Raw genomic sequence first — 67,581 nt, 5'->3', positions numbered from 1 at the left:
AGTCAGTCCAGTCGTAGAAGGGCCATCATAACAAAAGCAAAAAAACCCTCACTCCTGAGACTACAGGGGAGCACCTTACATACAAAACACAAACTGTACAAACAGCAGTTTCAGGTGTTCAGTGGCTGTAAGTGACATGGCTGCAGCTTTGCTGTTCTCAGCCCAGCGTGATCTCCGATGACTCTTTGGCGTCGATCACTCTGAAGACTCCCACTTTCGCCTTCTTCATGGCGTCCTTTTCTTTGTCTGAAAAATGCACAGAAACTGTCACATTTCTTGTCTCACGAGTTAAAGTGGTTTTAACAAAAGAGTCGAGTCAGAAGGGCTTCTGTGTCTTGAGCAACACTAAATCCGACTCCCGTGAACTTCACATGTTTTGTGGTTACTGAAAGGACATTGACGGTGCACTCGTTGTAAAACCAGGCTATGATTGAATCGGGTTTTTTGGTACTGATGAAATGATGCGTTTCCTCACCCAGCAAGTCGCTGCGATCGAGCAGAATCTCCAGGTCCTTGTCACTGATGACCTTCCCTTTCGAAGCTTTAACCTCCCTGAGTGGGACAAACATTACAGCCAAGATTAGCCTTCAGTTACGGTTCCGAGGCTCGTTCACGGTGCTTTGATTCGGAGGTCAGTGCTTACTTCTCAGTGCCTCGAGCTTTGAGCAGCTCCCGCAGCTCATCCAGATCAATGCAGCTTTTATTTGGCTTCAGCTCTGCCTTCCCACCTTTAAATTTGTCTGTGGAGGAAAGACACCATCAACCACATTTCAAAACATGAACTGAAAACTTGGTGCAAGGTGTGAACAGCTGCAATCCCATCACAGTGAAGACACTCACTCTTGTGGATGACCATCTGCTCCAGCTTCCTCTTGGCAGACGCCCTCTCCAGGATCTTCTGGTCGATGGTGTTGGCTGTGACCAGGCGGTACACCACTACTGGTTTTGTCTGTCCTATGCGGTGACAGCGGTCCTGAGCTTGCAGGTCTGCCTGTGGGTTCTTGAGAGATGACAGAAGCATCAAACATGGACTCAATGAGATATGTACAAGAAACAGCTGCTGTAGATTTGTCATCAGCACCAACCCAGTCGCTGTCAAAGATGATGACGGTGTCAGCAGCTGTCAGATTGATTCCCAGTCCTCCTGCTCGGGTGCTCAACAGGAAGATGAACACCTCTGGATCTTTGGAAAACCTGGCCATCTTTCAGAGACCGAGAACGACAAGAATGACTCAACAATCTACTCGGAGAGGCAGTTTGGGTGCTAAACATCTCTGGAGTTGAGAGAATATTGCACCATCAAGTTAAAAACATGTTTTTTATGCAGGAGGTTGTTACCTTTGCAACATGTTCACAATCTACAACTCACGTTTTCGTCTCTCTCAGCATATGACATGCTGCCGTCCAGGCGGCTGTAGTGGAAGCCCCGCAGATAGCAGTAATCCATGAGAATATCCAGGATAGACGTCATCTGACTGAAAATTAGAACCTAAAGAAAAGGGACCAGTGTGGAGAGCAGCACAACATCTGTAAGTGTTTCTCTGAACAAAGGTCACAAACTACTTTGCTGCTATATCTCACACCAGCTCCATAAACTTCCTCTGTTCCTGCTGCTCCATACTCCACATCCTTTTTCTAATATTATCCGATGTCTCCTTTCTGCACATGTCCAAACCATCTAAAACTCGCTTCTCTAATGTCTTCTCCTAATATATTATTTGGAGAGTTGAAGATGCTAAGCTTTCCACTGGGAGTGAGCAGGATGACAGGGTGAGGCGGAGCTGTTTGGAGACAGAAGCAAGGCTGAGATGTGCAGAGAGAGGATGTCAGAGGAGGAGACGAGGAGGCTCATGGATGTGGTGGAAGAAGATAATGCTGAGGTATGACAGAGGAGAGACAGTGGCAGATGAGCTTCACCTTTCACTGTAAAGGTGAAAATGTTACGCAGTCCAATTCATTTTGTGTGATGTTTTGAGAACGTTTTTTAAATGTAGATTTTGATGCAAAACATTTTCATGTAAAGGTTGTAATTCAGTACGTTCAGTAGTTCAGATTACCACAGACGTCAGCGATCACGGTTCTTGTGCATTTTCTGAACTTTGGAAACTAACTACGCCCGTCAGCCCACATTCACTGCAACAGCTCGTTCCAGAGCTCAGGCATCCTGTAACTGAACCACTTCTGCCACAGGTCGCTCTTTGTCACCGTGGCAGAAATTGTGCTCCTGGAGCCAAAACTGTTGCGTCCCTATTTTCACACAGAGCTGGTGCCCCAGTCCTCGTCCAGAGCGTGCCAGCAGCCTTGAAAGGACTGCTCCTGTAATCTTCACTAAATACGTCCGATTCCTGCCTGTGTCCTCAGAGTTACTTTGTGTCTAAACTGCTGACTTTAGCGTTTAATAGGTTCATGAATATGTTGCACTTTTTTAACAGACATTTCCTGTTTGTAGCACAACCTTCTTCCTTTCACACACTTCTGTCCCAGCTCTGCATCACATGCAGCTCTGCGTTCGTTTCACCTTATGACCTCTTCTCTTCAGCGCTGGCAGCAGCCTGTCCAGTATGAGAAACTTCCCAGAGCTCTGCACCAGCTGCTCATCGATCTGCAGGAAGATTGGGGTGAACATGTTATCCAAGCACGAGCCTTTTCTTCATCGAGCTTATTCTATTTAACTGTAAAACACTGAGTTGAACTGTTAGTGCTTCTAAATGAGCACAGGCAGCGTTACCTTGAACTCCCCTGTGGCGGGGTCGAGCGGGTACTCCACCAGGTACGGGTGGTTACAGCATCTCTTTAACAGCATGAGGATGTTCTGCAGCTTCAGGCTGACCTGAGCGTCCAGCGGGCTCTGGACATCCAGCACTGGATGGGAGCTGAAGCAGAGCGGAGGACAAAAGATGTGAGCAAACGTCTGTCAAAGGAGGATTTGTTACCTTGTGGTGGGGATAACAGGCAGATGACTCCAAATGAAACTAAATAACGCTGAACATGGTAACATTGTTTTTCCTCTCCTGTCACAGTAGCTGCTTGGAGGCGGTCTCACCTCGGCTCCAGCTCCTTGCGAACCCTCTCCAGATATTTCTCCAGGTCATATGGAGCGTCTGTATCCGTTTCCTTGTAGTCCACTACCTTCCGGCTGCGCCGCTTCGGCCTGCCGCTGGATGTCAGGGCTACAGGCGCCTCTGTCTAAGTACACCAGGAGAACCAACAACTTTCACCACTCGGTTTTCACCTTAGGATCACACTCAAACCAGAAATGATGAGTCCACCACAGTCTTGTTCTTGGGAAGGTCAAAGCTACAGCCAGTGGGCCAGTGTTTTATATTAGACATGGAGGGGTCTATGATGACACACAGGGGTCACAAGGTCACGGTTCTCACAGGGTTTCAGCTGTTAGCTATATTCTGACAAGCAGGCATGTTCGAGTGACTCATTTCCTGGTTTGTTAATGTTTTTTAAGAAAATGACACTAATCAGCAGATACTCAAGCATAATGATATGGAAACGCCACGAGCTGACCTGGACGTGTGCTGTCCAATAACGAGGGTATCACTGCATACCCCAAGCCTAAACCTCTAACACAGGGGTCACAACCTTTAACCCCCAAAGAGCCACTTGGACCCGGCTTCCACGCAAACAAAAACACTGTGAGCCGCCCCCTCATATCACCTTTGTGCTTTTGGAGCCTTGACCTGACTTTTAAAAAGCTCTATGCTGCTAAAAAAAAAATAGCATAAATATGTATTTTACCTGGTTAATGTGTGTGGCGGGGCGTGGTCTGCAGCGCCGCTGCAGGGGGGGCGGACGCACCTGAGCGGCACCCACAATCACAAGTCTGTGCTCTCCCTGCTGTTGTGTCGGGCTGTGAGCTGCAAAGCTACAGTCGGCTGTGTGCACAGCAGTCGTGTGTGAAAAGCGGTCGATAAAGAGATGCTGAAAAACGCGTTCATGCAAACATCGTCGGGTCTGCTGTGATATGTTTACAACGGGACTTCTGCTCCTGAACCTCTGCGCACAGCGTCTGCAGGTCGGGGCTGTACGAAGTCACTTTATCTCTACAGGACTGTGAGCTGTCGTCTGTGAGGCGTGAGCGTGTTTGTTTTTAACACAGTTCATGGTGGAGAACAGCTGCTGACATAATGTGGATCCCAAGATCCATAACTGGCCTACCTGGGGCTGAAAGTCTCGATAAATGCACGGCGTTTCGGCGGCTACGCCGGCTTCCACGAGTGTGACGCTTATTTTGAGTGATGAAAAAATAATAGAATATAAATTTTTATATTTCAATATCACAATAATCTTCCAATGTAGAACTACAAGTTAAAAAAGAACTAAACACAAATAAAATACACTTCAGCTAAACACTTCTCATTTATTTTACCCAAACCACGCAGGGCCGCAGTATAAGGACCAAAGAGTTGCCGACTCCTGCTCTAATGTGCTCCCAGCTCTGGCTCTTTGTTACCTTTTCCTGGCCCAGCATCTTGGCAATGGTCTTGTTGACTACAGCAGTGTAGAAAGCCTCCTGCTTGGCTGTCAGAGGAGCGTACACAATGATCTCCTTTTTAGGAGGAACCTCCAGCGTCACATCTGACTTCAGCCTCCTCAGCAGGAATGGAGTCAGAATCTGAAACAACAGATAACCTTCAATAACACTTACTTCTGCTTACCTGCAGTGTCTATACACAGACAACTGATAGCTAATGTTTTAAAGATCATTTATAATATCTATATATAATGTAGGGCAGCAATTATTGATCTATATAAATAAAAAGAGAAGAATTTGTATTGGTGGGAAGAACTAAATATTCAAGAGAAAAAACAAAACAGGTCTTTCAAAATAAAATGTTGTCACAGCTCGTCCACAGCTAAATCCTGAGGTGATCTACAAATACGATGTCAACAGACTGCATCCCACCTATTGGTTAGTCACTTGAGTCATGAGAAGATCTCCTTCTGCTGTGGCTAAAGCAGAAGCAGACTGGGTCAATGACCACATGAAACCATGACAGGCCCAGCCGGTGGTGGGCCGGCCTCGGATGAGGGTATATGGTGATAAATGTCCTGGGGTCCACAACTGACGATGTGCTGTACTGCTGGTAAAAGGCAGATCATGGCCGTGCTCGACGGACTGAAGAGTCACGTCAGGTTGAAAACCCTGAATTAGCTCGAGTGCTACCCACTGAAGAGCTGTGCTAACTGTTTCAGGGATTGCAAACTCTATGGCCCAGCTAAGTAATGGATGGATGTAAGATTAAGATTATTGCTTATGCCTTTGAACAACTGGATATGCTTCAGCTTCATGCTACATTTCCTTATTAAAAACTTAAACATCCAGGCAAACCTGCTGCTCGTTAGCAGACAAAACCTTACATTTAACACTGGACTTAAAGGCACCAAATTTACCTCCAACTTATCACAGGAACCAAATGTTTCTTGGTAGCCAAGTTTAAGCTTTCTTAACTGTGGTTATGTTCTCAGTATCTCTGCAGATGACGTTTAGCAGCGTCACAGACGGCCGCGATGATGACTGACCTGGTGCAGCATACTCAGGATGTTCTGCTCACGTTCAGCGACCACCATACTGTCGACCTCACCGAGGGTGTTAATGTCGAACCACGACTCAAAGCTGTGAGGCAAACATGTCAGAGATCAAAGCCGAGCAATCAGAAGCATCGAGCACAGATATCAGCTGTGTCTGGTGTTCAGATACACTGTAACAAATCAGCTTCTATTTTGGTAACACAATAAGTCGCGAACTTCTTTTCTTGAATTTGCTTCCGGACGTTGCTTCATAAGCAGTCTTGAGGAATATTGTGGAATTTTCCTTTAGGCATCAAGTGCTTTTTAAACCATCTCCACTCCGGTCCCTGCACCGGACTCTTTTCAAACGTTACTTTCACTTTGTTACCAGTCTGCTGTTCAGCTTTCTTTAGTGGACACAACACTTTCACACTGACAGGATGATTCCCAAACAAACTTGGCATATATACAATGATGCTCACAACCTTGCCCAGTTTTTGTTAACTGGCATGTTAAACACAGTTATGCCTGTGAAGTCCTGCTTCTCCCCCACAGACACATTTCTGTGCACATCACAGTAGATGATTGGCTGTCATTGAAAGCAGCAAAACAAAGCAGAAAAAACGTCACCTTTTGAGGTCATCAAAGACCTCCGGCAGGAGGAAGTTAAGCAGGGACCAGAGCTCAGCCAAGTTGTTCTGCAGCGGTGTGCCTGTCAGCAGCAGCTTGTTGTCAGTGGGCAGCATCTTCAGCTCCCGCACCAGCCGACAGTTAAGGTTCTTGATCCTGTGGCCTTCGTCCACTATTAGGTACTTCCACTGGAAGCGCTGTTGCAGAACACAGACACAAGCCAAGTTATTATCCAAAACTCCCTCTGCCATTTAAGAAGCAGCAGGGATCGTACCTGTAACAACTTCCTGTCAATCATGGAGATCTCAAAGGAGGTGATGACTACAGGGCACATGCTGAGAGGCCCCTGAGGCCGGCAGATCTGTTTCAGCAGCTCGGTCCTCTCTGGCTGAGAGCCATGGTAAAGCAGCACAGACACCTAGCACAAACAAGACTCAGTGTCAGCTAGTGCCATTCACCGCTGACACCTTTCTAGGTTTTCATTTCTATTCGTAAGTCAGACTTTGTGTTTCAGGGTCAGACGCTGAGCAGCTTGCTGTCTGACCTCTGGTGTGAAGCGTTTGAATTCATTGATCCAGTTGGGCAGAGTGGAGAGAGGAGCCACCACCAAGAAGGGGCCTAGCACTTTCTTCTCTATCATCATGGCAATGTGACCGATGCACTGGATGGTCTTTCCCAGGCCCATCTCATCAGCCAGGATCCCGTTGATGCCGTTCTCCCACAACATCTGACAGCAGAGGAACAACACAGACTGATGAGACAGTAAACACTGAGATTTTCAGTCCGTTTTCAAAAGCACTCGCCTGGATGAGAATAGTGTAAGTAAGTAAGTAAAACTTTATTTATATAGCACCTTTCAAGATAAAAATCACAAAGTGCTTCACAGAAGCTAAAACCTAAAAATAAAAATCAACTAAAAGCAAGTTTAAAAAGATGGGTTTTTAGCTGTTTTTTAAAAGAGACCACTGAGTCCACAGATCTCAGGCTCAAAGGGAGAGAGTTCCACAGTCTGGGGGCCACAGTTCCAAAAGCTTTGTCGCCTTTTGTTTTCAGCCTCGTGTGCTGGACAGCAAGCAAGCCCTGGTCACATGACCTCAGGGACCTGCTGGGAATGTATGGATGCAAAAGTTCACTTATATGTGTTGGTGCTTGTCCATGCAGGGCCCTGAAAGTCAAGGTCAAAACCTTAAACTGGATCCTGAATTTAACGGGGAGCCAGTGCAGCTGAATCAGCAGGGGTGTGACATGGGAAAACTTGGAGGACTTGGTCAGAAGCTTTGCAGCAGCGTTCTGAACAACTTGCAGACGATCCAAAGAGGCTTTACGTAAACAAGTAAACAAAGAATTACAATAATGCAGACGAGATGAAACAAATGCATGAATGACAATTTCTAATTCGGAGCGCGATACAATGGGACTCAGCTTAGCAATGTTTCTCAAATGATAAAAACAGGAGCGAACCAAAGATTTTACATGGGCATCCAAAGTCAGAGCTGAGTCAATACTAACACCAAGGCTCCTGATAGATGGACCCAAGTTTTCCATAACACTAGGTACAAAACTTTTAGGAGCACAAACAAGAACTTCAGTCTTCTCCTCATTTAGTTGAAGAAAGTTTCCAGCCATCCAACATCTAATGGAGTCTATGCGCTTGTGCAGCTAACTGGTGAACTTATGGTTTAGGGAAACTGTGTGACCCATCTGTTCAGACGCTTCATTTCAACCGAACACCGATGCCGTGTGACGCATGTTACTGCAGGTCAACTCTGCACAAGGTTCCTCGTGTCTCTCTTCTGACACGTGTGTAGCAGCCCTTCTTTTGTCAAAACAGATATTTTGTAAATCATTGTTTTTCTCAGAGGAGTGGCCATTAAAAATACTGGGGTCAAGGTCATTGAGATGTTTGAGTAGATACGTCTGTGACGAAACGCCGCTTCATTTTGAAGTTTTCATATTCACAAACTTGGGCCCACGTTGCTTGGCAGCCACCCGCCCAGCAGGGTGATGACGCCCAGCAGGGTGATGACGCCCATCAGCCTTTTACGACTGAGGGGTAGAACAATCCTTCCTGGTCCTGCGGCATATTGGTGGCACGGACGCGCGCAACTCGTCATCTAGCCGACTAACCGTCGTCATTGTCACGCGTCAGTACCACACTTCTAATCGTTAACACTTTGATTGATGGGCCTCAGCTGCTGTTTTGGGGCATCTGTGTGTCTGCCTCTGTCAGCTCCAGTCCCTAACTGCTACGTTATTGTGGTCTAGAGCAGCGGTCCCCAACCCCCGGGCCACAGACTGGTCCCAGTCCGTGAGTCGTTCGGTACGGAGCCGCGAGAGTTGAGGCTCAGGTTGGAAATTTATGGTTTGCAAGGTTTTTATCGTTTACTCGGTTTCCCTGGGTCTTTTCCCGTGTTGTAGTTATGCGTCTTATTTTGAAAGACACGTTTACACGTTACCATAGCAACCAGAGCTGGACGTTACTCTCAATGTTGGTGCATTTCAGGAGGACGCTGCTAATAAAGTTACACAGTGAATTCACGTTTAGTTTGTGTCTCGGTCGTATCGTTTTATTTTGTTGTTTTTATCCGCCACACCTTAAAGGCCGGTCAGTGACATTCAACCGTCCGTGGAGCGAGAAAGGTTGGGCACCGCTGATCTAGGCGTCATTTGTTGTGCCGAGGATCACATACAAAAGACAATCTGCTCGCACAATGCCATTTGGTGCATCTCCTCTTACCCTCAGCCACTCGATGCCTTCGATCTGGTACCACCTCATGACGCCTCCAGTGAAGAGCTGTGGTTGCTGAACAGGAACTGGCTGCCCGTTCACCTTCCTATGAGGATGCAGGAGGTGCTTAGCGTTGTCGCGCACCGTCTCTGACAGCCGGTTCTTTATATCTTGGTTGGAATCGCTCATCTTCTCAATATCCTCAGCTTCTAGTTTCTTCTGGGCAGGTGCCGCTTCCTGGAATCAGATATGACATGCATGTGTGTGGCACAGTTGTACGCTGGATTCATCATGTGCAAACACTTCTTTTGCTTTTCAACCACGGCGGGGAAAAACAGTCTCCCTACCACTTCTTCCACTTTCGCTTTCTTTGCCTGCGACATAATTTCCTGAAAGAGAAACATGAGAGAAGATGAAGATAAACAGATAAAAGTTAAAGCTGCACACAAACTAAAGTGAGACTTACTTCTTTTGACATCACATCTGCTATTTTATAGTCTTCATCTCTTCTCCTTTTCTTCTTCTCTGCTTTGACAGAAATACAGTCACGTCATTAGGACCGTAGATACTCACCAACCACTTCATTAGGTACACATGTTCAACTGCTTGTAAACCACACATCTCATCTGCCAGTCGCACAGCAGCACCTCAGTGCACTTAGACAATGTGGTGACGTATGTGACTTTGAATGTGGAACGGCTAAATAATGCAGATCTCCTGGGATTTTACCTCACAACCATCTCAAGGGTTAAAAAGACAGGTAAGAAAAAAAACACCTGCTACCTTAAAGCTAAAGACCAGACCAGCATGTCAAACCTTGAAGCAGCAGCAAAGAACACACTTCTTGCCCACCAAAAACAGGAAACTCAGACTACAATTTGCATGGGCTCACCAAACACCAACACAAGATGGAAAAGCATTGCTTGGTCTGCTAAGTCTCAATATCTGCTGCCACATTTGAATGGCAGGGTTGGCATAGAGATACATGAAGGCCCCATCCTCACTTCTATTAACGGTTTAGGTTGGTTGTGGTGACGTAGCAGAGGCGGGGCCATCTTCTTGACACATCCCTTTGTCCCCACTCATTTAAAATGCCCAGCCTGAGTATTGTGGATGACCACATCCACGCCTTTATGTACACAGTGTACCCACAGTGTGATTAAACTGAGATGCCACATGACAGAAGTTCACTGCACTCAGATCGTCACCAATCTTTGGGTTGAGGGGGACCGAGAGAGCTGCCTCGTGGATACGCAGCCATCAAAGCTGCAAACTGTGTGATGGCCAGTATGTATGTTTCCTGTGCCTCATATGACAGAAAGCAACACGGGTCCCAGTACTAGCAAGGTGTACCTAATAAAGTGTCCACAGAGTGTAAATGCTACTAAACAACTGACATTTGAGCTCCATACTGCAAGTTGAAATATTAGCATACTGGCCCACCTTTGACAGCTTCTGGACCACTGGCATTTTGCATCTAGAAGGAAACAAACTGCCGTGAGTACGGCTGAAAACATGACTGTAACTGTGAATGATGACAGTAAATCTATCACCTTCTTGGCCTTCTTCTCAAGTTTCTCCTTCCCGAGTCTCTCCTGAGATAATCATTAGCAGAGCAGAAGTGACGTGTTAGCCTTGAGTGGACAGGTGCAAACAGCCTGTACGTCCACATTTGACACCATACCTCATTCTGTTGTTGCTCCATCTTTGTCAGCAGGAACTTAGAATAGATGTTGCTCTTCTGAAGCAAATGCTGGAGCCTCTTGAACCGCATGTCATGCGAGTCCCTCTCCCAAGACTCCCTGGCCTTATGGGAAAAGTTGAAAGCAATTACATTAACATGAGTGGGCTCGAAAGCATCCAGAACATCAGTGATGTAGAAACATTTCAATTGTGGCTCATCATCACATGAACCGGTGAGCTACAGACACACATCTATACGCCTTTTACTCCCTAAAATCTGTACCAGCCACACAAAAAACCAACTAAAACTAATGATGAGTTTAATAATGAGAAGCTTTTAATGTCAAAATACAACTCCCACCTTGAGAAATTAAACAGCATACCTTCTTCATCATCTCCTCCTCTTTCCTCTCGCCTTGCTCCATTAGCTTCTTCTCTTCTTCCTCCATTTCCTTAGTAATCACCACTTCAGCTGTCATACTCTCATCTTAAAAACAACCACAACATTGACACCACCTGAACACGACTATGCGCACAGCATCTTTTCAGTAACACAAGTTACTATAAGGTAATTAGCATTTACTAGTTAATGAGCATGTGACACGGAGCCCTGTTCCTAATGAACTGGCCTCATCTCATCAGTGTCATCTGAGATTTAAGCAGCAGGACAGTAAAACACATCCTTCATTAAACCAGCGTCTATCTCAGCTTCCTTTGCAACATCAAAAGCGGACCTCACCTGCAGTAGCACCAGTTTCAATGGCTGTGCCCAGCGGCTCCTCAGACTCGTCAGGTTTGGGGCAGTGAGGGGAGACACTTCGAGTTTCTTCTTTTAGGCTATCAGCAGAACAATGAAATCTACTCAGTAAAACTTTTCCTGCCATCTTTACAGAGGTGAGTAAACGCCATTTAGACCTTTCCTAGGCCCTGTAACCCAGGTGAAATGATACATTTGATTTGAAGGGATGAAGTACAACATGAGCATTTCAATACTCTGCATATAACATACTAAGCTCACAAAAGTGAATGTAGATACTTACCATACAGGGTGCAGTTTCAGACAGTTTCAATCTGAAACTTCATAATCAGTGAACATCTGTGACTCAGAATACTGCAAATCATTGTTAGTCCTTCTGGTTAATTAATGGTGATAAAGAAAGGAACAGAAAAAGGATGCATTTATTGTCTGGGTGGGAGTTGGGCACACGGTGACCTTGGTAAACGGGCATTGAAGCTTTACAGGGAAAAAAGGATACCTTATCGGAAATTGTAATTATTATGTTAGGAATGGGGAGACTCAGGGCTGCAGTATTATAGCGGCTACCCTGCCGCCTTTGCGTTCACCTGTACAGGTGTTTGAGCCAAGTTATTACAGTGCACTTGTGCTCCACGCGTCACACGTGTCGCGCACCCCTCCAGTTTTGTTACCGGCGCGTTGCGCCGCAGCTGGATTTAAGTCACGAGTGTACAATCGTGTCGGTTTTAATGATACTCCAGCACAGGAGCTCGGAAACATACACTTATACAGAAGCACATGTTGGCGCAGGTGAAAACTTTAGTGTTTGTGAGAAAAAAACACTGGACAAAGTCTTGTCTTCCGGTCTTGTATTCTCCTGAAAAACGCTGAGTGGCGACACCTAGCGACGGATATCGTTCAGGGCAATACTGCAGCGGCTTCCTGCACCGTAAATACAAGTTTCTGTGAAACATGGTTGCTGCGGTGAGCGAAGCGATCATTACACTTACCAGCTCATTGTTGTTGGCAGCGAAGCAGACAGTCCAACTAATGCGGGTTGTTCCAGCTGTCTATGAAGCTTTCCAAAGCGTTTCGTTTCTGCTCAAAACAGCGGAGCCTCGTCAATTATACAAGCAAGTTATCCAAACAGTCATACAACTCACTCTACCCAAGAGACTGCTTGTATTTATGATAGCTGTGCAATGTCGGAGTAGTATGTCCGAAAATGTTCCTTTGTCTAAAACGTGAAAAAACATTCAACGAAAAGAGTTTGACGTTAGTACTCTGCAGCCCGAATGACGCGTTGTTGTTAAGCAGAGAGAAATGTGAAACGTGCTTCCGACAACAGCCCTTCAAACAAAAAGTGCGTCCGTGAAAAAGCTAAGTTGAGGTTACGATTGTATTTTATTTTGAAGGCAAATTCATGTAGTTTCCGCCATTTGTCTCTACAGTCCTGGAGCTAAGATTTTTATAATGGGCGGGGCTTTCCAATTTCGCGCCATTTCGGAGGAAACCACTTGTGAAACGGGGTGGTGTGTGATTTAGGGTAAAAGACAATAACATTTGGGTTGAAATTAATTGAAACGTAGCAACAAAAAGTAGAATTAATTAATTAATTAATAAATAATTAACAGGTTGTCTGTTTGATACATTATAGAATATCGTATGTATAGACAAAACTATTTTAAGAGGATGGTGACCCCTCTGAGTGGAAAGATGTGTTATAACGGATGTGATTTTTTCCCGCGAATGTAAGGCATTATAGTTCAGTGAGCAAATGACAAAAAAAAAAACCTAAACGTGGAACTAAACGGTCGCTTGTTTGCTGGCAACAGCTGTTTTTTATTAATACTTTTAATCCCTCAGACTCAGGATTAAATAGAAGCCTTCAGCAGTAATGTTGGGAAACATTTTCTGCAGAATAACTATTTACAGTGTTGGGGAGTAACGGAATGCATGTACCGCCGTTACGCATTTAAAATACAAAATATGAGTAACTGTATTCCGTTACAGTTACCGTTTAAAAAGGTGGTATTCAGAATACAGTTACTTTGTTGAAATAAATGGATTACACTGCGGTACTTTCCTGTTTCATATTGTGGCGGGTCAGGACTGTTTGGGTTTTGTTTGACAGCTATGTTCTGTTGTTCCAGGCGGCAGCGTTACGGTTGCCATGGTTACAGGGCGACGCTCTCTCTCTGTGACTGTGTGTTTCCTGGGTGAGAGAGCGCCTTTTCGTTGTTGTTGTTGTTGTTGTGCTAAGCTAACAGGCAGAATGCTACAAGCATAGCTCTAAAGAATGTAGCATCATGGGCAGTGTAGTCCGTGCTGCAGGGAGAATGGACTGCCATACACGTTATGGGTCTGTGAGCGCGAGGAGGGAGAAAAAGGGGAGTGGAAAGGTACGAGTTGTCATCGAGCAAAAACGGGAGCTGGAAGCATGCTTCTCTGGTGTCCTGGATTGTTGATTACCTGACAGGAAGACCACAATATGTACGTCTCCCACAGTGTGTGTCTGACAAGGTGATCAGCAACACAGGGGCACCACAGGGGACTGTCCTCTCCCCCTTCCTCTTCACCCTCTACACCACAGACTTCAGCCACTGCACAGAGACCTCCATCTTCAGAAGTTTTCTGATGACTCTGCGGTGGTTGGATGCATCAGCAGGGATGATGAGACAGAGTACCGGGCTGTGGTCGACTCCTTTGTCACGTGGTGTGAGCAGAATCATCTGCAGCTCAACGTGGCAAAGACCAAGGAACTGATCGTGGACTTCAGGAAGACCAGGAAACACTTGACCCCTGTTTCAATCCAGGGGGTCAGTGTGGACATTGTGGAGGACTATAAATACCTTGGAGTACACATTGACAATAAACTGGACTGGGCTAAAAACACCACAGCACTTTACAGGAAGGGCCAGAGTCGTCTCTATTTTTTGAGGCGACTGAGGTCCTTCAACATCTGCCAGAAAATGCTGAGGATTTTCTATGAGTCTGTTGTGGCCAGTGCGATCCTCTATGCTGTTGCATGCTGGGGGAGCAGGCTGAGGGCAGCAGATGCCAACAGACTCAATAAACTGATCCATAAGGCCAGCAATGTTGTGGGGATGGAGCTGGACACCCTCAAGGTGGTGTCGGAGAGGCGGATGCTGTCCAAGATAAAGACAATGTTGGATAACACCTCCCACCCACTCCATGACATGCTGGTCAGTCACAGGAGCTCGTTCAGTGAGAGACTGAGATTACCGAAAAGCACCACTGAACGACACAGGAAATCTTTCCTGCCTGTGGCCATCTCCCTGTACAACGCATCCACTTAACACACTGTTTGCTGCTACAACTACACATGTTTCTTTTCCAGCTATTTATTTATGAGTGACTTATGTATGCATGTATATATATGTATATATTGTACTATTCTTAGTTAGTGTATTGTCTGTCTTGTCTTAATGTTGGTTTAAAATGGAGCACTGTAACAAAAAATAATTTCCCCCAGGGATCAATAAAGTATTCTGATTCTGATAAATATAATAATAACCACTGCAGCCAAGAAGAGTGCCTGACGAGCCCAGCTGTAAGTAAGCTATTAAGACTCGACCGAGTTCGTGTTTTCCTCCGAAAACAATAAGCTCCGTTGGAGCAGCCTTTCAATGCCTCTCTATCTCTGCTAGCAAAGTTGACCCAGACAACAAAGTAAAGCTATTTTTCGGCTACGAGCCGACAGGGACCCCGCCGTATTAGTCAGAGGTCCCTTTACTACAGTTCGGAGTCGCGGACCTTCAGTAATAGTAATAAATCACACAGCAATAGTACATTCACGTTGTTGTAAAAAGCATGATAATATATTAAGTAATCCAAAGTATTCAGAATACGTTACTGTCATTGAGTAACGTAACGGTATACGTTACAGAATACATTTTGGGGCATGTATTCTGTACTCTGTAATGGAATACATTTTAAAAGTAACCTTCCCAACACTGACTATTTATTTTGGATACAACCTGTCCATCATACATTGTGTTATGTGTAGTGAAGTATCTTCATGGTGTTTTAGCTATTCTTTTGCAAATAGAATGGTTTGCAAAAATATCCTCCACAACCTGTTGAAGCCGCTATGATTGCCTGACATCCAGAACCAGGTCTCCCTACGCCTGGTTCTGCTGGAGGTTTCTTCCTTTTAAAAGGGATTTTTTCCACTTCCCTAGGAAAAGCACTTGCTCACGGGGTTGTCTGATTGTAGGGTTAGGAACCTTACAATATAAACCACATTGAGGCAACCGTAACTGTGACTTGTCACTATATAAATAAAATTGAATTTAAAAATGGAATAGTTGTATGAAACAAGTGACTTCAAGAATCAGGATTGGCCCGCCTTTAGTTGGTGTGTGTCATACATTAGCAGCCGGTTCATTTATATCCTGATATGATTTATACTCACTGCAATGCAAATAGTTACAATATTGAACAACTCTCAACTGTTTGTATGACCTTGTATGATCTTTATATTAATGGTTATTAGCATGAAAGTTATGTCTCTGACTAATTCATGCTGCAGACTTGAGACAAGTGACACAACCATGTACAGTAATATATACTCATTATTGATGAGTTCGATGTAAAACAGCAGTCACAAGAAAATATTCAGCTACCCCAGGCTGTGTTGTTGTGGAGCCATACTGAAGTGGACAGTATGTTTAACATTCACACAAAATCTCAGCAGACAACAGTTCCTGGATGAACACTGCAGCTAAATCCCAAACATTATTCACTTCACTAATCAGTGGTGGCTGCAAATATAAGCGTTTTAATTAAAACATGTTTAGCCATTACATACCTGGTTACACTGCTCCTGTGTAAGTAAGCAGTTGATAAATGAACTTCTGTCCTTGAAGGTCTGACAGTTTGTGACTAGAGGCTTTACTCTGCACTGCTGCAGGATTTAGACATCAACTAAACCTTTACAGAAATCAGCACATTCAATTCTGAGAATTTAGGGAACCATTTTTAGTTTTTTTTTTTATCTCCTACTACTATAATTATTCTTTTCTCATTTTCTTGTTTGTAACCTTGGTTACTTTTGTTCATTTGTCTTCCATTTATCTTATTCTTTCATCTGCATTTTATTTTGTTCATTCCCATTGTGCTTTTGATATCCAGCTATTTCCCTCTCCATGTAAACTACCAGTCAAAAGTTGCAGATACATACTGATGAGATCAGCTATATGAAGCAAGATGCATGGAATTATGTATCAAAGAAAAAAAAAAGATAACTAAATAAATGGATAGAAATATGTTTCATATTTTAGATTCCTCAAAGCAGCCACACTTTGCTTTGTTGACAGGGCTGCAAACCCTCGGCCTTCTCTCAGTGAGCGTCATGATGTTGTCACCTGACATGGTCACCTCACAGGTGAGCCTGTCAGCGTTCATTTGTGGAGTTTCTTGCCTTCTTATTGCTGTTGGGACCATCAGTTGTGTTGTGCAGGGCAGGTTGGTAAATAGTTGACAGCCCTATTTGACAGATCCAATCAGCTAATAAAGAGAAACAACAGCCCATCATGACTTTAAGAACTGAAGGTCAGTCAGTCCTAAAAATGGCTAAAACTGACTGTGTGCAGTGCAGTCACAATACCATCAAACACTACAACAAAACAGGCTCACATGAGGACCGTCCCAGAGTCCCCTCTGCTGCTGAGGATACATTCATCCGAGTCACCAGCCTCAGAAATCACAAGTTAACAGCTCCTCAGGTTAGAGCCCAGATAGATGCCACACAGAGCTCCAGTAGCAGACACATCTCACCATCAACTGTTCAGAGACGGTGTGAATCAGGCCTTTATGGTCAAATAGCTGCAGAGAAACCACGACTAAGGAGAAGCAACAAGCAGAAGAGATTTGTTTGGGCCAAGAAACACAAGCAACGGACATTAGACCAGTGGACATCTGTGCTTTGGTCCGATGAGTCTGGCCTCCAGTCACCTGACCCAAGTTTGGGGTGAGATGGACCGTAGAGTGAAGGCAAAAGGACCAACAAGTGCTCAGCATCTCAGGGAACTCCTTCCTGTTGGAAAACCATTTCAGGTGACGACCTCGTGAAGCTCATTGAGAGAATGCCAAGAGTGCACAAAGGAGTAATCAAAGCAAAGGGCAAATATTTTAACGAATCTAAAATATAAAACATGTTTTGAGTTATTTCTGTGTTCATTCATAGTCTTCACGCCGTCAGTGAGAACATACAATGTAAAGAGTCATGAAAATAAAGAAAAAACATTCATTGAGAAAGTGTGTCCAAAGCTTTGACTGAGAGTGTATATTATCTTGGATTTCCCCTCCCGTTTGCAGATCAGAAAGGCCTCAGTGTTCTTTTCTTTGCTGAGTATTTAAAATGACATGTTTTAGGGCACAAATGCTTTGGCTCACCCGACGTTAACCGATGCTCCATGGGTTCAGGCTACAGGTCATTTCCGTACAGCAAGTGGAATTTCTTAAGCTTTATGTGCATCCAGCGACACACACAATCGTGTTGTGACTTCTTCTTATCCAGAGTTTGCTTCAAACTGAATTCAGTATTGTGGTTACACCCAGAAATTTGCAGACCCTGTGTATCTGGCAGCAGATATGCCATAAACCTTAAATAAGTAGGCACGTTTTTGTTTGTTTGTTTTTACATCTTACTAAAACTCCCAGACACATCCTCCCATTTCATACAGTCCAGTAATACAATATTTATTTTCAATTTAAGTGTTACATTTTGAGCAACCAACTTACAGTTGTCTTCAGCCACAAATGTAATGCAGAGAAAGTGAAACTGTTTCAATAATGGTTGGAACAAAACAGAACCAAATCTGATTTTACAGATATATACATAATGTTTATGTACATATACTGTTACACTAGACTAAAGCTGCTTAACAGTTGAGACACTGTTGTGCAAAGGTTTGTGAGAAAACTTGGACAAAAAACAAACAAGAAACACGCTTGTATCGCAACAGACAGATTATGTAAAAGACTGCAAAATCATCACTGAAGGAAGAGAGAAAGAAAAGGTTGGTACAAACAGAAACCTTAATCATGTATCAACTTTGCTGTAGGAATGCAGAGAAAAAGACACGTCCACCCACACTGCTGTCATGAACTTGTATTCAGGTGACCAAATAAGAGAGAGGAGTCTCACAGCTCTGAAAGGGGGAATGATGGGGATCTTTAGAATTTGTTGTCAATAACTAGACAGTATGACAACAATGATGCACTTTTTGTTTTTTTGGTAGTGTGGCTACATTATATACAGTACAAATACAGGCAACTTCATCTTGTTCTCACATACCAATTTTTTTCTCTTGGGGAGGGGGTTAAACAAAGTGGTTCCTTTCTCAGCAGCATCCACCTGATGAAGTCTTGACAGTAGTGCCTGGAGTCAGCTTGACATTGGGCTTCTCCCCTCCTCCGGCTGTGGCCCCAGGGCCCATCCTCTTCTTGATTTCAGCAGCCATGGTCATGAAGGCCTGCTCCACATTTGTGGCATTCTTTGCGCTGGTTTCCAAAAAGGGGATTCCCAAAGAGTCTGCAAATTCCTGGATACAACAGAGGGACAGAGTCACTTACCTAAGAAAGTAGTGTGTGTGTCATATATACATATATGCATATCACATACATACACACATCTGCTCTGCCTGTCAGGTGTCAAGCCCACTTTATGCAATGACTGATCATGTGTCTGAAGGTAAGAAGGTTCGCCTGTTATCTATGTGCACCATTAATGTAAACTATGACCCCAGGGCTTTAACCCGGTTTCAGTGAAACCCTTATAAGTCACTTATTCATTTGGGATTTTGTTTATGCAGCTGAAAGCACCCAAACCACTTGGCTAAGGTTCATGGAGACAGTTACATTCAAGGGCTCTCTGAAGTGCATTTCTCATTAGAGCCTTACCTTAATGGTAATCCATCTTAAATAAGAAGTCATTCAATGAATGTCCTGCATGTTACACTAACCTCAAGATGGTTTTGGGAAGCTATGTGAGGAAACTTTACCTTTGCTGTTGTGTAGTCCACCACTTTCTTTGTCGTCAGGTCACACTTGTTCCCGACCAGTAGCTTGTTGACATTTTCACTGGCGTAGCGGTCAATCTCCTGGAGCCATTGTTTGACATTATTGAAGGACTCCTGGGACAAGAAACCGATAAACCTGAGCAGTGAGGTTTGAACTTTGGACATTAGACAGAAGATAGAGATCTATTCACAGGCGACGCTCTATGATAGACACGATTTCAACTTAGCCAGTCATCAAATGTGTATCAAAGAGGAATGCTTTCTCATTTCTCTGAGGACAGCATGGCTACACTGTATACTCTGATCAACGCCATCTTTAATGACTCTCAGCTCATGAAATGGAAACATGGTGGTTGGCTTATTTCTTTGGACCTCAGGAACCCAGAAACAGCCAGTCAGATTGTGTTTTGTCATTTAGACAGTAGATGATTAAATGTCATAGTTTATTCTACACAAATTATCAGTGCTGCTGAAAAACATGGATGTATTACAATTGTATTACGTGTGTGAATTATGTGTCGTTTGACTGACCTGATCTGTAACATCATACACTACGATGATACCATGAGCACCTCTGTAGTAGCTGGACGTGATTGTACGAAACCTTTCCTGCCCCGCTGTATCCCACTGTGAAAGGATAAAGATTATCCGGTTGATAGCTGACTTTGCATGAACACAGACAAAGAGAACACACAAAATAACAATACAATTATCTCTACACTGAAAAATTCACTGGACAACAATTTCTAATAGCAACAAAAATACAAGAATACAAGCATCCTGAGTTGTTAGGTCATTCACTCGTCATGTGGTTTGTAATTAAAGTTGCCATGTTCTTGTGAGTATCCATGCACAAAATGAAATTAAAAATAGTGTGTTTGTTCTAAAGCCTAATATAGATTTTCCACTGTTGTTGTCAGTAATCTAAAAAACAAAAGTACTGGGCAGCAGCTTGGAAACAAGACGTACCAGTAAGTTAGACTAATGAATGCACCGTCTTTCATACGATAAGAAAATAATAGGAAATCAACACAGTTATGGCAGACTAATCTCTTCATGTTTCTGGGTGCACAAATTTCCAAACACAGACATGAACATGAACTGAAAGATGGTGACCGACGGACATGAACATAAGACAGCTTCGTGTAGCAGGAGAGTACTTACAATCTGAAGTTTAATGGTCTTTCCATCTAATTCTATAGTTCGTATTTTGAAATCCACACCAATAGTGCTTATGTAACTTTCTGTGTATGTGTCATCCTGCAAAAAGAAACAAAGGTAATTAGATGATCCATACATCTTGCTCACTTTGTGCTTCAGGATACACACATATATACACACCCATCTAACTCTAGGACATAGTAGCCAAGGCAGGGCTGCTCAATTATGGCAAAAATCATCACTTGTTACTTGAGACAATATTAGGATCACAATTAACAAACAAGACTTTTGTAGTAGGACAGAGGAAGCTCTGGTGTCCCAGTTTTAGACTGGGACATAAACATAGCCTACATTTGAGGATCTGTGCAAAGTTGGCAGTGTGAAATTTATCTCAAAACCTTACACAGGCATGTGATGCGATCTGTGCGTATCAGGCGATTGCTGCACACAGACTGAAGGTTTTGTAGTGAGAGAAATGTTACATGTGGTCTTTGACATTTGCATGTGTGGAGGGATTTCTGATTTCTGAATCTGAAGTTACTTAATTGTGCATAAACAGGTTGGATGTACGCATTTGTAAAAACGTTTTATATGTGGTCACAACGCTCTGTGTTTGTGTACAAATTGGAACACTCATTTGTGAGTCCTCAAAGGTTACACACAAATCAGTGTACACATGTGTAATCTTAGTTTATGTTTGTGGCTCATTTACCTTCTAAGGTAAATGTCTCCCCATAAGAAAAGGTTGCTAAATTTATCAACTAAAACCAGAGTTATGATCAAAATGAATTCATCACATTCACTTTTTCATTTTTAGAAACGCTGGAAGCCAAAAATCTTAACCTTGAGTAATGATTGCTCTACCCAAAAAATGGAGCACGTTACAATGAATGTTACAAACAAGACAGTTGTTTTTATTTTTAAATAAATACTTTGAAGAAACTGCAATAAGTTAATAAAACTACTATTGTGCAGAATGATTTAAGATTATCCAAGTGAAAACATTTTCAAAGGACTGCATGAAACCAATACTGTGACACTGAGACAGTTTAAGTCAAATGGACTTAAAGAAACACCCTTTATTTGCTTTTGGGGCAAAACTCACTGCGAATCGAAGAAGAAGGCAGGACTTTCCAACACCAGAGTCACCAATCAGGAGTAGCTTGAATAAATAGTCACTGTAAGGGAAGGGCACAAATAAAACCTCTAGTTTGAAGATATTATTCATGCTGCCATAGTAAGGAAACACACAAGAACCATTCAGGATATCATGCTTCTTATTCATAAGGTTGCTCTGACCAATACTCAGTCTTAGTTCCATCTAAACATCTTCTTAGATGAAAGGTTACATTTTATGAGCAAAGGGAAACAAACAAACAAACAAACATGACAAGCATCCTTGCTGAACTCTCCCAGATTTACAGAAGTTAGCGTGCTAACGCCTCTCCTCCATTAGTACCAACTCAGCTCGACTTGATTTTAGGGTTTTCTGTTAGGTACTAGGTTTTAGTTTCTACTCGACTGGGGTTCAAAGGGAACCAAGTCAACTTGAAAATGTGATGCCGACAGACTGTGTGCCACCGACTGGCCGATCACTGGTGTCATTCAATGAAACCACGTGTGGCGGGGCGTGGTTTGCAATGCTGCTGCAGGTGCAATGGACGCACCTGCGTGGCATCTGCAATCATGCCTCAGCCGGCTTAAAAGTTTGGAGTTTTGAGTTAAGGTTGTTGTTATTTTGAGCTGGCAGCGGGAGAGCTACAGCTGCATGTGTTTAGCAACCATAACTGTGGGTTAATAAAGATGATCAAAATGCCACTGGGTCTATCGTGCATGTTTACAGTGATGCTGAAACCCAGGATGGGGGGCACAGCAGACCCACAGCTGGGCCGGCAAGGCGGGAAGCTGGAATAACTACTAGAGGTGGGAATCACCATACATCCCACGATACGATATTATCACAATACTTAACGCACGATACGATATTATTGCAATTTTTTAAAATATTTTGCGATATTTAAATTCTGCACATAAAGGTAAACTTTATCAATATTCATTTTATGTAATAACAAAGTCTCACACTCAGTCTTTCTCTCAGTTCAGTCAGTTTTATTGTTGACAAACTGAACGGTTTGTATTACAGTCTAGTCCAACTTAACTGGATGCAACCATCTGGTACAATTACAGCTATTCTGAACTATGCAATTTATGAAAACTATGCAGCCCCTTCAGCAACTGAAGAATTTGAAAGTAAATTAAAACAAAATATAATTTTACATTAAATAAAAAAGTTTTAAACTTAATTAAAATAAAACATGTCTTAAATTAAAATAAGTAAACGGTCATGTTTATTGCTGCCAAAAAAAAAGTTAAACACATTTGGACAGTGAAGGAATGTCAGGATTCTTGCTCAGAAAAAGGATCAACATGCTCTGAAGTCGGAGCACAAAAACCTTTGTTGTAACAAAATATCGATTTCTGCTGTCCCTGCATCGATACATTATTAGCAAACAAAATATCACGATACTACACAGTATCGATTTTTTCCCCCACCCCTAATAACTACGGGTCCAGACTGAGCTCCATTTGCGGAAGATAGGGGCCTCGCTGGCACCACCGCTAACCCCACCAGTGTGCTCCACAGCGCCGGAGTGGAGGAGATCCGGTTGGATCCGGCGCCTGTGCCAGCCCCAAGGGTGTGACCAGCCTGCTGCAGCGCCCGTTCCCACCCCTTGCGTGGGAGCCATTGGGGTTCAGCAGGGGCTGGTGCCCATTCCTGCGCCCGGAAGAAGGCCGAGGAGACCAAGTCAACCTGAGCCAGAGTGCAGAGCGCCAGAGGCACCATGTGGGGAGCCGCTCCAGGCGGGAGCGGCGTAGGCACCGTGCGGGGAGCTGATCCAACTCGGAGACGCAGCGGTGGAGGCGCCGCGTGAGGAGATGGAGGTGCCCGTGCCTGCGCAACCTAAGCCCGAGGTCGGCGGGCAGGGTAGACCGGTGTCAAGCATGCTGGTGTGGTGCGGCCTGCTTGAAGCCTGCCCAGCTGCACGTGAGCCCCGGCTCACTGCCACGCCTGCTGCACCACTGCTTGCCACATGGGTGGCCCCCGGTCCAGCTCCGGGGCTGCTGCTGGATACGTGGGCGACCCCCGGACCCACCTCAGCACCAGCGCGAGGCGTGTTTGTGATGCCTTGCCACACACCCCGATGTGCGATGGACGCACCTGCACGCCATCTGCAATCACGCCTTGCCGGCTTAAAAGTTTGGAGTCTTGAGGTAACGTTGTTGTTATGTTGAGCTGGCAGCGGGAGAGCTGTGTGTGTTTAGCAACCGTAACCGTGGGTTAATAAAGATGGTCAAAACGCCACTGGGTCCGTCATGCGTGTTTACACCACCATTTCTGAAACCCGGCAATGAGAGACATGGTGGCACAAAAAGCCATACACCAAGGATCAGGTATATCATTGCGTCAACATCCTCTACTGTGTTGTGTTATTGCCACATACTAATTATGTCATGGGGCTGCCTTGCTTTAACAACCCCACACACACTGAGACGGTGTTTATTTTTAATGGTAAATGAGTGAAGCCAAGTAGTGTAGCGTTGAGTAGGTAGTGGAAGAAGTACATGTAACAGTGTGACTTAACACATGAAACCAACTCTCAGGATCAACAAATGCACTGGTTGTTAGACAGCTCTTTCTACTTTACCTGGGCTCTCAGAGTGCTCTATACAACGTTCCTCATTCACAGAAGCACTTTTTTCTATGCAAGTGCTTTCACACACATTCACACTTGGACAGATACATTGAAAAGCAACTTGGGCTTAGTGTCTTGGTGCAGCCAGTCATCGGACCACCCTGTGTGAAGTTAACTGTGGAGAGTGGGTAACAGACTCTCCATTTTCATTCGCCAAAAACCCTGCTGAGGCACATGACAAACTACATACTATGGGTAGAGAATTCAACCCCTATCAACCAAATGAATCACCTTAAAAATGCAACAAAGGCAGGTTTGAAAGCAAACTTTAAACAGGAGGCTTAAGTCTTCATCCATTTTAACAGAGACTCTCCAGTACCCTTCCAGTTCAATTCAATTTATACAGCACCAAATCCCAACAAAGTGTTTTATATTAGCAAGGTAAAGAGTCTCAATAACACAGAAGAAACCATCACAACCAGACAACCCCCTATGAGTAAGCACTTGACGACAGCGGGAAGGAAAATCGTCCTTTTAACAGGAAGAAACCTCCGGCAGGATCAGGGAGGGGCGGGGCCATCTGTCAAGAGTGACTGGAGGAGAGGGCAGGAAGCCACTGGAAAAAGACATTCAAAAAGGATCTATGTCTTATGTATCTATATATATGATATTGATAATATCAAGTCAGGCATTCCTTTTGTCACACAATAAATGTACTTTATATTATTTTTAATCTGTGGATTATTGATAAAACACTTACATTCAGTGGAACATAAAATTTAGCAAAGTTATTAACAATTAATAATTTACCAGTGAATAAAATCAATAATAGCCACAGTCAGTCTTTTCATTTTTCATGAACAGCAAAGCATAAATGCAGAACTTTATTCTCTCAGTATCTCAGTCAGTGTTATCCTGCTTTTGAGGACTAGCTCAGTTCTTTACTTTCTCACTGTAATAAATTCCAATCATTCCCTCTTCGGTAAGCCTGTGACTATGAACAATGGTGGTTCCTGTGAAACGCTAACTGCACTGCTCAACACAACTCTGGCAGCAAACTGACCAGAAAAAAGAATATGAAAAACTTTGGGGTTCAAACTATTAACTCCCATTACAATCAGTCTCCTTGTTTAAAAGAGTCAAACTGTGTAATTTAGACCTTCCTAAAGTACTTGCTTGACATTTTAACCAGAAAGTCTGTATTCATGCATAGAATTCCAAGTTTCCTCGATTCTTTTCATTTTTAAACTGATGAGTTGACCCAAATATCTAGCCTATACCAAGAAAGTGAATCACAAGATTAAGGACTCAACTGAGGTGTACACAGTTATTACTTAACTGTCACTTTGAAAACTATACTTTTAAAATATTTAACAGGAGCTCTGTGTAACAGCTTATTAGAAAGAGGAAAATATCAACAATCAGCCCATGTGAACATTTACAAATGAAAAACATAAGACTGATCCAAAGCTTAAGGAACTAATACTCAAAACTGCAGCGTGGAAGTCTGTCCTGCATCATGTGACCAACACATGACTGGGACTGTGAAAGGAGCGTTAAAGCACAACCAGGCTATAAGACTGAAAACTGACTCATAGACAGCAAAGACCAAAACCAACAATTTGCACGTAAACAGTGGGTCCATTCTGCCACAGCACCTGCTGTATACAATAACCAGATCAGCAACAGGTCATGTATGCTAACGTAAATTATTTAGGGCCCCGTAATGACAAGTTGATGAATTTAGCAAAAATACGGGTGATGGCTCAATAATATAATTTTAACCAGATTAAAGAAGCTGTTAAGCATAACAAAAGCGGTTACTTTTTCCCTTCCTGCATCTGAAACACCGGGAACCAACACCAGAGTCTCCAGGGTGCTGGCCCAACAGCTGGCTAGCACTGTGACAACCTATAAGACACCACTGCTTCACGTGAACATAGAGTGTTAAGAGTACAGTATCGGCCTGGACGTTTCGGCTAGGGTCAGCTGATGTTCCTAGCTAACCTAGCTCAACTGCTAGGTTACAACTCAACATCAAGTTATTTGCCAACGCCAACTTACTTGTTAGCGCAGAGCTAGTCTTAGCTAGCTGACCAAAATGTAACACAACTTTATGTCTACGTGTAAGTATGATACTTACTATTCTGGATTCATTGTTGACTCGTTGAATGGTGTATCTCTTCAAGTGAATGTCCCCTTTATTTCTCTACAGATAAACAGCGTTCGTTACGGCTAGCTTACTCTGGTTTCCAAACCAAAACCGGTTAGCTGTTCCTCAGTAAAAATCCAAAATGGCTGCAACGTCCACCAGGAAGCAGCTAACATTAGCCAACTGTGTCAGCCGAGTCAGGGGTAACACAAATTACGAAACCCGCTTTCACGAATAAAACAGACCTATATTGCGTTTTACAGCGGTAACGCTAAGGTGAACAAACAGGTGATATGGGCAGACGTCTGGCGAACCGGCCTTTTCTCTCCCTCCAGCTGAGTATGTGTCGTTACCGCAACAGCGAACTGTCAAGCTCCGTAGGAGGGATTACATCATTTAGTGAAACGTGGCAAAGAGGAGTCAACCTGTGCACCGTGTCAAACTACAAATGATACACAACTTCCGGGAAAACACTTCAGTATAAACCATAAACCTGGATGTTGAACTATTTGTTTATTTACGAAGAACTTATAATATTTTATGGAGTCAGTGGACAGTGACCGGTCATGAATGCTGCACTCCAGCAGCTTCGCACTCTGCACCAACGCGCAGTGCTACATGCCTTGTTTTGGTTTGCCATTGTGTTGTCGATATTATCAGATTATTCTGTTATGTACAATGAAAGCAAAGAATAAAACAATCTATATAAGTTTATTTATAACGTTATGATTCTCTCTTCCGGTCACATACCGATTTATTGTATCAAACTTGACAATAAACTCGACTGTATGTTTCTTTCTGCTGTTACGTCCCAGACAGCACATTTATTTGATTGTTTCTAGCAGACAAACGCAGCAGTGCTATTATTGTAAATAAAATACAAGTTCTATATTAGAAGTTAATAAACAATGACAGAAAGAAGACTTCCTTTATTCCAGAAACTTCTGTCCTCCTGAGTTCATGAGTGTGTCACGAGTCATGGCTGTGTCATCACTCCGCGCTGAGGAAATACATGTGATTAAAAACACTGGTGATCATGTCACCACATGCAGTTCGGCTACAAGAGTCACTTGTTTAAGTTACAAACGTTTTTCCACGAGCAGTAAGTAAATACTGTGTTTTGCTTGATCTTTAAGACCAATCGCTGCCGAAAGTATCCACATCAGCTGTTTCAGTTCTCTAAGGAAATGAGCGTCAGCGCGTCCTTTATTTCTTCTGTTATCATAGGATACAGCGAGCTATCCGTGATGAAAGGGGAGGAGAAAACGCAGTCCCATAGTTCATTGCGGCGCACAACTCGTCATAATGAACAAAGTGGCGCAGATGATGTAAATATTCATTGTAACTGCGTTTTCTATTTAACGTCATAACCTGTTGATACGTTATAAGATCTGTTAAACGCACAGCTGAACCCTGACCATCACACTACTGGAGTAAAAACTGGTTGTTGAATTGAAAGATTATGGTCTATGAACTGGTAACACTGGTTTTGTATAATCAGTTTTCATTACAGCTGAGCTTTGCTGTATTGCAGTCTTCAGGATTCATTTGTACTTCGGTACAGGTCAGTTAGGATAAGTAATAAATGGAAGGAAATTTGACCTCAGTCATAGAAATCCAAAACAGTATAGCAGTAAGTTATCACATAAAATGGAAAAAGCAGTCACAGTTAACATTTACATTTACTTGACCCACGACAGCTGTGCTCAGACTGATGACCTGTCCACGGGGTGCCTCATCTCTCAGCCTATGCTTGCTGGGTAGGCTCCAGCCCCCCGCGACTCTCATAAGGATAAGTGGAAGAGGATGGATGATCGGCACCATTTTGTTTATTATGTTGATTGTTTTCATTTCTCCTTTCATAAATGCTAGTCTGACGCTAAAGGAGGCAATAAAGGAAGCACTGGTGCTCCTTTCATTAGTAATTGGAGTACTGGAATAGCTCTATTTATGGTCCCCAGGCAGATGGTCACTGGTCATGGCAGATGAACGTCCCTCCCTGAGCCTGGTTCTTCCAGGGAGGTTTTCAAGTGTGTGTGTGTGTGGGGGGAGGGGGTCCCATGTTGGGGTTTTCACCATTTTCTTTGTATTATGTCTATGTATTACCTGTATAAAGTGCATTGAGTCACCTTTTGTTGTGATTTGGAGCTATATAAACAAAGTCTCTGTCAGTACTCTTGCTGCAGCAACTGAAGGCTTTTCAGGGAGTTTTAGTCCAGCTGAAAAGTAATATATACATTAATTAATTTCTCATCATCACTCTGAGACAGGACATTTCTCATTTTAGAGATGTTGCACAAATGGAAGAAAGCAGTCTTACATATTTGTTTAATATGTGCGTTGAAGGACATGTCCTGGTCAAAAATGACTCCAAGGTTCCTCACAGCGTTACTGGAGGCCAAGGTAATGCCATCCAGAGTAAGAATCTGCTTAGAGACCATATTTCTAAGCTTTTCAGGGCCGAGTACAATAACCTCAGTTTGATCTGAATTAAGAAGCAGAAAATTAGAGGTCCTCCCAAAAGGCCATTCCTTTACAACTTTAAGACATTCCTGCAGTTCGATTAATTGGTGTGTGTTATCTGGCTTCAAGATGGATAATGTTGGGTATCATTTGCATAGCAGTGAAAATGAGTCAGAGAGATAAGATGACTCCACCATCAGCATCAGTAAGAAGATCACTTTTCACCTTCACCAAAGCTGAACGGACGGCAGTCGGGGAGCTGGTCCTGACTGTTGTCTGTGCTTATGCGTTTGTGACAGTTCAGAGTACACGACCTCATTGGAATCCTTCGTGGTACTTTAGAGCGCTCCACATGGGGACTCTGTTGTCTTAGTGGGAGACTTCAATGCTCATAATGGCAACGACAGTAAGACCTGGAGGGCCAATGAGGTGAATGACCTGGCAGATCTAAACCAGAGCGGTGTTCTGTTCCTGGACTTCAGTGCAAACAGCATTGTCTCATCAGATCTGTGGCCACCTTGATGCTTTGGAGGAAGTAATTGCCAAAGTTAACTATCAATTGGAGAAAAACAGTCTAAATAAATATCAGTGGTATTGAAAGTCGCTCTACATAATGTTACATCTATGAAATTGTTATTTTTTCTCTAATGGTTAAAATTTTATTTGTGAAGGAGTTATTAAAGTCATTACTAGTTAACGTTAAAGGGATGGTTGGCTCAACAGAGCTCTGACTGTTTGTCAGCCTGGCTACAGAGCTGCAGAGAAACCTGGGGTTGTTCTTATTTTCTTCAATCAGTGAGGAATAGTACGATGTTCTGGCTTTGCTGAGGGCTTTCTTATAAAGCAACAAACTATTTCTACAGGCTAAATGATGATGAAATTAGCAAGACACCATTTCCTCTCCAGCCTACGAGTCATCTGCTTTAAGGTGTGTGTTTGAGAGCTGCATCATGGAGTACAGTACTTTTGATGTGAGGCTTTTTCAGAAGAGCTACAGTATCCAGAGTCGCAGTGAAGAAGTTCAATTATTAATAAGATAAGCAACTTCTGTGGGAGTGGAGTTCAGGTATCTGCTCTGCACTGTGTTGGGATCTAAAGAAGATAACAGTGGAGGAATTGTTTTTCACAAAGGCCGTTCATAAGACTGATATTAATTTATGCATTTTTATTTCTGTCAAATCATGTTTTGTGAATTGCTTTTGCTATTGTACCCAACCTTTACACATAAGAGCAACTTTTGACACATTAAAAGCCATGACAGTTAAACATGTAAGCTGGTCACTACTACACTGGTAACTGTCAGTCTGAGTGACAGCAGCAACTCTCTCAAGGAACTGATAGTGTCTAAATATATGCAAATGAGAAAAGTGATGAATAAATGAAATATAGTTTCTGCTTTGTTATGTAGAGGCCAGGACACGTGATCGTGTGTATAAGGGGTGCAATACATGCTCGCATATTTAGCAGTACTGGTTTGTGAATAATGTGTACAGAGTGAGAGGATAAGGCTGCAATGCTGCCAGTTTTGTATTTCTTTCTTTTTTATTACCAGGAAATGCTGTGCAGAGCCAAATCACCAATCCTTTCAACAATATTCACACGTGCTCTGTGTGTATTGAAACTTGGATTTATCTGATTTTTCTGTGCTCTGGTGTTTTCTTGTTGTCTGAAAAATAAAAACATTTCCAGAAGCCACTGAGCTTTATCTTTTGTATATGACAGCTTTGTACTAAGCTCTAAATATGTGATCACAAGCAACAAACAGATAATAACAGACTTTTAAAACCAGGGTGTGTGAATGCTGATTGATCTTTTTATTTATGTATTTATTTTTAATCCTACGGGAACACAGGTTGTGCTGTACCAGCAAAAGATATTTTACAGGATCATCATTAATAGATCGAACGCGTGACATATGATCACAATTTGTCAGCTTTTCTGATGATTTGGGAGTACCCGAAGAGCCTGTGGATTTAGGTAGATGATCATTTCTCAGACTTCTGATCGAAGCTTTGTGCCTGTCTCCAATGTTTGAGGGTAAACTTGATAGTACTGGTATATATTGATTTCAAGTTGATATCAGGTGCTGCACTTTAAACAATCATTTGTCAATATCACTTTTGTATGATCAGTTCTTGTCAAGCATCTCGTATGGACGCAGTGTCACACTTTCACTACTTCGAGCCATGAGGGAGAACAGGCAGAGTAAGCCCTGCACACTCTTCTCTTGCTTTGTTGATGGCCCAGATTCAGATTTAAAAAATTTGGAAAAATTAAAAAGGTACAACTGATTTCCCAGTTGGTGAATATGTTATGTTATTACGACCATCTCATTCCACTCACGTGAATTAGGGCCTTCATTTTTTGTGTGTTTTCTATTTGCAGGTTAAAGAGTGTAAATTCTTTGAAGATCTGATCGCAGCAGCTGGCTGCCTGGAAGACAAGAATCTGCTTGTACATGACATTGTTGTGTTCCAATGCACAAAGAGGCATGTATGTGTTTACTTATTTATTATTGTTCAATAAGTGACTCAAACGCAGGCAGATTGCCTTGTTTTCTGGGTTTTTGGTGGGACATTTCTTTGTGCATAGCTAGAGCATAACAGGTGACCACATGACATGAAAAATACAGGTTTGGGATATGCACTTGAATAATGTGAATAATCTAAGCTAAATGTTTGTGATTACTTTATCTCCTTTGATCCATTCATTTTTATTTAAAAGACAAACTTTTAAAAAAGTATATGCACCAATAAAAACACTTGTTTCCATACTTCATATTGGACCTGCCTGTGCTGTGATTGGACGCTGTGTTTTTGCATTGACCTTTCAGCAAATGTTCAGATGCTCCAGGTGTTTTTACCTGTCAGATCAATTATTTTTCTACAAGTGTACAAATGCTCTCAAGGTGAATGGTAGGAGGTAAAACTAATGACAATGAATTTAATAATAATAATAATAATGGATACTTTATTGATCCCCATGGGGAAATTACTTGTTTTTTCTCTGCATTTGACCCATTCACTCAGTGAAGCAGTGGGCAGCCCACTAAGCAGGCGCCCGGGGAGCAGTGTGTAGGGACGGTACCTTGCTCAGGGGTACCTCAGGGTAGCCGTTAAGTGGATTCGAACCGCCGACCTTCCGATCATGGTGCGACCACTTTACCTACTGAGCTATCCCTGCCCCTAATTTAAATGTAAAGATTCACTAACAGTGATATTATTCTGACAGTAACACGACCTGGAAGTTCGAGCTTTTAGTAATAACATAAAATGGTCACATGTTCAATAAAGTTTCTCATTAACTATAACTGTATAAAACTCATGAACTGGATGTAAATCTATCTGCGGACCTTTTTTAAAAATAAATAAAATTGTTTGGTAGAGATGTGGCATATGTGCATGGCTCATATAAAACTCTCACACATTGGCACACATGAAAAGACAAAAGAAAAGACAAGAAATTCTAGTATTCTAACCATGACTCAGAACTCCAATCTGGCTTTGTTTTACAGGAAAATTGATACAAATTTGCCATTTCACTCTATTTTTGTATTTCTAACACTGACCTTACTTTTACACCTATGCATACGTCTTCATTGTGCCACAGTCTTGTAGTGAGGTGATGACAGTAACGTCTCCTGAGCACCTCCTATTTTTCACTAGTTCTAAGATTAAACTAAGCACGTTCCCAATAATGCTGTAAATGAGTGGTTTTTATGCGTAATAAACAAGGAACAACCAAACCCAAGCCTTTTTTTTCAGTGAATATGCACATTGGTTAATTTTTTTCTTTGTTTTTGGCTTTTATTTCCTGGTGTTCTGCTTTAATATTGTTTATCTGAGTTACTGACTGCATTACAGCTTTCGTGCAATTCTCACAGCATTACAATTAATGCAGTTCTCAAATCACACTTTTATTATTTTACTCACACGTTTACTGTGCACTTCTCACTTGAATCTGACAACTCATCAGAGCAGTTTGCACTTTTGTGAATCATAACTCTGGGTCACTGAGGTTCCTGAATACTTAACAGCATTGTATTCACGTTTTCAATCATGACTTCAAACCTTTTTCAAATATGTTTGAAAGAACAAACACAGTAACACACTTTCAGCAGTTTATTGCAACAAATAGAAACACAAACTTTCATTTTTGTGTCAAAGCTGTTCATCCAAATTTCCAATTTGTCAGGTGAACTGAACTTCAGGTAAGAAGTTCTGACCTGCAGTCCATCTGGGTCAGATATGAACCAAGTTTAGGTGGAGTTTATTTTCGTTGTGCTGACTTTTTCGTACTGCGTGCTAGCTAGCATGACGGAGTTTCTATACAGCTGGGTGGGTGCTATGATACTGATGTTGAACTTTATTTTGTTCATAAGGTTAATTATTATGATGCAAACCATCCCCTAAAAAAAGAATCGTCTCGTATTCAGAGAAAATATTTCACGTTTCGTATTGAGCTGAGAAGGAACACAGTTTGTCCCGACTTCAGCTACAATGGACAAAGACACAAAGCTGGAGTTATTCTGTGTTTATGCTGCACAGCTGCCTCTTCTCTCCTGTTTCTACCGGTACTTCAATCATGAAACTGATCAGTGATCAGCTGATCGTCTCTCTTGTTTGTTTATCGCTCACTTTGTGCCAGAAAGAGGAAACCAGCGGATGTCGCGGTAAACAACAGCAGCACGTTTAAGCTTGATCAGCTGTTGTTAGAATTTATTTAATATTAATTTCTAGTATCAGCTGATGTTTGCTGGAGCCACAGCTGTAAAGCTGCTGGTCATGATGTCGGTTTGGATATGTGGTGAGAGGGAAACATGAAGATGAAACCAGGAGATGTCCTTACTGAATCATCAGAGCTGTGATGGAGAAACAGGTTTACCTTTTAAGTGACATGAATGAGTTGAAGGGACGTTATGAACTGTTTCTGAGAGACAAATAACACCAGGATCCTTTTTTAGGTAGCTGACAGCTGGTAACTGTGCAGGGGCGGGTCTAGCAAAGTGTTGCCAGGGGGCCAGGTAGGGCATTAAAAGGGAGAGGTGGGGCACAAGGAAATACTTTTCTTTCTTAGTCTCATTTAAAATGTCTCGCTTTTAATAAATAATTATCTGAATCTTACAACCAACGATTGATAGATTGATGCATATATACCATCAGAACAGTGTACATCACTGTCACAACAGTGTTTATTTTCATTCAAAGGCTTTATGATTTTTCCTATAATGGTGGGCCGGTCTCTAGTCAAAATGCCCGGGTCAATTTTCTGTCCCAGTCCAGCCCTGTAAGCAGCTCATCTGCAGTCTGGTGTTACCTACATCTTCCTATTCAGAAGGCAGAATTTCCGAGTTCTGAGTACAATCAAAAGCACCACGACTGCAGTTTTTGTGTTGGATGTAAAAGGCGCACATGACGCTGTGACGTAGCCTAGAATCATGGCAGCAGTCAATGATGGTCCAGGCGTGGGATTTCTCTCGTGGAAATATGCACATTATCTTTTCCTTTCTATTGGTAGGTGGCACAGTGCACTGTGGCAGGATAGTGCTAACATGTAAGCAAGCTAGAAGACTTACAGTCTTGCTGGGTATCCAGTTACGGAAGCAACAGATTAACAAGAGAATTCTGAGTAAAACCAAAGTTACTTTCCCTAGTAACTAGTTACTTTGAAAGTAACGAGTAACTTGAAGTAACTGAGTTACTTTTGATAGAAGTAACTAGTAATGTAACTAAGTTACTAATTTAAACTAACTTACTCAACACTGCTTGTTTGTAATGAGTGTTTAAGATACTGTTACTTTCATTTCAGATCAAAGCAGTCTGAGCATTCTGTTATAACTCAGAACTGCTGCTCACTGGATAGTTTCCCATTTCAGACCATTCCCTGTAAACCCTGTGATGGTTGTGTGGGAAAGTCCCAGAACATCAACAATGTCTGAAATGCTCAAACCAGCCCGTCCGACATCGACAACCACGCTCAGTCATCTTTCTTCCTTATTCTGATGCTTGGTTTGGCGGTCACGACTATGTCCACATGCCTAAATGCAATGATGTGAAAGGCTGATTAGATATTTTGATTACTGCGATGAGCAGTGGATCAGTCGTATTTAGTAAAGTGATTACATTAGTTTGCTTTTTTTCCCCCATTCCACCAGTTTTGTAAAGTTTCAGAAACATCCTTCACGTTTCATTTGTTTCTGAAAAACTACATTAATCCCACATTTATGCAGAACTCTTTCTGGGTTTGAGAAAAGAAAGAAACATTTTGATGACTTAGTCTTTAAAGGGTGCTGAAAGCTTTTTATTCATTCATCACAGAGTTGAAGTGATTGACTATTCATGCTCTGACATATGTGAAAAACCTTTGGATTGTTGGAGCGCCTTTTATAAAATACGTCCCATTTCTTTTCTGCCGTGAGAATTGAGCATTGAGCAAAACTGTAATTCAGCCTACAAACTTTACAGATGACAATACAACCGATAGGATCCAAAGGATTCCCTGTCAACATCTCTGTTTCAGGCACCAGAGGACGTGTGTCCATGATTGATCATGTGACTGCAGCAAATGGCAGCTGTCACAGAACAATTGGTAGGAGTGGCTCAGGAAGCGGAGACGGTGTTCATTTACACACACGGTCCAATTAAAAAGTGCTTAGACTCACATGTTAAAATGAGTGTTTACAGCCTACTACACAAATAATTAGGGCCTTTGCAATTTTTAAAAATAATTCATCTATTTGAAAAAAGTGGTCCATAAAGTTAAGAACACTTAGTCACTGATAGGACTTCTCCACCTTTTGTATTTTCATGGAACGGTGTGACCAAAAACCTCACTTGCTGTGTGGTACAGACCATCCAGGCACTTTGTGCTTCTGGTGAGTGAAACTCGTATTTTATCAGTGCTAAAAACAGACGTTTGTCTGTGCATTGCAGCTGCACAGTTCATGATTAACCATCATGATAGGAGTCAAGGGCTCATGTTTTAATTTGTCCTGTTTTATGTTCCTGCCCTGGAGTAATTGAAACATTATCTTTTGGAGTAAAAAGCTTCTGTGTTCATTGTGGGCCATGATATATGTGCTGCACACTATGTGTCTCCGTTTGCCTCACAATAGTTTATCTAGTCGCTGCACTAATGTAGTGTTTGATTTACTTTGGTGTCTGGAAATCAGATTACAGAGATCCTTTTTGAAAAGAAATGGTTAACAGACTTTTAATTTGACTTCTGTGAATGTCTTGGAAAAGACAAATGTGATATTAAGTATAGGCAGAAAAACAGTGCGATATTAAGACTAAGAAAAGAACAATTTTGTGTTTTGGTGGCTCGGTGCTGGTCCTGAAGGCTTATGTGAAAAATGAACTGGTGTTTTTTGTGAATAGTAAATGAGAGCCTTGTATCAAAAGCAGAGTTCTTAGACAGAAATAACACCAAATATTTATATTTGTGATGCAGACATGAGGTCTGGTCAGCTGTCGTTGGGTCTGTTAAGTTGACTCTTGGACCACTACAGGACACTTTGTGCTCTGCTGGACAGGACTGGCTTGATTGGGCTGACCCAAGCTGTCTATAGCAGACAGGATGGAGGAGAAGAAGTGTTCATTGTGGGCCTGCAGCATTTCTGACTGACTCTCAATCAGGAGCAGGGTGTCTCTTAAAACTGTAAAAGAGAAGAGAGGAAGAACAGTCAGACTCAGTGAGAAAACAAGTATTTAGTTTCCGTATTTCTTAGTGAGCATGCTGTAACAGACTGACATGGAGAGGTGCTGTTGATGCAGCTGAGCAGTAGCTGTCCCGTATTCAGAACGCAGGAGGCCAGCGGCTGATGGCTGCTAAGTTCTCTCTGAAAGCTCTGACAACAAAAGAGCCGAGTGAGTGGACCAGAAAACGCATGAAGTGATGAACGATGCAGTTTTTATGTCTGTGAAGGTTCTCAGTTTTTACTGTTCAAAGTTCACATTAGACTTAACCTTAGATATAAACTATGACCTACAGATATCTGGGTGGTGCTGACAGGATTCATTTATTCAACTAAATCTAAGCATGAACTACCTCATTTCTTATCCAACAGATTTCTCCGTTTTAAAATGGATCAATGGAGCTGGCGTGACAGCCCACAGCTGGCGTGACAGCCCACAGCTGGCGTGACAGCCCACAGCTAGACCTAGAGCACCATTCTGTGGAAAATTAAAAATCTCTAACCTGCCTTCCATAAGCTCCATTATTAATCATAATAACTGCTTTACAAGCCTTAACATAAACACCTTTCTGACAGCCTGGTGGGAATTTAAAAAACAAAAACAAAATCTAAATCTAAAAATCTAAACTAACATGCATTTGGAGCAGTCCAGATGTCAGCGAGAAAAAGAGCAGCTGAATTTTGAGCTAACTGCAGTTTATGGAGAGATTTGTGTTAGACCATGGAGAAGAATTACAGTAATCTAAACGAGATGTGACGAGAGCATTGACAGGTATGGCAGTGCTGTTTGAGTAAGTGAAGGATGAAGGCGGTTAGTATTACTAAAATGAAAACGTCTAGCAGAGGCCCCAGTCCGCGAGATCTTCAACGCACACCTCCGGCAGAGCTTCAACAGCATTCCGAGGGAGACTGGGGACATTGAGTCCGAATGGACCATGTTCAGCGCCTCCATTGCCGAAGCTGCTGCATTGAGCTGCGGCCGCAAGGTGGTTGGTGCCTGCCGTGGTGGTAATCCCCGAACCAAATGGTGGACACCAGAGGTGAAGGGAGCCACCAGGCTGAAGAAGGAGTCCTATCGGGCTTGGTTAGCCTGTGGGACCCCGGAGGCAGTCGACAGGTATCGACAGGCCAAGCGTAATGCGGCTCGGGCAGTGGCTGAAGCAAAAACTCGGGTGTGGGAGGAGTTTGGAGAGGCCATGGAAAAAGACTTTCGGGCTGCCTCGAAGAGATTCTGGCAAACCGTCAGACGTCTCAGGAGGGGAAAGCGGTGCTCTACCTGCACTGTGTATAGTGCTGGCGGAGCGCTGCTGACGTCGACTGAGAAAATTGTCAGGCGGTGGAAGGAATACTTCGAGGACCTCCTTAATCCCACTGACACGTCTTCCGAGGAGGAAGCAGAGTCTGGGGATGAGGGGAATGACCCGCCAATTTCCGGGGGCGAGGTCACTGAGGCAGTTAAACAACTCCTTGGTGGCAGAGCCCCTGGTGTTGATGAGGTCCGCCCCGAGTTCCTGAAGGCTCTGGACGTTGTAGGGCTGTCCTGGTTGACACGCCTCTGCAATGTTGCGTGGAGATCAGGGGCAGTACCTGTGGACTGGCAGACCGGGGTGGTGGTCCCCATCTTCAAGAAAGGGGACCGGAGGGTGTGTTCCAACTACAGGGGGATCACACTCCTCAGCCTCCCTGGGAAAGTCTATGCCAGGGTGCTGGAAACGAGAGTTCGTCCGTTAGTCGAACCTCGGATACAGGAGGAACAATGCGGTTTTTGTCCTGGTTGCGGAACACTGGACCAGCTCTTTATCCTCTCCAGGATACTTGAGGGTGCATGGGAGTTTGCCCAACCAGTCTACATGTGTTTTGTGGACTTGGAGAAGGCATTCGACCGTGTCCCTCGGGGTGTCCTGTGGGAGGTGTTGCGGGAATATGGGGTGTCTGGCCCATTGCTACGGGCCATTCGATCCCTATACAACCGTTGCAAGAGCTTGGTTCGCATTGCCGGCAATAAGTCGGACTCGTTCCCGGTGGGTGATGGGCTCCACCAGGGCTGCCCTTTGTCTCCGGTTCTGTTCATAATTTTTATGGACAGGATTTCTAGGCGCAGCCAAGTGGTGGAGGGCTTTCGCTTTGTTGGCCTCAGAATCTCATCTCTGATTTTTGCAGATGATTTGGTTCTGTTGGCTTCATCGGGTGGGAGCCTCCAGCTCGCACTGGAGCGGTTCGCAGCCGAGTGTGAAGCAGCGGGAATGAGGATCAGCACCTCCAAATCTGAGGCCATGGTTCTCAGCCGGAAAAGGGTGGAGTGCCCACTCCGGGTCGGGGATGAGTTCCTGCCCCAAGTGGAGGAGTTCAAGTATCTCGGGGTCTTGTTTGCGAGTGATGGGAGAAGGGAGCCGGAGATCGACAGACGGATTGGGGCTGCAGCTGCAGTAATGCGGACGCTGCACCGGTCCGTCGTGGTGAAGAGGGAGCTGAGTGTAAAAGCGAAGCTCTCAATTTACCAGTCGATCTACGTCCCTACCCTCACCTATGGCCACGAGCTGTGGGTAGTGACCGAAAGAACGAGATCGCGGATACAAGCGGCAGAAATGAGCTTCCTCCGAAGGGTGGCTGGCCTCTCCCTTAGAGATAGGGTGAGAAGTTCGGCCATCCGGGAGGGGCTCAGAGTAGAGCAGCTGCTGCTCCACATCGAAAGGAGCCAGCTGAGGTGGTTCGGGCATCTGACAAGGATGCCCCCTGGGCGCCTCCTGGGTGAGGTGTTCCAGGCATGTCCCACCGGGAGGAGGCCCCGGGGCAGACCCAGGACACGCTGGAGAGATTATATCTCTCGGCTGGCCTGGGAACGCCTTGGTATTCCCCCGGATAAGCTGGAGGAGGTGGCTGGGGAGAGGGAGGTCTGGGCCTCTTTGCTTAGGCTGCTGCCCCCGCGACCCGGCCCCGGACAAAGCGGATGAAAATGGATGGATGGATGGATGGATGGATGAATGATGTGATTTATATGGGCTGTGAAGGATGACACCTAGACTCTTAACCTGAGTTATCAATGGATGGTGAAAAACTGTCAGAACTTTAGTTATGAGTAAATCAAACCTTGATTTCACTTAATCAGAAATAGATGTGGGTTTGGAAGAGAAGTAGAGCTGGGCATCATCTGTGCAGCAGTGAAACTGGATGTTATATTTCTTGAAAATATTACCTAGAGGTAGAGCTGGGCGATATGAGATTTTTTCATATCACGATATGTTTTTTTCATTTCAGGCGATAACGATATCTATCACGATATCAGCCAAATAACTATATTTGTAAGATTTAAATGTGCCGTTGCTCACAAGTAAAATGTGAAATAATCAGCAGCTTGTTTTTATTTAAATATTTATTTCCCATAATAAGTTCAACAGGGTAGATGTACTTAAGGAACATGAGACTTTTTCAGATAAATAAAGGCAAATATTACAAACTACACAAAAGGCAGCCGCTAAAGCGTTAAAGTTTCAAAATAGAACAAACGAAACAGACTAAACTGTCAATTCCACTTAGAAACAAAATATTAATTCTAAAAATAAATCTTAGTTTGTTTTACAGAAGAACAGACAAAACTGACTAACTTTTGTCAATATCAAATAAACTGAGAACTAAAAGGAAATTCTCAATCTCTCCTTGTTGTATAGCTGAGCTTTTCAAACAGTTTTAACAGTTACTTTAGTCTGACAAAAGCCGAATGACGAATTAGCGCTTCCAGTCAGAGACTGAGGCTACGTCCACACGTACACGGGTATTTTTGAAAACGGAGATTTTCCGTTTTCGTTTTAAAAAATAATCCCGTCCACACATAAAGGCAGAAATGAAGGAAAACGCTGCTATGAACATGCCAAAGCAGCAGGTGGCGCTAGATTCCTAACCGTGCAGAAATGTTGGCCAATCAGAAGTCTAGAAGCCTCGGTGGGAAAAAGTAAACAAAGCTGGGGCATAGAAGCAGAACCGAGTCGTATGTGTGGAGGGACAGTAACTGTGTGTATATGTAAGCATTTAAACACTGCAGAGAGTAGAATTAACAGTATTGTAGAAATTCATTTCACCGAAACAATAACGTGGCGCACAGTGTGACGCATGCACCAGTTTATTGTATTTCCAGACTTGCTTTCGGCACAATTTACAGTGCACGCTACTCTGTTTTTTGTCAGACTTGAAATAGCCGAAATACCTTCACACTACGGAACTTCTATGGCTCTTCCGTTCGACAATCTCTCCGGCATTGGAACCATCATCTGTTTTCTCTTCGGTCACGCTCGGTTGATTTTTCTAGTCGGCACACTCATTTCCTCCATTACCCGCTGGCTGCTTCCCAAACAAACACACGTGCGGCTTGGCACTTGTGCTGTACGTAACAAGTCACGCGACGTGACGCTGCGGCTGTGATTGGTTCGGCTCTGCGCTACTTAATTTGGATTGGCTGACCTTTTTTTTTTTTTTTTTTTTTTTTTAAGAGGACAAGAGCGGCGAAGTCTATCGCGATAGTTTAATTTCTCTATCGAGTAAAAGTTATATCGCGATACATATCGTTATCGTTCTATCGCCCAGCTCTACCTAGAGGTAGGAGAAATAATAAAAACCAAAGGCCCCAGGAGAGAGCCTTGGGGAACACCAGAGTTAACTGGTGTAGACAGTGAAAAGATCATTTGAGGTGTTTCTGTACTATGAAATGAATGAAGCCAGATTCAAATTGTTCATACAAGTTATTTCCAGGGGGGCGTCTATGAACCTGTGTAGCCACTCCTTTTTTTTTACCTAAAACCTTCGATTAGTTCAGAAAGCTCTCAATGCTCCCCCCAGCAAGCTACCGGCTTCAGTGTCTATAACCCAGTGTGAACTCTCAGGTCATCAGGTGCAGATGTTTTAAGTCTTCCCATGATGATCTAAGTGTGCTGCAGGTGCTTTCAGTTACTGTAGTCCTGTTCTTTGGCACAAGCTTCCTGCTGAGCTGAGGTGTGCATTTCAAAAACAGACTCAAACCATTGTGTTCTCACAGTAGCTGTCTGTGTGTGTGCACATTTGTAAACTTACACCTTTTCTTGTCTTCATTGTAAACATATATAGGTTTTTATGTTTGCTGTTGGGAACGTGGATTTTGAATGTGATGAAATGTGTCATTTAAACAAACTTGCTATCGCCACTGAACTGCTTAATTCATCAAACAAAGGATTTCTCTGTATTACAAATCAATTAACAATTAACATGCACACTGATAAAACTTTCAGTAGTGCTGCTTTAGCCTGTGTGAAACAGACACAGTAACGTTTTTCAGGGCAGGACTGTGTGTTTGCTGCCAGTGTAACAACTCGAGAGGCTCAGCCTTCACCTGGTAGTCAGCCAGAGATGACTTCCCACGATCCACGTCCACAGTGGGTTCAGTCAGCAGCTCCATCTTCTCTGACATGGCATTCAGCTGCTGGATGAGCAGCTCCAGGTGAGAACAGAAGACCTGGAACATACAGTACAGGGAGTGCAGAATTATTAGGTAAATGAGTATTTTGTCCACATCATCCTCTTCATGCATGTTGTCCTACTCCAAGCTGTATAGGCTCAAAAGCCTACTACCAATTAAGCATATTAGGTGATGTGCATCTCTGTAATGAGAAGGGGTGTGGTCTAATGACATCAACACCCTATATCAGGTGTGCATAATTATTAGGCAACGTCCTTTCCTTTGGCAAAATGGGTCAAAAGGAGGACTTGACAGGCTCAGAAAAGTCAAAAATAGTGAGATATCTTGCAGAGGGATGCAGCAGTCTCAAAATTGCAAAGCTTCTGAAGCGTGATCATCGAACAATCAAGAGTTTCATTCAAAATAGTCAACAGGGTCGCAAGAAGCGTGTGGAAAAACCAAGGCGCAAAATAACTGCCCATGAACTGAGAAAAGTCAAGCGTGCAGCTGCCAAGATGCCACTTGCCACCAGTTTGGCCATATTTCAGAGCTGCAACATCACTGGAGTGCCCAAAAGCACAAGGTGTGCAATACTCAGAGACATGGCCAAGGTAAGAAAGGCTGAAAGACGACCACCACTGAACAAGACACACAAGCTGAAACGTCAAGACTGGGCCAAGAAATATCTCAAGACTGGTTTTTCTAAGGTTTTATGGACTGATGAAATGAGAGTGAGTCTTGATGGGCCAGATGGATGGGCCCGTGGCTGGATTGGTAAAGGGCAGAGAGCTCCAGTCCGACTCAGACGCCAGCAAGGTGGAGGTGGAGTACTGGTTTGGGCTGGTATCATCAAAGATGAGCTTGTGGGGCCTTTTCGGGTTGAGGATGGAGTCAAGCTCAACTCCCAGTCCTACTGCCAGTTTCTGGAAGACACCTTCTTCAAGCAGTGGTACAGGAAGAAGTCTGCATCCTTCAAGAAAAACATGATTTTCATGCAGGACAATGCTCCATCACACGCGTCCAAGTACTCCACAGCGTGGCTGCAAGAAAGGGTATAAAAGAAGGAAAACTAATGACATGGCCTCCTTGTTCACCTGATCTGAACCCCATTGAGAACCTGTGGTCCATCATCAAATGTGAGATTTACAAGGAGGGAAAACAGTACACCTCTCTGAACAGTGTCTGGGAGGCTGTGGTTGCTGCTGCACGCAATGTTGATGGTGAAGAGATCAAAACACTGACAGAATCCATGGATGGCAGGCTTTTGAGTGTCCTTGCAAAGAAAGGTGGCTATATTGGTCGCTGATTTGTTTTTGTTTTGTTTTTGAATGTCAGAAATGTATATTTGTGAATGTGGAGATGTTATATTGGTGTCACTGGTAAAAATAAATAATTGAAATGGGTATATATTTGTTTTTTGTTAAGTTGCCTAATAATTCTGCACAGTAATAGTCACCTGCACACACAGATATCCCCCTAAAATAGCTCAAACTAAAAACAAACTAAAAACTACTTCCACAAACATTCAGCTTTGATATTAATGAGTTTTTTGGGTTCATTGAGAACATGGTTGTTGTTCAATAATAACATTATTCCTCACAAATACAACTTGCCTAATAATTCTGCACTCCCTGTACAAGAGCAGATGCTGCTGGTGCAATAAGCTGTACGTTTTACGTCCAATGGATGATGATCTGATTAGTCGACTAATCGCAAAAATAATCTGTGACTAGTCGACTATCAAAAATAATCGTTTGTGGCAGCCCTACAGTACATATTATTCATGGTGCTTTTAATCATATAATGGTTGAAATATTGGAATACACAGATACATATCATTGAGAAATTCAAACAAAGTCACACAGTACAGAACAAGCCTGGCAGAGGAAGGAAGTGAAAGATTTAAAAGATTCTGGAAAGAAAACCAGTGAGAGATGTCCAAAGACCCCAGAACTAAGGATGGGTATTGATACGATTTTCATGATTCCGATTCCATTTTCGATTCAATTCTTTATCGATTCTTTATCGATTCTTTATCGATTCTTTTTTAAAAAGGAGAACACTAAGGTCGATTAGCTTAGAACTTTGTTTTATATCTTCTCTTTGAACAAGATAGAAATTTAGGAGTAACATGGCCTTACAAACCCAACAGTGAGATCTTAAGAGATCCAGCCTACGGCTCTTCAGTGGGTGTCACAGGGCCCCCAGGAAAAAATTGTAAATGTAAAATAATAAAATAAATATTCTTCTGTAGCAATTACACAAGAATATCCAGTAATGTCCCTGCCTACAATTAAACACATTTACTTACTGAAAATCACCTGCTGTGGCAAACGGCTGCAAGCCTTTGACCACAAACTGAGTCTCTGCTCGGTGACATTCGTCTATCCTGCCCTGAAAGGAGACGCTACCGGCAGACTGCAGCGAGAGCTGCCAGAATCTGAGCCAGACTCTGTCTCATCATGGCCACTAAATGCACAGTAATGGCAGGTTTGTAATAAGGCAGATCGCGCTAACATAATATGCACTGTTGTTGATTATTTACCTGCCGCATTAACGGGAGAGGACGTGCAAACGTTACCGCTGCTGCTGGGTTGAGATTCATGGAATTAAAAACACGACATTCATTTAAGGTCATCGTGTGTTTTGTGAGCAAATGCTTTTGCATATTCGTAGTGTTTCCTCCCTTAAATGAAATATAAATATATATAAATACCTTGGAGTTCACATTGACAATAAACTGGACTGGGCTAAAAACACCACAGCACTTTACAGGAAGGGCCAGAGTCGTCTCTATTTTTTGAGGCGACTGAGGTCCTTCAACATCTGCCAGAAAATGCTGAGGATTTTCTATGAGTCTGTGGTGGCCAGTGCGATCCTCTATGCTGTTGCATGCTGGGGGAGCAGGCTGAGGGCAGCAGATGCCAACAGACTTAATAAACTGATCCGTAAGGCCAGCAATGTTGTGGGGATGGAGCTGGACACCCTCAAGGTGGTGTCGGAGAGGCGGATGCTGTCCAAGATAAAGACAATGTTGGATAACACCTCCCACCCACTCCATGACATGCTGGTCAGTCACAGGAGCTCGTTCAGTGACAGACTGAGATTACCGAAAAGCACCACTGAACGACACAGGAAATCATTCCTGCCTGTGGCCATCTCCCTGTACAACGCATCCACTTAACACACTGTTTGCTGCTACAACTACACATGTTTCTTTTCCAGCTATTTATTTATGAGTGACTTATGTATGCATGTATGTGTATATATATATATATATATATATATATATATATATATATATATATATATATATATATATATATATATATATATATATATATATATATTATATTGTACTATTCTTAGTTAGCGTATTGTCTGTCTTGTCTTAATGTTGGTTTAAAATGGAGCACTGTAACAAAAAATAATTTCCCCCAGGGATCAATAAAGTATTCTGATTCTGATTCTTTGCAAGTATTGCAAGTTGCCCTGTTGTCATCCGTTCTTGTAAAGTATGACCAAACTTTTGAGCGTTTGAGCCGCCGTGTTTCCTGCCAGGTAAATGACGCTCTGCAACGTGGTGACGTCATTCGGGGCGACTGGAATCGATAAGGGAATTGTTTGCAAAAACGGCAAACACTTCCAAGGAACTGAAACAGTGGGAACCGGTTCTCAACAAGAACCGGGTTTTGAAACCCATCCCTACCCAGAACAGCTGCAAAGAGACTAGTGAGGGACTTAAAGAGTGGAGGAAAGCTAGGAGACATAACTGAAACATAAAAACAGACTGAATTACTAGAACTTTAAGTCAAGGTTATAAAAAACTTCAAACAAAAGAGCAAACATTATAACTTAATACTGTTGAGTTCTAAGGATATCAGCAGTTCAGCTGATATTTGTTCACCTATTATAAAGCTAAGTTATCATAACTAACTGCCTGACGATGGATACAACAGAAACAGGAGAACAAACCAGCTGCTCTCCGCTGAACGATTCATGATGTACTCTGAGTGGCAGGGGAGCAACATGAGGACACTGTCACGGTAAATGTGTCGCAAATGTAAGAAAAACATCTGAACTTTTTAAATTTTCTGTTTAGTTTTTGTGTGTGTGTTTTAAACACAGTAACGGCTTCAGCCTTGTTATTGTTTGGTGGCCCTGGTCCTTTTGCGCGAGCCACTATGATGTGTTGACGCATATGAATGACTTTGAGTTTGCTTGTGCTGCAGTTAAAGTGAAGCTTAGAGGATAAAATGACACAGCTTTTTAATAAGAAGGCTGAAGACCAGACTGTTGACCCTGGGGCTTTGGGTTTTGGCACTGATGCCCGTGATAGGTTCACCTTTCCAGTCAAGGCTTAGTGGACCTTTCACTATTAAAAGCACTTTATTAGACAGGGACTACTTGATGCAAACACCAGAGAAGAGGAATAATCAGTGGTCATGTAAACCTCTTAAAGCGCCATAATACTGCTACTTCTCTTCCTGAACTAAGCAGTGATAGCCACTCCATACAAAACCCTACACTGGCTTCATTAGTGACATCTGCCATAGCAGGAGTTTAATCTGTTGATGACTTTCAGTCTGAAAAATTAGTCACAGATCCAACTGCGTCCCTACCTTGATGTGTTGCATCAGAGAGTCACTGTGCTCCTGGCCCTCCAAGCTCTCCTTTGGATTATCAATCAGGCTGAGCCCACACAGCCGGTCCACCAGAGTCTCAGCCTTCTTGAGACTAGGGCGACCCAAGCCACCGTCAGCATGCCCTACGTAAACCGCTGCTGACGGAGAGAGAATAGTTTTTGTTTGTATTTTCCTTAAGATCAGAAATCTCAAAATCACACACTTGCAAACCCTGACAATTAATCCGAACTCTTTTGGATAAAGAGATGGAAATATATCCATTGCAGTGAAGGTAATTTGATTCTTTAACTGTGTACAGGGCTACAATCTAAACATCCTTACAAATATTTATTACAAATACCTGTTGGAGGAGCATTTTTGTGCTCTGTGCTCCACTTTTTAAAGTCATTTCTGTCTTGTTTGTCCTCCTGGAGCTCCTTGACTTTAGTCCTTTCCTCTTGTTTTCCTGACAAGCTGATAGAAGAGGGCCAGGAGGTGGTGCATGTTTCCAGAGAGTCCCAGTTAGCTGTGACAGGCCAGCTCAGCTGAGCTGTCATCTCCCTCACCTGCACACAGGGACCACAGTGATGATGTGATGCGTTTTGCTACTTTACCAAGAATTGCTAAAGGAATGCACAGTAAAAATACAACGTTGTGAACATGATTAGCAATGATGTAAAGCAGCGGTCCCCAACCCCCGGGCCATGGACCGGTACCGGTCGGTGAGTCGTTTGGTACCGGGCCGTGAGAGTTGAGGCTCAGGTGTGAAATGTCTGGTTTTCAGGGTTTTTATCGGTTTTCAGCGTTATTTTGTTATCGTTTTTATCGTTTACTCGTTTTTTCTGGGTCTTTTCACGTGTGTTATGAATAAATCTTCTTTTTTTTCGGTACCGGTACTAGTTTTATTTTGTTGTATTTATCCGCGACACCTTAAAGGCCGGTCCGTGGCGCGTGTTACACCCCGGCCTAGGCAACCGGCGTGCAACGTATGAAAATAAAAATAAGAAAAAAAACACACGAGAAAAAAACTAAAGCTCTCCACCAAAATCCCAAAACGAAGGTGTCTCAAACGAAAATATTAACAAACCCATTCACAGCTATTTACAACAGACTATTTATTTACAACAAAACACCAAACTATTTACAACACGGGGGAGATCGCGACCATGACCAACTGACACACAGGGCTTAAATACATAGAAGGAGCAATCAGGGAATAGACCACAGGAGGGAAACAGCTGGGGCAAATTAGACCTGACGAGACAAGGAAACGTAAACTGAACACTCTAAGATAACAACAGACCTTCAAAGTAAAACAGGAAACACATGACAGTCACGCAAAAACAAAACACTGACAACACCGAAACGTAACACGCGAAAAAGGTTGGAGACCGCTGATGTAAATGGTTCTGCTTGCACAATCACCAGAGTGGTAAAGTCAGCGTACATATAGTACTGACCTGTCTGGACAGGAGCTGCAGCTCCTCCACCTGGTCTGGAAGAGGCCGGAATTCCTCATCCAGGTCCCCGTGCACACACCTGGACTGTCGAAGTACACTTTCAGAGCGTATGAAAGCAGAAAAGGTAGATGTGGATCGCATATGGTGCTGATCATTGAGACTATCATTAACAAAAGGATTTCTTTCCCCTCCATCCTCACTGCAGTCCAGACAGTCCGAGGACAAAGAGAGCAGGGATAGTGGTTCACCTGAAGATCTAGTGATAAACTGCAGGTCAGGTGACATATAATTCGAGCTGAGAGCGATTCTTTCACTGCTCTGTCCTCTTGCACCGGTTGAAATGTCCAACCCTGGCAGGCTGGTGGAACTACATAGGTGGCCCATTGCAATTCCTGAGTCCTGCAGGTTGAGGTTTGTCTGAAGGCTGTCATCCTGAAGGCTCTTGGAGCTGTCCCATTCACTGTCTACCTGTCTTGGTCTTAGTGGGTAGGTGTAATCCAGCAGTTCCTGGTACTCCTTGTTTGGGTCCCATGCTGTGCAGTGCCTGTTTGGAGATGGGGGCAGAGTTTCTGGGATGGCACAGGCCCAGTAGTCTGCCTGATAGGGAGACTTGGGAATCTCTTTGGAGTTTACTCCAAAAGAACACCGTTTTCTTTCTCTCCAACTTCTCTCCCTCCGGCTCTCTATCACACGCTGAGCTTGGCTTCGTTTGTTTGAACAGGGGCTGTACGTAGGATAAAGGACCGTGGAGGTCAGTCTGGGCTTCGGGGGAAGGTCAAGTCCACAGACTTTAAAGTTAGACCTTGAGAGGCTCTGCTGAGCCAATCTGTTTCCAGGGAAAGATGTTCCAAATGTAGCGGAGTCCTCATGGTGCAGCTCTGAAACACCCAAGGGTGAGCCCAGGTCTTCTTCAGAGGTAGAGGGAAGTGATATTTCAATGGGAGACGGGCTAAGTCTCTGTGGGATGAGCTCCTCTCTTGGTTTGGGCAAGAATTTAATATTATGATGTTCACTTCTGTCCTGTTGTTTCTCCTGCAAGAAAAATACTGTAGCATTATAAACCTTATTATTGCATCAGAGTAAAAGCTTCTGGCATTTAGTCGTTTACATCAGCTTAGACGTTTAAGCTACAAAGTGATGAAGAGAATAATAGAAAGTGACAAGGATGGCATACATTCTTAAGTGAGCAGTCATTTATGGATAAATGAGGAGGTTAAAGCCCTGAAATACTGTACATTTACATTTCAAGTTCCATCCATCCATCCATTCGCTTCCGCTTATCCTTTTCAGGGTCACGGGGGGCGCTGGAGCCTATCCCAGCTGTCATAGGGCGAGAGGCGGGGTACACCCTGGACAGGTCGCCAGTCTGTCGCAGGGCCAACACACAGGGACAGACAACCATTCACACTCACATTCACTCGCACATTCACACCTAGTGGCAATTTGGATTATCCAATTAACCTATCCCCACAAGCTGCATGTCTTTGGACGGTGGGAGGAAGCCGGAGTACCCGGAGAGAACCCACGCAAACACGGGGAGAACATGCAAACTCCACACAGAAAGACTCCGGCCTGATGGTGGAAGTGAACTCAGGACCTTCTTGCTGTGCGGCAACAGTGCTAACCACCGTGCCACCGTGCTGCCCCTACATTTCAAGTTAAACAACAAAATACCACAAAGATCATTTTGTATCATACATTTATACAACTGCCTGGAGCTTAATTTCTAACCCAATGATTTACTGTCTATAGCTTTAAAGGAAACTGGAGTAGCTGCTGATGACACAGACACACAGGATCAGCTTCTCTACTGGTTATAAATCCACATCATGCTTGTCCCCAAAGCTCTGCCTGTGGGTATATAGAGCTAACGTTAACTCAAAGCTGACTAGCTAATTAGCCCTGCTAGGGAGCTACAGAGTTCAGAGAGTAATTCACTGGGCTTTCAGTTCTGTAAGGGTGGGAGACGATTATACTGTAAGTACACCTAAGTTATACTTTTGTTGTGCTGGACCCATGTAGAGCCTGTGGCCTAGCCTTCGTGCTTTGGAGTTCTGACACCCAAACACGAGCTGACGGTTAGTCTCTTTGAGGTTAGACATTCCAGCTGATTTAAGGGATAGCAGCTGAAAAATAAAGCAGAAATCCATAATAGGAAGCGACGATACTGAACAAGCCAATCGCAGTCATTGCACTGATGCAATGCGCAGATTCATTTGTTTCAGCAGAGCATGTTGGGATTAACCAGCACATGTGCTTCGGTTCCTTGCCACTGTGTGGCAGCAGCTTCATCTTAGCTGCATGCCAACGGATTAGTTATGTTTTTCACAGAACATTTTTTACTGACTTTGAAGTGTGGGAGGCAGAGATGTTACAAGGTCTAGAAGCAAGAGACACCACATATTTTACACCTCACAGTTTATAAAATTCTTATAACACTATATAAATGCGTTTTCATGATATGGGACCTTTGACAAAAGCCAAGTCGTTCTGTGTCTGCTGTATTGTTCCATCTAAAAGGACAAAGATTTTACTTGGAGGTCTTCTTTCTCCATGTTCCTTACCTTTTCCATGAGCCTCTGTGGACGTGTCTTCTTTAAGATGGACACATGCTCTTCTACAGAAAACAGAGGCTTCCTAGTGAGATATTGCCTGCCTGTCAGATACTTGGAGGTTGCTGCCATGGTAACACCTTTGTATGGCTCTTCTTTGTCCCCCTTTTCTATCTTGACTCTTTCAGTGACTTCTGGAGTTGAGCATCTCTTTCTCTGTAGCTCTCTGCAATTTAATTTCCAGCGCTGGCGGCATCCCTTCACTTCCATTGCACAAAAGGAGACTTGCCTCAGCCCTGAAATAACACAAGAAAGAAGCAAAGTACATGAGAAAATATAGAAAGAATTATCCAACGTCTGGTAAAACTAGAGTTATTGTCCTTTCTTATCCAACAGATGTGCTGGCTAGGAAGAGTTTTCCTCTTCTAGGATACAGGATGTCATTTATTCAGCAGATTATGAAGCAAATAATTTGTTGCTGAAAATTTGCAGAACATAGAGCCATAAAAAAAACTAAAGAAGGATGGTGGAATTGAACTCAGGACCTTCTTGCTGTGCGGCAACAGTGCTAACCACCGTGCTGCCCCTGTTATTCTTATATATTAATTTAATTTTGCTGCTGTAAACTGCTGAAGCAAATAATACAGTTTCGAGTTTACTTCACTGCACCGCACTCTGTAAATAGATCAGTACATTCAATGCAACACAGCAACAAAACGATTCCCTTTTTAACTCCAGCAGCAACAGGATATCCGCATGTTCGCGATGCATAGAACAAATCGGTTCTCTGACTACATACAGTCATCATCAGACACAGCGTGGACGTGGAGGAAACGACGACAACAACAAGCACAGAGGACTAATGTTCTGTCCCCTCATGACCTCTGTCATGGTTCATCTTCACTAGTCTGTAGTGCTGAGCGTCACAGTCCACGAACGACAGCCCGGATAAAAAAACACCAGCCCAAACAAAACCCACAAGTAACAAAGTACGCGCTGACTCTTACTGACGAACCTCGCTCTGTGATGGAAATCTTCCACTGTTACACGGCAAACTCAAACATTTTCAGCCTCATAAAGTTTCCTGTTCAAACTGTATGACACTTCCCATTATTCAGCAGTGTGTGTGTAAGTCAGACCAACAGCCAGTTATAGAAAATATATTAAAACAATCTATCTTGTTTAGGAAAAGAAAAGAAACGACAGATATTTACCAGCGTAGCTCAGCTCGAAGCATCCATCCGCTGTAGCTTGGTCCCCAGCCTGCCTCCTTGCAGGGTGTAGTCGTTAGAGCCGTAATGATTGCTGAGTACAAGCCTGTTCAAAACAGTGTTATTAGCATCCAGGTTGTGCCTTATAAAGGAAATGTCGATTTACTGCCACTCGGCTATATTTATTAGCCTACTGGTGTTTTATTATAGCTTGGTATTTGTTGTATATAAAACATATTTGGTATAAGATACATTTCAACGACACAAAAGTAAGTAGTAATTACAGAAACACATAAAATAAAGGTAAAAAAAAGCGAATGGGTCTTTCTTACGGTACGTGACTGTGACGGAGCTCTTCTTCTCGCGAGTTTTATGGTCGTTGCCAAACTAACTTACAGGAGCGTTGCTGCCACCTACTGGAATTTGGACGAGAGTGCAGCAGGAGAAAACAAAAAACAAACAAAAGAGAATAACGACATTCATCTTCATTGGCCAGTTATGTGTACACACGCAAGGAACTGAGCCCCGGATATGAGCTCAATGTACCTACAGAATAGACGAACAGGCAAACAGCAACATGACGCAGAAAATAACAGCATATTTTTATGGTGGAGTAGTGTTCAAAGATGCACAAAGTGCCCGTCTCTGTGTGGATATAATAGATTTGGTTGTTCTTACCACAGTGTTGGCATTGGTTGCTATAATTTCTAACTGTGGAATCCCATAGCTGATGATGTCTTCTGCTCATTACAAGAACTAGAGGACGTAACAACGCTGGATACTCCTGTGTGCACTCTTTTATACTCTGCCAAGTGCTGATTTGTATCTCTCCCTCAATCTTCCAGTCTGGACGTACAATCACCTAGTGTCAATTGGATTTAATTACATTTATCATTAGCTCATTTCTCTTCAAAATCCTGTGCCAATCACAATATACTAAATACAATTAATTTGATTAAATCATACATTTTAAAAGTCATTCATTCTTTTACATTAATGGTTTCTTAGTGTCGGAGTAAATCCCCTCCCATCATTTTCACACACACGCAGCAGCCTCCAAGGCATCTTCCCACACTGTCAGTGTGAGGCCTGTCATTAGAATCATTATTATATTTTCTTATTCATTCTATTGGTTAAAGGCTCCTGTAAGTGCAACACTGAGGGAACAGTTCACCCTGACCGATGTAGGGTTAAAGGGGACCCCGCTCTGGCGCCAGGCCTGCGGAGGGTGCCTGGTAGCCGGGCCTTAGCCCATGGCTCCCAGCTGGGTGCCGCCTGAAGAAGGGACATGGGACCACGATCCTGTAACCCCAGCACTTTTATATTTATCAACCTGAACATATATATATGTGGAGAAAGAACCGACAGTCATGTCTTTCTCAGAGCTGTAGCAGAACACCATCAATGTGCAAACTCAAACTCGTAAAATTCTTACCGGTAAGTGATTTTGACTTTTTTGAACATTAACCCATTAAGTATGAGATGAACTAGGTCTGTGACAGAAGACTATTGTGGCTCTTTGAAGTTGAAGGCTGTGTTTAAAGGTTTCGACTGATATTTAATTACTTTTTCATGTGTAATTGTTGCCTGGCCTGAGTGTTCAGTTAGCTCTGTATATGATGGTAACAGGATCCAGACACAACAAACACAACGTAAGTGTGCACGTTCCACATGCAGTGAACCCAAGCACCTGCTTATATTCCTGCACCTGCTTTGATATAAAATGAAAATGGTAGAAAAACAGCGTGGGGGAATTCTTCTGTCAATAGATTAGCAGAACAGAGGTGTCTCTGTAGTCATACTTCTATTGACATCAATGAAAACACAAAGTGTATCTTTGTTGTTTTATTACTTTAATTTGGCAACTTGCTCGTTGCTCCTCCATCACGATTAAACAAAAGACAGAAAACCACTAATGGCTACATACATATCCAAACTGCATCAGTATGTCATTTTACAGTACATCTCCATACTCATAAGGTACATATTAATTTACAGATAATGAGCTAGAAGTCTACACACCGGCCCTTCCTCTCCCAATCTCCATAGCGAGTTGGCTCTGGACCCCGTGGGCCCCCCTTCTCCTTCGTCACAGGGTTCACATCATCAGGGAACTCTGAAAAAATAAGAGTAATTGAGATCTTCAGTGACAGTTTTCCTTTTCTCAGTTTACAATAAGGTGAGTTTCAGACCTTTTGAAACCTCTAGACCAGGGGTGTCAAACTCCAGTCCTCGAGGGCCAGCATCCTGCTTGTTTTTGAGATATCCCTGCCCTACCTGCTGTTGATCACCTGGATCAGGTGTGCTTTGCCAATAAGAAGCTAAAAGGGCAGGTTAGTTGGAAAACAAGCAGGACAGCGGCCCTCGAGGCCTGGAATTCGACACCTGTGCTGTAGAGCAATTTGTAATGAAAATGCATATTAAATATAAAAATATACCTTGTCTAAATAAACGCACTGTCCATTCAAATGAAAATGTTTTGTTAGGAGGACTAAGCACATAGTCTAAAAATGTTTCTTAATATGAAAGTTTGAATCCATTTCAACGACTTTGGCCGTTTCTGATTTAACTTCATGGTCATTCTGGAGATTACAGTTTGCACTTGTGAGCCATTTCTAAACTTAATCCCTATAACCACTTCCCAAAAACCAACATCCCAGACAGGGCCGCTCGATTATGGCAAAAATGATAATCACGATTATTTTCACTGAAATTGAGATCTCGATTATTTGACGATATTTATTTAACGATAACAATGTGTTGAATAATGACTTTAAAGATTGTCAAAAAATAATATAAAATAGTGCAAATACTGATAACAGTGCAAATGTTTGCAATATAAGAAATAAATGTAAACATCTATGTTTAGTGAACTTTGCAGTGTTGCTCTGTGGTGCAGCTACACTGTAGCAAAGTTTACACACTGTGTCTACTTGATCCACGTCTGACTGAACCCATAATGTTTCCACACCACTGAAGGTTTTTACCTCTTTAACCAACGGCAGTCACTCTCCTCTCCAAATAACTTCTGCTTAGCTTTCCGAGCTTCCCTCGGGTCCTCTTAATTGTTGTGACGCGTGTTCGAAATGCAAAGAGGTGCGCTCGATTTGCCACACGGAGCAGCGCGAGAGTAAAGCATGAGGGAGGGGCTAATAATCGGCTCAGTCATTTTTAATGATCGTTGAAAGCCCAGATCGTAATCGAGATTAAAATTCGATTAATTGAGCAGCCCTAATCCCAGATGTCGGACAGAACGTGGATGTGACTCCTGAGTTTGTGTGTTCCAGTAACAACGTTTGAAAAGTGAGAAAAAACCATAGCATGCTCATAAAAACATTCATGTATAACTACCAATGTAGCATACTAGCTTTTAGAGCTTAAACACACTCCTGCAGCGCGTTCATGGACAGAGGCGGCTCAGTGTGCTGCTTATGGCTCACTTATTTAATCCCAAACAGTGGCAGTACAGATGAAAGTTTTACAGTCCCACTGCTGTTTAAACTCACTACCACCATCACCTTGAACTGGTCCCTCAGGGTTGGTGGGTTGGCTCCAACTTTCTGAATAGGAAGCACAAACTGAAGTTCCAGATTGAAACTCTGACTGGGAGCTCTGAAATTCTGATTTTATTTGGAGCAGGACACGATTCCAGCTGCCACAGGACGAAAGGTGAGGTACACCTTGGACAGGTCATCAGCCTGTTGCAGAGCTAACAGAGAGACTGACAACCATTCACACTCACATTTACAACTATAGGCAATTTAGAATGACCAGCCAACCCAACTCCACTAACTGCATGCTTTAAGACTGCTGGAGGAGAACCCAGTACAGTGCTAAACACTGTCCCACACACACGGCCAATTAGGCCACGCGGCCATCAACAGTTTTACTCTCCTGTTTTATCTTAATCTCTGTTCGTGTTTCGAAAAACAGAGACTGTAATAAAGAAACAGCACTTTCATTCTTCATCATCCCTGATTATTAACAGTATTATTTACAGTTTGTTCGCTGATCACTTTGGTTGTCAACTTGTTCAGTGCAGTTTGTAACTGTTTGTTAACTAGATGCAGAAAGGCTTTGTCTCTTTCTCACTTTCTAGTACATCTTTGCTCGTCTCTTCGAGGTTGTCAAACCGTCCTTTTGGGGTTTTGGCCTTCTTCAATGGCTCCTTGTCATTCACCGCTCTGCTGGCTGCCCGCAAACACCCTGAAGGAAGAGACACACTCAAGTATTAGGTTCCAGTTTATTCAATGGCGTCTTGTCTACTTTTGTTTTGTTGAAGAGCTGTACCCTGGCCACTTCTTCTATGGAAGGGGCCTGACCTTCCATGATGGCTCCTGTTCTTGCTCTTCTTCTTTCTCAGGTTTCTGCTGCCTAAAATATTCACTATGCATACTATCAGTTGTACCTATCTTCCTGTATACTGGCGTTAACACTCACTAGTCCTCGGCCACCTTCCTTCCACTTAGCATACAGACTTAGGGTGCTGGCTTTGGGGTGAAATCCTCCATGCATGGTAAGGAAGTTCCTTGTCTTGATGTCAGTGGCTTCTGTTTCCTCCTTTGGCCAGTTTATTATCCCAGCAGGGCGTAGATGTTGATTGCCTGGATCTTGTTCTTCCCATTCAGCTTACTCTGCAGATATTTGGTGGTTGTGGCTTTCCTGGCGGCCTCTTCATGGTTTCCCTTTGCCAGGGGGATTTCCAGGTACATATTGCTATCCTCAGTAATGTTCCCCTTTGCCTTCAATTACTACCTTTGCTCTCTTTGTTACCACTCAATTACATTTCTCCAGTCCAAATGACATTCTGATGTCACCGCTGCAGATGTTAGCGGCATGGATCAGTGAGTCGATGTTTCCTTCACTCCTGCCCTGTAGTGCTGTTCGCCGCATCAACACTGAGTTGCTGCTGCTCTCAGGGTACTGTTTATCTTGTACAGTTCTAGGCACTCTAGAAGCCATGTGTGAGACATACACCTTCTTGTGGTCAATCCAGGCGGTGCACAGGTTGTTCAGTCTGGTCAGTCTCGTGTGGCTGCTCCATCTAACATTAGCTTATGTTTTGCTCCTCTAGTGTGCTTGACAATTCCCTTCAGTGCCCTGATCATGTATTGAAACATGTACTGTTCATCTTAGCACTTATGATGCCTGACAGGTGCTTCCCTATTGTATTGAGGCAGGTTATTGGTGGTAGTTGGATGGGACTGGTCCCTTCTGGGGATCCTTGGGAATCATTTAGCCATTCCAAGTCAATCTTGTCCATCAGCAGCTGGTTCATTTGTACTGCCAGGTGCTCGTGGAGTGCAGTTAGCTTCTTTGTTAGCCTGGTGCTGTCCAGAGACCCTTTCCTGGATATCTGCCACTGTGACGGTTACTGGATCCTGTTCACGGAGGCTGCTGTGGTTTGCTCTTAGTCACTGAACATTGTTGTTGTGTGTTGCACACATTAACACATATCTATGATCTTTCTCAGCTGCTTCTGGACCCACTTAAATGTCAAGAAGTGTGAGTTTTCTCCCTTACAGAATGCAACATATCCCGTCTGTAACTTTCCTCTGTCAGTGCGCCCCAGGGTGGCTGTGGCTACAATGTAGCTGCCATCACCAGTGTGTGAATGGGTGGATGACTGGATGTGTAAAGCGCTTTGGGGTCCTTAGGGACGAGTAAAGCGCTATATAAATACAGGCCATTTACCATCTTTCCAATCAAGAAGAAACATTTATCCACTATTTAGAATACGGACTCTTCTGTTCATTAATTATGTACAGGACCTCCTCCTGGCTCTGTTCTTTTGTTCTGCGGGTAGATGTATTACATAAAGCATTTAAAGAACAGTTCATTTTCGAGGTTCCGTTTTCTCTTACTGAAGCGAACAAACTGACCTGTGAAAAGCGGCTCCACAGCTGGACTCTTCCAGAACAGCTGTCTGGAACACACGCGCAGAAGAGACATCTCTGAAAAACAGAAACCAGCAGTTGTTTTCTATGTACTCCGCCTGCACTTATACAATGACGTTACTGTTTGTCGACTAACATTTACGCAATTTTCATCATCATCTAGCGACGAAAAGTGATCGGCGAGCCAGTGCAGTGCTGCATGCAGCCAGCAGGGGGAGATAAAGGCTAAATATCCGTTTTGATATTGACTCGTCGGTTTAATTATTTAATTAAAATACAGCTTCACGTGTAGAAAATAAGGTTGTGCAATTCATCCAATTTTAATCTGGTTCGCAGTTTTAATTTTCAGTTAAATGAATGAGATCAAGCAGTACAAAAATGCGCGCTTTGCTAACAGAATGCAAAGGAAAGCAGAGCAGCCGCTCCCTGAATCAGCGCTCAGCGCTGCCTGCGTGTGCAAATCACAGCTCACTGATGGACGGAAAACACGGGGTCACTACACAGCTGCGTCCCATCTACGTCAAACAGTTTTTCCAAATTTGTCCGATAAACCCACCGAGGATGGAAGGCTTAGGAGAATGTTCACAGTACAAGACAAGATACACGATCTCCTGCAACACCTGAACTGTACACGTGATCTCACAGCTGTGGAGGACTTTTCTGTTTTATTTACATCACACAGGTACAATGAATGGAGTGTTATTTTTACGTGCAACAAAAGTATTTTTTCCCATTAAACTGAAATAATCATGACAAATAGTCCCGATCTAAACAGTGATAAAAGAAAAATTAAATATACAAATACAAAACAACAGCAATAATAATAATAATGACAACAATAATAAACATATGCATGCCATATTTTTTCTTTTTATCATGTGCACCTCCGCATTTACCAGTGAGTTAAATTGATGAGTTTTCATGTTATTCTACTTTATATTTCCAGTGCACCAAATTTTAGATGGAATAACCTTTGCTGTCAAATTAACGTGGCAGCAAAAGTTATTAGAATAAAAACTTTACACAGTGAATCATAAACAACCAGCCAATAAAATAATGCCACCTAAGAGGTTAAAGGAATGGCAGTCATCATCCCTTCAAAATTAACATTTTCATACAATACCCCGCACCACCACCACACACACACACACACACACACACACACACACACACACACACACACACACACACACACACACACACACACACACACACACACTATGGCCCTAGTATTGGTATATATTGAAAATATAAAATTTCAGACACGACTTGCAATTAAAATACTTGAACTTTATTTCAAGCAGCAGCTGTAAAATAATTCTTTGACATTAAAGCATGCAGAATGATAATGTAATGATATAACATTATTATTAACAGTCACTTAAAATGCAGTTTCGTTTTGGAACTTAGCCCTCTAACTGTTGTACAGCACTGTGCGCCTGGAGTGTTCAGCTGCCCAGATGAAGAACGAGAAACTCCCTCTGCTCTTGTACTGCCAGTTGACAGTGGAGTCAGCTGTTTTCACAGGACAAAAAAGTGTTGGGCACCTGAATCAAGTGAGAGAAAGCAAAACCACACACCCAGTATATACAGTCCAGTCTCATATGAGTCCAGTTCACAGAGACACTGGCCACAGCATCAGCTTACAGTTTTTTACAGACGCTAGGACACATTTCTCAATACTTAGGTCACGTTTGCAAAACTCCTCACACAGTGAGCACAACAGAAGTCTATGTGGGCTAAACTGAGGACCAGTTATCATTGTTTTGGCACAAAATGCATTCAATGACTACATCTCTCAAATTTCATGAATCATCTTCTCACTCAGACACAACAACTGCCAAAAACCTTTGTACAGGACATTTTGCATGTGCTTACATACTGTTTTCAAAACTGTTAAACTTATGGCCAAAACAATAACACAATGCAAAACTTAAAAAGACAGCAAAATGCAACAGCAATATTTTATTGAAACATATTTTAAATCTAAAAATGCAGTTTAACCAGCCACAGCTGATTCTCATTGTAGATGAACATCTGCACAGGTGTTACTCCTTCAATTGTTCAACTCCTTCAATTCTGGCAGCCAGAAGATTCTTTCCTAGGTGTGTTGCCCATAGATGACATAAGATGTGATGTGGATGAGAACCTGTGGCCAAATGGAGAAGACCGAGTAGATTAGCATTACTATTGTATGTGTATCAGTGGATGGTGTGTATACAAATTCTTGTATTTTGGGATTACTTAGTGCAAAAAAATAAAAATACATAAACAAATATTAACGAATTCTGCATGATGTCTGATTCATTCCAGTAACATATATTGAAATTATAAACAGAGATGTGTCCTTGTTTTACACAAGAAAACACTGTGTAACATGTTGTTAGTGTTTTTAGGTCATTGTTTTGTGGGTGACAAAGTGTGTTTGTCGGCTGTCAACCTTTGCTAGTGTTCTGGAAGAATGAGTTTATTTGAGACCTGAATGAAGTGTTTTGGTAGTTGTAGTGCATTTTGAATGTGAAATGAACTGCTTTGCCAAGCTGACGGTCAGTTAGGAGGATTGTGTGAAGAGTTTTGCAAAAGTGACCTAAGTATTGAGAAATGTGTCCTAGCGGCTGTAAAAAACTGTAAATAGGACAGCTGATATTGGGACCTTATAAACAACCGACTATGTAAAGGCCCTCCTACCCTCTCCTACTAGAGCTTTTTAAAATTGCTCATCTCCACAGGATTCAACTGTTGCAAAGAATCACTTCAGAGTGTATGATGCAGCGGGCCGTGCAACACCATTATTTTTTAATTATTTTTTAAGTATGTCAATGACATCACTGGAAGCAAACCAGGCTGCAGCATGCGCACACACGCACGCACGCACACACACAGACACACACACACACACACACACACACTCAATTAATTGCTCGTTAACTGAAGGTGCCAGAAAGCCGTTGCCCACTTTAACCCCTGATAATGACTTTTGTTCAGAAGTACTAAAACTGGTCAGGAGATAATCTTGATTTATATGTAGGTTACTCTAAAGCAGGGGTGTCAAACTCAAACACACAGTGGGCCAAAATTCAAAACTGGAGCAAAGTCGTGGGCTAACGTTAATATTTACTGAAAAAAAAATCTTCCTCCAGATTTAAGAATGAATCTCTTCTTATGGACTCAAACAAGTTTTTCTGAAAAACTGAATATGGAACAAGCCAAGCTTAATACTAAACAATATATATATTAGCTGTATAATACCAGCAGGCCAGCTCTAATAGTAATTTGGTATGGCTTTGCGGGCCAAATGTAATTAGGCTGCGGGCCAAATTTGGCCCGCGGGCCAGAGTTTGACACCTATGCTCTAAAGCCACACTTCCACTGTCTGGTACTGCTCAGCTCACTTTGATCTAGGCACATTTCTCTGTGTTGTTCTCCATTTAAGACAGAGCTCACTCAGAGGACTCTAGGGTGAGCTCGGAGGCAACACATGAAGCTCACATCATCATTATCTTACTCAGGGCATTTATTCTGGCCTGACCAGCAGGACGTTTTGCTGTGATCCTGGATGTGCAGTGGATTCTTTCGCTGCCTTGTTGTCTTTCTTAAACATAAGATTGGGATGTGTTTATTAATGTATACGTATCACAGCCCCAACATTTTGATTTAATCTGATTTCAGGCTGTTGCAGGGATGTGTGTGTGTGTTGGGGGAAAGGAATTCCAGGAAGCTCCAGTGTGGATCAGCTTCAGCGGCTCAGCACTGATGTTTCTGAGTGGATGATGAAATTCTCCTTCAGCCTTTCAGAAACCAGTCCTGGCAAATGTCACATCACACATGTATACACGCACAAACCTGCTCCTGCAGTCTGTTGGCATCAGTGAAAAAAAGCAGAAAATATCCACATTTATGTTTTTGTTTATACACGAATGTATGAGAAGAACTACATCTGTCTGACAAAAGAATAAGCAAAACAAAATTCAAACGCCTGATTTGCATCTGGAAGTGCTGTGAGAAGTGACTGACAATCAGTGAGATACTTCAACGATAGCCTGCGAAGAGAATTCCATCTACTTAAATTACAGAACATAACACAATCATAGTATTTGAAGAAATTCATTATTTTTTCACTTCAGCCATTAGCGTGTCACACGGGGAAAACTACGGCATACGTGTACACACACACACACACACACACACACACACACACACACACACACACACACACACACACACACACACACACACACACAGTGGGCAAAAAATGAACACACGGCAGCTTTGTGTCATTGTTTTTTGGTGTCAGGTCTAAGATCCTTTGCTTTACAGTGGTGAAAATACAGTAAAAGCCTTTTACAAAAATAAGAGAAAAGAAAATGTAATATGAGCTAAACTGTGGTGAAAAGTGTGTTTTTTGTTAAACGTACTTGTAAAGTGCCATGGTATTTGTTCCCCCATTAATCGATGATTTTGGACCATATATAGCCGAGCTGCAGTAAGACGGGGTGAAACACACAGGTTTACTCTTCTCACTCTCGCTGTTATTCATCTCAGGTGATAAAATAAGTGCTCTTTTATGCTGCTGTAAGCCAAAATTCATTTCATGTGCATGACATAGTGTAGGATAATATGGAACACAAAAAGGTGAAAACTTGTGTCCAGCAACACAAGTCAACAGATGAAAAGTGGCAGTTACATCACAAACTGCTGTGAGGGGCTGGATAGACACTGATTGCAGAAGCATATTCTTTTTGTAAGAGACCCCATATGAAAATACGTTATTTAGCCATTAATCATTTAGTCTCTTTTAGGAAATTACAGTAGCTACAACAACTCTTCGATGCCACTCTGTAACACTGTCCATCAGTACTCCTCCAAATTATTCCCGAAGATTAAACCTTGGTGTCTGCAGAGCTGGATTCACTCCAGACCACTGAAGGATCCACCTCAGACTGTGATCCCCATTAAGAGCGAGTAGTGCTGGGGGACTCTGTCTGATGGCGCTTCAATGTCTGTCTGACAGTAGATGGGTGACAACAAGAACAGGGACATGACCTTGCATGTAGGCTTTAGCCAGCTTCTCTGCTATTAAGCAGTCTCTCGGACACCCTGCTGGATGGTTTGTGCTGATTCTACTCGCAGGCAGTTACGCTGCTTATCTTTGCGGTATTCTCGTTCCATGGCTGCAGGCTCTGCAGAGCAAATAGAGAGCTGTTCTGTAGGCACAGCGGGTCTGGGGTCACGGGTTGGTTGATCGTCTTCTGGAAGGCCTCCTGCTGCAGCTGCATGAGGATCCGATTGGCCTGCTGCCGCTCAGCCTCCCGCTCTTCCGCCGTTTGCCGCCTGTATCAACAACAGAGTGACATGAAATCGAGCACAGATTCAGCACAGTGTACAAACACGAGCTGTGACACTCCGGGGGATCAGAATCAGGCTACATCGGTTTGTTTTGGGAGAGACACAGAGAATTTGGAGAGTTATGCTGTATGTTTTCATGTAGCTCAACTGTCTAACTAAAATAGGCTAATGCAAACAGTTTCTTTCAAATATCAGTGATGTTTGATCTTTAATAGTTATTATTATGAAAATGTTTTCTGTTGCTGAATTTGCTCTTAAAAATGTAGAAATGGGAAAGTAGTATTAAAAGCCTTTCCTGAGCTTTTCTGTGACACAGAAAATTATTATTTCCAGGACAAAAAAAGAGATTTCTACAGACAGAGAAATGTTCAACAATATTACCACATTTTAATAGTCACAGAGCCAGAAATCTTCACAGAGCGCCTGTTTCAGTGTCTCCAAGTTGAGCTATATACATGCCAGTAGCTATTAGTAGGCTCATTTCATTTGAATTCATTTGTCCAATGGCCTTGTTAAATTGGGAGGAAGTTTTCTGCCTTCAGGCACTTCACCACAATCCTGCAATGAAATTAAGCTACACAGCCTCTACCTCTATGAGGATTTACGGTAAATGTGCAAATAAGAACACAACAAGATAACGTCACAAAAGGGAAACTCATGGTGGAGTATTTGGATCCAAGGAGACCTTTAAAAAACACAGATGGTTTTCCTGACACCCCCTAGGAACCAAATAGACACGCAGTCTTTGATAAAGAATGTCTGTTCAGCGCATGTTCGGTAGATTTTGTACCAACGCGTATACACTGGTAACTTCACCTCCACTTGGTGCGTCTGTTTTGGAACCAGGTTTTGACTTGTGCGTCGGTCATCTTCAGTGCTTTGGCCAGCGCAGCACGTTCAGCCGACGCCAGGTACTTCTGCCGGTGAAAGCGTTTCTCCAGCTCACAGATCTGCAAGCGGGTGAAGGACGTCCGGGGCTTTTTCTTCTTCGGCGGTGTCCGGTTCTGATAAGGGTGACCTACACGACGTGTTACAGTGAGGGGTGAGAGGGACACTAAACAGGAGAGAAGGGCAGAAGGACGAGAAAGGAAAGGACAGGATGAGACAGGACAGGGAAGCAGGATATGCAGAGCAAAAAGAAACCGAGAGCGCACCAGCAGCGTAGCAGGAGAAAAGCAGCTCCGTAAAAATAAATAAAACTATTACATATATCACACGTATCAATAGTTTCCTTTAATATAATGCAGAAATCATTTTTTTAAATTATGTATATATATTTTAATTCAGGGATTGAAAAACCATGGGCAAACCACCACATTGCCTTACGGCAAATCAGCCACATATTTAGTTATAAACAAAATTATATTTTCAAAATTTAAAATCAATATTTTTATATTAGAAACACGGTGCAGTTACTAAACACTAAAATTCCGGAGAGGCAGCCACAGGTTTTCACGCGTATTCTGTCTGTGTACAAATTACTGCTGAGAAGAACGGATTCTTCTCTTCCCCCCGTTTTATTGTAAGTGGACATTTGCTTTTAATTAAAAAGTACCGAGTTTAAACTAACGTTTAGTATTGCTATTTTATCCTCTCTTCCACACACACTCATATTATTCTTTTTTTATTTTAAACAATGAATAATCGGGCTACAAAATGAAGAGAGGCCGCAAAACAGTCTGCCAGGTACATTTACATTTTCATCATAGGAAGGACCAATAAATACTACTTCTAGCAATTCTAATAATAATAAGTGGATACCTGTGAATCTGTCTTTAGTGTAGCGTCGATTGCTCTCCATCCATGGGAACGTGAGCGCTGTCAGGTTGTTGATGGTCCCGCTCATCGCAGGCATGGAAGAGTTCCCGGCGCTCAGAGGCCGGTGAGCGGGGACACGGATGACCCCGGCGGAGTTGACGTTAGCACCGTTCATATTCACGCCCATACTCATTTGATAAGCACCGCCGAGGGAAGACATCCCGCACGCGCTGCCGGTGCCGTTATATCCGCTGCTGTTGCACGTGAAACCTCCGTTCACGCCGCCGCTCGCGCCGCTGTTGTAGGCCAGGTGTCCGTAGTCCGGCTCGTGCATCCTCGTGCCCAACATGCAGCTTTGCTCCACGTTGCTGAGGATCTGATCGATGCCAAAACTGATGGACTCCACTTGCGCGTGCTGCTGCAGGTGCGCCCCCAGTATCCCTATGTGATCCATGGCTTCCACGAGCCGCCGCGAGCCCCCGCTCCTGCGCGAGGAATTTAGGCTGCTTCACGCGCCACTTCCTGAACTCTAATGTATGTGCTCACGCGAGCTCCGGCAGTTCTAGTGCATGCGTCTTTCTGTGTGCGTTTGCAGGAGAACCCCAACACCCCCACATCCCATACTCCCCTCCCAGCGCACGAGGACACCAGTCAAACTGCCAGAGATTAGACTGAGATGAAGATCCGGTTTCAGGCCTGCGAGCTCAACTGGTTAAACAGGCCACTGCTCTCTAAAACACAAATTAACCGCCGCACACGATCAGTTGGAAACAATTGAAGATGTTTCTGCTTTTGGCACTTTTTTGGACATTTACTGTGCGGGCCTTCAGGCCTTCAGCCGAATATTTAGCTTAACAACCTGAAACAAACCGTTTGTGCTCTTTCTTCATTCTCTGACGCTAAATTCAGTAGTTTTCATTTGTTCCAGCGCTGGTGTGAATTACCGCAGGGAAAAGATTGAAAATTCAGTTTGGGCCATTTTCTCCCAGCTGCGCGGCGCTGAGCTAAGAGGAGCTGTAGAAATATGAATGAAGAAAACAAAAACGACATTTTTTTTGCTTAAGGGAATTTGAGTAGCATTTACACATTTTTCGTTTTTTTGTTTTTTTAACATTTCATACATTTATCTCAGCAACAGTGTTTATAGACCCCGCAGGTAGAGAAAAAATGCATTGAACCCCGTTACATTTAAATTCTGTGATCGGCCGACGGTCTGACGGCTGAAGTGGCTCCGTGAACTGAACTCTTTGCAATGGCCCCAGTTCAAAGAACACAACGCAGTCAATTTTAATCTATGCTGCAAAAATTGGGAACATTGATAGTTTGGTCTAATGGGCTCAAATATGAATCACTGAAATAAATGAATGGTACGCTGCTCCTTTGTTGTTGCATCGACATCATTAATTCATGTTTAGAGGGATGATGGGACACAAACACCGTTTAACCGAAACAGAACTGCACACGGTGCTGCTGGAATGTTTTCCCCGCAGACAATAAAACTAACATAAATTTCAAAATTGAAGTTAATACACACAAATAGCATGTTGTTTTTCGACAGTTATTTTAAATATTAACGATTCTGGAAATGATCAATGACTATGCGCGGATTTAAATTAGGACGATATTTATCGCAGCTTAACAGAACAAACAGTTCTAAATTTATTCAATCGTGGATCGTAGATCATAGCAATATTAAAATTAATATAGTAACTTTTATATTTTGCTTATTTCAAGACACAACTATAGAAACTCCTCGTCAAGTGAATGAAAAATTAAACCGCACAGTTTATTGATTTTCTCTCCTAAAAGTCACTGGGACTTAATTACTTAACGTGGGGATTACTATTTGATACCTTTAAAGAGTTTTCACTGGCCAGTCGGTCGACATCAAATTTTAATGCCTAGCAGCGTTTCTGCACACTAAAGTGCAGGTCTTCGTTTAAAACGGGACCGATAATGAACATTAGGGGAAAGGCTGCTAAATTACAAGGATCAAATGCAGTAGCTCACTAATACAACGCAAGACTGAACTTAACTCCAAGCGTGGTTTCAAGGAAATCAGTTCTGGAAGTTTTATCTCTTCATGAAAAGCAGCTTTAAAACGGAATACTGCACTAAAACACAGCTGCTGTTTTTTGGAAATACATTTCCTTGAACTAAAGTGATTTTCAGAAATAATTTTATTTATTACAAAATGCGAGTTTATGGCTCCAAACATGAACGAGCATTTTAGCTCTAAACTCTGAACTTTCTACTGGGAAAAAAAATCAGCTATAGAAAACTGAGTGTGTGATTAAAGCGCTAATATGTCACTGAGAGGCTCCGACAGTAAACTAAATGATCAAGTCGCCGTTTTCATTTCAGCCCAAAGGGCCTCATGGAGTCTGGAAAAAAACTTGACTAAAATGGAAACAGGCTCTTTAAGCAGCATAAGCAGAATAATCACCGTTAACTGAAGCTGAAAAGTATTGCCTGTAGAAAAGGCTACCACAGAACATTATAGAGCCAGAGTACTTTTACACATTTGTTTGATCACTGCACCGAGTACTTGTGTCATGTCTTCTGATCTGATTTTTTAATAAGGTTTCTCAGTTAAAAAAATAAAACTTAAAACCTTAGATGACACCCGAATCCTCTTACACTCTTTTTATGCTTCTTTTGTGTGTGTGTTTGTCTTAATTTTTCTAGTTTAGTGTTTATGACGTTTACAGTCATAATAAATAAAAAGAAATTTAGAGAGCACAGTTTCGTGGGCCCCGCAGACTGGTGTTTAATGTTTTTTTTCCTCCTCACATGGA

At 42.9% G+C, this 67,581-nt stretch overlaps 5 protein-coding genes across 12 annotated transcripts in view; all 5 read right to left on the bottom strand.

The window, feature by feature from the left end:
- The window catches only part of hells (helicase, lymphoid specific), a 13,120-nt gene extending 309 nt beyond the window's left edge, over positions 1–12,811 (bottom strand). Inside the window, exons 1-23 of one of the 4 annotated variants that reach the window (XM_086260103.1) lie at positions 12,311–12,811; positions 11,304–11,401; positions 10,948–11,051; positions 10,566–10,688; positions 10,435–10,476; positions 10,325–10,358; positions 9,348–9,409; positions 9,229–9,270; positions 8,891–9,118; positions 6,698–6,880; positions 6,428–6,571; positions 6,154–6,350; positions 5,536–5,629; positions 4,466–4,627; positions 3,044–3,186; positions 2,729–2,873; positions 2,519–2,602; positions 1,370–1,489; positions 1,086–1,202; positions 841–1,000; positions 644–740; positions 476–552; positions 1–246 (exon numbers count right to left, since the gene is read on the bottom strand). The exon at positions 1–246 is cut by the window's left edge and continues 309 nt beyond it. In XM_086260103.1, the coding sequence (XP_086116229.1) occupies positions 158–246; positions 476–552; positions 644–740; positions 841–1,000; positions 1,086–1,202; positions 1,370–1,489; positions 2,519–2,602; positions 2,729–2,873; positions 3,044–3,186; positions 4,466–4,627; positions 5,536–5,629; positions 6,154–6,350; positions 6,428–6,571; positions 6,698–6,880; positions 8,891–9,118; positions 9,229–9,270; positions 9,348–9,409; positions 10,325–10,358; positions 10,435–10,476; positions 10,566–10,688; positions 10,948–11,051; positions 11,304–11,401; positions 12,311–12,318 (2,553 nt within the window). In that variant the 5' untranslated portion in view covers positions 12,319–12,811 and the 3' untranslated portion in view covers positions 1–157. The other 3 variants (XM_086260104.1, XM_086260105.1, XM_086260101.1) reach the window with 3 other exon arrangements.
- A 5,186-nt stretch (positions 12,812–17,997) lies between these two features.
- On the bottom strand, positions 17,998–26,768 carry LOC147316555 (ras-related protein ORAB-1-like). 2 transcript variants are annotated; one of them, XM_086260100.1, is made up of 7 exons: positions 26,348–26,768; positions 21,615–21,687; positions 20,513–20,608; positions 19,880–19,975; positions 19,331–19,462; positions 18,625–18,871; positions 17,998–18,478 (listed from the first exon to the last, which is right to left on the bottom strand). In XM_086260100.1, exons 1-6 carry the CDS (start codon positions 26,359–26,361, stop codon positions 18,671–18,673), a joined length of 612 nt encoding a protein of 203 aa, XP_086116226.1. In that variant the 5' UTR covers positions 26,362–26,768; the 3' UTR covers positions 17,998–18,478; positions 18,625–18,670. The 2 variants fall into 2 exon arrangements, with proteins under 2 accessions (XP_086116226.1, XP_086116225.1); XM_086260099.1 differs by having other exon boundaries at positions 17,998–18,871.
- A 7,433-nt stretch (positions 26,769–34,201) lies between these two features.
- Positions 34,202–52,856, bottom strand: cep68 (centrosomal protein 68). 4 transcript variants are annotated; one of them, XM_086260094.1, is made up of 9 exons: positions 52,115–52,854; positions 51,786–51,888; positions 50,584–50,867; positions 48,020–49,051; positions 46,921–47,125; positions 46,557–46,717; positions 41,869–41,991; positions 36,572–36,668; positions 34,202–36,476 (listed from the first exon to the last, which is right to left on the bottom strand). In XM_086260094.1, exons 3-9 carry the CDS (start codon positions 50,839–50,841, stop codon positions 36,304–36,306), a joined length of 2,049 nt encoding a protein of 682 aa, XP_086116220.1. In that variant the 5' UTR covers positions 50,842–50,867; positions 51,786–51,888; positions 52,115–52,854; the 3' UTR covers positions 34,202–36,303. The 4 variants fall into 4 exon arrangements, with proteins under 4 accessions (XP_086116220.1, XP_086116221.1, XP_086116222.1 ...); XM_086260096.1 differs by having other exon boundaries at positions 34,203–36,476; positions 46,557–46,714; positions 52,115–52,852; XM_086260095.1 differs by lacking the exon at positions 52,115–52,854 and having other exon boundaries at positions 51,786–52,108.
- Positions 52,857–53,618: 762 nt separating this feature from the next.
- Positions 53,619–57,813, bottom strand: sdhaf4 (succinate dehydrogenase complex assembly factor 4). Its single transcript, XM_086260098.1, has 3 exons — positions 57,665–57,813; positions 55,875–55,988; positions 53,619–53,898 (listed from the first exon to the last, which is right to left on the bottom strand). The coding sequence occupies exons 1-3, from the start codon at positions 57,732–57,734 to the stop codon at positions 53,789–53,791; spliced, it is 294 nt and encodes a 97-aa protein (XP_086116224.1). The 5' UTR covers positions 57,735–57,813; the 3' UTR covers positions 53,619–53,788.
- A 4,157-nt stretch (positions 57,814–61,970) lies between these two features.
- On the bottom strand, positions 61,971–65,237 carry tlx1 (T cell leukemia homeobox 1). The gene is made up of 3 exons (XM_086258149.1): positions 64,787–65,237; positions 63,842–64,079; positions 61,971–63,010 (listed from the first exon to the last, which is right to left on the bottom strand). Exons 1-3 carry the CDS (start codon positions 65,235–65,237, stop codon positions 62,800–62,802), a joined length of 900 nt encoding a protein of 299 aa, XP_086114275.1. The 3' UTR covers positions 61,971–62,799.
- Positions 65,238–67,581: the final 2,344 nt, after the last annotated feature.

This window comes from Aulonocara sp. 'chitande type north' Nkhata Bay, linkage group LG13, assembly GCF_057382095.1.
Source record: "Aulonocara sp. 'chitande type north' Nkhata Bay isolate Kocher_YH1m ecotype deep benthic linkage group LG13, A_spYH_male_GT1.1, whole genome shotgun sequence".
NCBI lineage: Eukaryota > Metazoa > Chordata > Actinopteri > Cichliformes > Cichlidae > Aulonocara > Aulonocara sp. 'chitande type north' Nkhata Bay.
The sequence above is the reverse complement of the archived record's forward strand: the minus strand, read 5'-3'. Positions and strand labels throughout refer to the sequence as shown.

Bases quoted from the DNA above. Each gene is read 5' to 3' on its own strand.
- LOC147316555 (XM_086260099.1), bottom strand. The intron at 19,976-20,512 runs GTAAGTACTCTC...ATCCTTTCACAG, and splicing joins AGACCATTAAACTTCAGATT to TGGGATACAGCGGGGCAGGA. The intron at 18,872-19,330 runs GTAAAGTTTCCT...TGTTGTATCCAG, and splicing joins TGGACTACACAACAGCAAAG to GAATTTGCAGACTCTTTGGG.
- sdhaf4 (XM_086260098.1), bottom strand. From the start codon at position 57,734: ATGTCTCTTCTGCGCGTGTGTTCCAGACAGCTGTTCTGGAAGAGTCCA. The intron at 55,989-57,664 runs GTCAGTTTGTTC...CTCTTCCTTCAG, and splicing joins TGTGGAGCCGCTTTTCACAG to GGTGTTTGCGGGCAGCCAGC. The intron at 53,899-55,874 runs GTGAGAAAGAGA...TTATTTTTTCAG, and splicing joins GAGCAAAGATGTACTAGAAA to AGTTCCCTGATGATGTGAAC.
- cep68 (XM_086260094.1), bottom strand. From the start codon at position 50,841: ATGGAAGTGAAGGGATGCCGCCAGCGCTGGAAATTAAATTGCAGAGAG. The intron at 46,718-46,920 runs GTATTTGTAATA...TCTCTCCGTCAG, and splicing joins CAAAAATGCTCCTCCAACAG to CAGCGGTTTACGTAGGGCAT. The intron at 41,992-46,556 runs GTAGGGACGCAG...TGTATGTTCCAG, and splicing joins CTCTGATGCAACACATCAAG to GTCTTCTGTTCTCACCTGGA.
- tlx1 (XM_086258149.1), bottom strand. From the start codon at position 65,237: ATGGATCACATAGGGATACTGGGGGCGCACCTGCAGCAGCACGCGCAA. The intron at 64,080-64,786 runs GTATCCACTTAT...TCTCCTGTTTAG, and splicing joins CACTAAAGACAGATTCACAG to TGTCCCTCTCACCCCTCACT. The intron at 63,011-63,841 runs GTGAAGTTACCA...TTGTTGATACAG, and splicing joins AACAGACGCACCAAGTGGAG to GCGGCAAACGGCGGAAGAGC.